The sequence below is a fragment of the Selaginella moellendorffii genome, unplaced genomic scaffold (genome assembly GCF_000143415.4).
Source record: "Selaginella moellendorffii unplaced genomic scaffold, v1.0 SELMOscaffold_130, whole genome shotgun sequence".
In the NCBI taxonomy this organism is placed as follows: domain Eukaryota; kingdom Viridiplantae; phylum Streptophyta; class Lycopodiopsida; order Selaginellales; family Selaginellaceae; genus Selaginella; species Selaginella moellendorffii.
In genome coordinates this window covers 187,410-247,493 of record NW_003314391.1, presented here as the reverse complement: position 1 = coordinate 247,493, position 60,084 = coordinate 187,410, and the positions used below count along the sequence as shown (strand labels likewise).

General features: G+C 47.2%; 20 protein-coding genes and 1 long non-coding RNA gene across 26 annotated transcripts; 9 read left to right on the top strand and 12 right to left on the bottom strand.

Moving 5' to 3' along the window:
- The first annotated feature begins 4,364 nt into the window (after nt 1–4,364).
- On the top strand, nt 4,365–5,857 carry LOC9651400 (ribosomal RNA small subunit methyltransferase). Its single transcript, XM_024665944.1, has 2 exons — nt 4,365–4,699; nt 4,767–5,857. Exons 1-2 carry the CDS (start codon nt 4,385–4,387, stop codon nt 5,514–5,516), a joined length of 1,065 nt encoding a protein of 354 aa, XP_024521712.1. The 5' UTR covers nt 4,365–4,384; the 3' UTR covers nt 5,517–5,857.
- Nucleotides 5,858–6,795: 938 nt separating this feature from the next.
- Nucleotides 6,796–8,525, bottom strand: LOC9651398 (ferredoxin--NADP reductase, embryo isozyme, chloroplastic). Its single transcript, XM_024665908.1, has 6 exons — nt 8,402–8,525; nt 8,298–8,342; nt 8,172–8,237; nt 7,791–8,102; nt 7,486–7,705; nt 6,796–7,427 (listed from the first exon to the last, which is right to left on the bottom strand). The coding sequence occupies exons 2-6, from the start codon at nt 8,328–8,330 to the stop codon at nt 6,931–6,933; spliced, it is 1,128 nt and encodes a 375-aa protein (XP_024521676.1). The 5' UTR covers nt 8,331–8,342; nt 8,402–8,525; the 3' UTR covers nt 6,796–6,930.
- A 20-nt stretch (nt 8,526–8,545) lies between these two features.
- Nucleotides 8,546–10,386, bottom strand: LOC9651612. Of its 3 annotated transcripts, none has more exons than XM_024665909.1 (4): nt 9,795–10,386; nt 9,080–9,248; nt 8,763–9,006; nt 8,546–8,708 (listed from the first exon to the last, which is right to left on the bottom strand). In XM_024665909.1, exons 1-3 carry the CDS (start codon nt 10,334–10,336, stop codon nt 8,794–8,796), a joined length of 924 nt encoding a protein of 307 aa, XP_024521677.1. In that variant the 5' UTR covers nt 10,337–10,386; the 3' UTR covers nt 8,546–8,708; nt 8,763–8,793. The 3 variants fall into 3 exon arrangements, with proteins under 3 accessions (XP_024521677.1, XP_002992208.2, XP_024521678.1); XM_002992162.2 differs by having other exon boundaries at nt 8,546–8,691; XM_024665910.1 differs by having other exon boundaries at nt 8,546–8,671.
- Nucleotides 10,387–10,424: 38 nt separating this feature from the next.
- Nucleotides 10,425–11,582, top strand: LOC9651611 (ubiquitin-conjugating enzyme E2 35). 2 transcript variants are annotated; one of them, XM_024665914.1, is made up of 8 exons: nt 10,425–10,571; nt 10,628–10,655; nt 10,742–10,828; nt 10,883–10,941; nt 11,015–11,056; nt 11,106–11,179; nt 11,238–11,335; nt 11,399–11,582. In XM_024665914.1, the coding sequence occupies exons 1-8, from the start codon at nt 10,524–10,526 to the stop codon at nt 11,434–11,436; spliced, it is 474 nt and encodes a 157-aa protein (XP_024521682.1). In that variant the 5' UTR covers nt 10,425–10,523; the 3' UTR covers nt 11,437–11,582. The 2 variants fall into 2 exon arrangements, with proteins under 2 accessions (XP_024521682.1, XP_002992245.1); XM_002992199.2 differs by having other exon boundaries at nt 10,742–10,941.
- Nucleotides 11,583–15,475: 3,893 nt separating this feature from the next.
- On the top strand, nt 15,476–19,896 carry LOC9651397 (probable glutamate carboxypeptidase LAMP1). Its single transcript, XM_002992198.2, has 12 exons — nt 15,476–17,217; nt 17,786–17,853; nt 18,058–18,139; nt 18,196–18,288; nt 18,372–18,524; nt 18,598–18,687; nt 18,752–18,839; nt 18,950–19,033; nt 19,099–19,187; nt 19,275–19,403; nt 19,473–19,595; nt 19,646–19,896. Exons 1-12 carry the CDS (start codon nt 16,093–16,095, stop codon nt 19,826–19,828), a joined length of 2,307 nt encoding a protein of 768 aa, XP_002992244.2. The 5' UTR covers nt 15,476–16,092; the 3' UTR covers nt 19,829–19,896.
- Nucleotides 19,876–22,194, bottom strand: LOC9651396 (aldehyde dehydrogenase family 2 member B7, mitochondrial). Its single transcript, XM_002992161.2, has 11 exons — nt 22,006–22,194; nt 21,799–21,941; nt 21,581–21,731; nt 21,298–21,527; nt 21,145–21,234; nt 20,910–21,083; nt 20,723–20,860; nt 20,521–20,658; nt 20,391–20,452; nt 20,054–20,331; nt 19,876–19,990 (listed from the first exon to the last, which is right to left on the bottom strand). Exons 1-10 carry the CDS (start codon nt 22,091–22,093, stop codon nt 20,058–20,060), a joined length of 1,488 nt encoding a protein of 495 aa, XP_002992207.1. The 5' UTR covers nt 22,094–22,194; the 3' UTR covers nt 19,876–19,990; nt 20,054–20,057.
- On the bottom strand, nt 22,161–23,133 carry LOC9651610 (mediator of RNA polymerase II transcription subunit 18). 2 transcript variants are annotated; one of them, XM_024665913.1, is made up of 5 exons: nt 23,072–23,133; nt 22,936–23,020; nt 22,824–22,881; nt 22,386–22,742; nt 22,161–22,318 (listed from the first exon to the last, which is right to left on the bottom strand). In XM_024665913.1, exons 1-5 carry the CDS (start codon nt 23,105–23,107, stop codon nt 22,210–22,212), a joined length of 645 nt encoding a protein of 214 aa, XP_024521681.1. In that variant the 5' UTR covers nt 23,108–23,133; the 3' UTR covers nt 22,161–22,209. The 2 variants fall into 2 exon arrangements, with proteins under 2 accessions (XP_024521681.1, XP_002992206.1); XM_002992160.2 differs by having other exon boundaries at nt 22,824–23,020.
- A 111-nt stretch (nt 23,134–23,244) lies between these two features.
- On the top strand, nt 23,245–25,007 carry LOC9651395 (small ribosomal subunit biogenesis GTPase RsgA 1, mitochondrial). Its single transcript, XM_002992197.2, has 5 exons — nt 23,245–23,913; nt 23,980–24,183; nt 24,238–24,435; nt 24,483–24,673; nt 24,732–25,007. Exons 1-5 carry the CDS (start codon nt 23,245–23,247, stop codon nt 24,901–24,903), a joined length of 1,434 nt encoding a protein of 477 aa, XP_002992243.2. The 3' UTR covers nt 24,904–25,007.
- Nucleotides 25,008–25,061: 54 nt separating this feature from the next.
- Nucleotides 25,062–26,639, bottom strand: LOC9651394 (omega-hydroxypalmitate O-feruloyl transferase). The gene is made up of 2 exons (XM_002992159.2): nt 26,182–26,639; nt 25,062–26,123 (listed from the first exon to the last, which is right to left on the bottom strand). The coding sequence occupies exons 1-2, from the start codon at nt 26,626–26,628 to the stop codon at nt 25,077–25,079; spliced, it is 1,494 nt and encodes a 497-aa protein (XP_002992205.1). The 5' UTR covers nt 26,629–26,639; the 3' UTR covers nt 25,062–25,076.
- A 399-nt stretch (nt 26,640–27,038) lies between these two features.
- LOC9651609 (nucleolar protein 58) lies at nt 27,039–28,930 on the bottom strand. The gene is made up of 8 exons (XM_024665911.1): nt 28,421–28,930; nt 28,132–28,342; nt 28,000–28,062; nt 27,847–27,926; nt 27,756–27,786; nt 27,607–27,693; nt 27,336–27,491; nt 27,039–27,278 (listed from the first exon to the last, which is right to left on the bottom strand). The coding sequence occupies exons 1-7, from the start codon at nt 28,603–28,605 to the stop codon at nt 27,345–27,347; spliced, it is 804 nt and encodes a 267-aa protein (XP_024521679.1). The 5' UTR covers nt 28,606–28,930; the 3' UTR covers nt 27,039–27,278; nt 27,336–27,344.
- Nucleotides 27,402–27,998, top strand: LOC112343057. Of its 2 annotated transcripts, none has more exons than XR_002991161.1 (3): nt 27,402–27,518; nt 27,570–27,715; nt 27,774–27,998. It is a non-coding gene; the product is annotated as an uncharacterized LOC112343057 (long non-coding RNA). The 2 variants fall into 2 exon arrangements; XR_002991160.1 differs by having other exon boundaries at nt 27,768–27,998.
- Nucleotides 28,931–28,978: 48 nt separating the features above from the next.
- LOC9651393 (dihydrolipoyl dehydrogenase 2, chloroplastic) lies at nt 28,979–31,998 on the top strand. Its single transcript, XM_002992196.2, has 16 exons — nt 28,979–29,103; nt 29,167–29,694; nt 29,769–29,915; nt 29,989–30,123; nt 30,184–30,301; nt 30,365–30,489; nt 30,537–30,662; nt 30,717–30,797; nt 30,850–30,912; nt 30,970–31,044; nt 31,097–31,175; nt 31,234–31,334; nt 31,394–31,507; nt 31,557–31,670; nt 31,731–31,802; nt 31,864–31,998. Exons 2-16 carry the CDS (start codon nt 29,365–29,367, stop codon nt 31,903–31,905), a joined length of 1,722 nt encoding a protein of 573 aa, XP_002992242.2. The 5' UTR covers nt 28,979–29,103; nt 29,167–29,364; the 3' UTR covers nt 31,906–31,998.
- Nucleotides 31,999–32,664: 666 nt separating this feature from the next.
- On the bottom strand, nt 32,665–34,443 carry LOC112343062. The gene has a single exon (XM_024665927.1). It carries the CDS (start codon nt 34,441–34,443, stop codon nt 32,665–32,667), a length of 1,779 nt encoding a protein of 592 aa, XP_024521695.1.
- Nucleotides 34,444–35,528: 1,085 nt separating this feature from the next.
- LOC9651608 (L-gulonolactone oxidase 3) lies at nt 35,529–37,457 on the bottom strand. The gene is made up of 2 exons (XM_002992157.2): nt 36,466–37,457; nt 35,529–36,408 (listed from the first exon to the last, which is right to left on the bottom strand). The coding sequence occupies exons 1-2, from the start codon at nt 37,409–37,411 to the stop codon at nt 35,591–35,593; spliced, it is 1,764 nt and encodes a 587-aa protein (XP_002992203.2). The 5' UTR covers nt 37,412–37,457; the 3' UTR covers nt 35,529–35,590.
- Nucleotides 37,458–43,898: 6,441 nt separating this feature from the next.
- Nucleotides 43,899–45,224, bottom strand: LOC9651607 (GDSL esterase/lipase 1). Its single transcript, XM_024665926.1, has 4 exons — nt 44,850–45,224; nt 44,583–44,765; nt 44,257–44,359; nt 43,899–44,191 (listed from the first exon to the last, which is right to left on the bottom strand). Exons 1-4 carry the CDS (start codon nt 45,222–45,224, stop codon nt 43,899–43,901), a joined length of 954 nt encoding a protein of 317 aa, XP_024521694.1.
- A 204-nt stretch (nt 45,225–45,428) lies between these two features.
- LOC9651606 (single-stranded DNA-binding protein, mitochondrial) lies at nt 45,429–46,733 on the top strand. Its single transcript, XM_002992194.2, has 5 exons — nt 45,429–45,730; nt 45,801–46,024; nt 46,123–46,223; nt 46,284–46,329; nt 46,386–46,733. The coding sequence occupies exons 1-4, from the start codon at nt 45,446–45,448 to the stop codon at nt 46,304–46,306; spliced, it is 633 nt and encodes a 210-aa protein (XP_002992240.1). The 5' UTR covers nt 45,429–45,445; the 3' UTR covers nt 46,307–46,329; nt 46,386–46,733.
- On the top strand, nt 46,705–47,507 carry LOC112343060 (pentatricopeptide repeat-containing protein At2g35030, mitochondrial-like). The gene is made up of 2 exons (XM_024665925.1): nt 46,705–47,324; nt 47,432–47,507. The coding sequence occupies exons 1-2, from the start codon at nt 46,705–46,707 to the stop codon at nt 47,505–47,507; spliced, it is 696 nt and encodes a 231-aa protein (XP_024521693.1).
- A 34-nt stretch (nt 47,508–47,541) lies between these two features.
- On the top strand, nt 47,542–48,543 carry LOC9651391 (pentatricopeptide repeat-containing protein At4g02750). Its single transcript, XM_002992193.2, has one exon. The coding sequence runs from the start codon at nt 47,542–47,544 to the stop codon at nt 48,541–48,543; it is 1,002 nt and encodes a 333-aa protein (XP_002992239.2).
- A 584-nt stretch (nt 48,544–49,127) lies between these two features.
- On the bottom strand, nt 49,128–50,866 carry LOC9651390 (probable 2-oxoglutarate-dependent dioxygenase At5g05600). Its single transcript, XM_024665915.1, has 3 exons — nt 50,060–50,866; nt 49,546–49,870; nt 49,128–49,486 (listed from the first exon to the last, which is right to left on the bottom strand). The coding sequence occupies exons 1-3, from the start codon at nt 50,596–50,598 to the stop codon at nt 49,238–49,240; spliced, it is 1,113 nt and encodes a 370-aa protein (XP_024521683.1). The 5' UTR covers nt 50,599–50,866; the 3' UTR covers nt 49,128–49,237.
- Nucleotides 50,867–52,794: 1,928 nt separating this feature from the next.
- Nucleotides 52,795–54,554, bottom strand: LOC9651605. The gene is made up of 7 exons (XM_002992154.2): nt 54,021–54,554; nt 53,858–53,949; nt 53,688–53,785; nt 53,393–53,589; nt 53,265–53,317; nt 52,981–53,216; nt 52,795–52,922 (listed from the first exon to the last, which is right to left on the bottom strand). Exons 1-6 carry the CDS (start codon nt 54,457–54,459, stop codon nt 53,187–53,189), a joined length of 909 nt encoding a protein of 302 aa, XP_002992200.2. The 5' UTR covers nt 54,460–54,554; the 3' UTR covers nt 52,795–52,922; nt 52,981–53,186.
- A 768-nt stretch (nt 54,555–55,322) lies between these two features.
- Nucleotides 55,323–56,559, bottom strand: LOC9651388 (putative RING-H2 finger protein ATL69). Its single transcript, XM_024665917.1, has one exon. The coding sequence runs from the start codon at nt 55,970–55,972 to the stop codon at nt 55,421–55,423; it is 552 nt and encodes a 183-aa protein (XP_024521685.1). The 5' UTR covers nt 55,973–56,559; the 3' UTR covers nt 55,323–55,420.
- Between the last annotated feature and the right edge of the window lie 3,525 nt (nt 56,560–60,084).

The following is a 60,084-nucleotide window of genomic DNA, read 5'->3' as shown; positions in this document are numbered from 1 at the left end:
TAGGATATGGGTACTTTAGTAACTAGCATGGTATGGAACTTGAGCTTTGACCCAAGCCAAATGCAAAATAAGGATAGGTGCGCAAGTGGGAGTTAAAATTATACCTTAAGTTGGTCAATCATACCTAACCTATCCATTATCCCTATTATACATTTGATTATAACTCCCTCCCCCCTCCCCTTTAAGAATGCACACTTTGGGTTTTCACCCTAGTTTTAGTTTTAAAAGTTAGTCTCTAGGACAATTATGAAAATTTACTAAATATGATTAAACTATGAATTTAGATACAACACCATTATGTTCAAGACAATCTCATTCCATTGATATGTTAGATTAGCAAGTTTAGACACTTTCTATAAATAGCTAATAAAATCGAATAGAACCAACACATGGGGCATGATAGTGAGTCTTGGTGGATATGGTAAACTATCATTTAGCAAATATTAAGGGACCCAACACTAGTAAATAAATGAGTTTTTCTAACTAGGTCAAATATGCTTGATTAATAGCATTTAGGACTCTTTCTTTCCTCACCCAAGTCCTCACTAAAGGCACCTACATTTGCAACATAGCTTATGGTGGTCTTGGACAGTGATGACGGTTTTGGGCTAGAAGATCTTACAAAGAGACCACCACCTTTTGGCAACAAGGACTGCCAAATACCACTCCCGCTAGCAAAAATGTTTTACTCAATAACAACTTTAGTGTAAGTGGTCTAGTTATGGAGCATGTGCTCAATGTATAATATTGTTGATTCATGTGGTTTTGAGTTGAAGCAAAGTGCATGGATAGATGCTGCCATGGCTTACAACAATGAGTTGGAGTTGGTCATGCAACCTGAGGCTATTAACAATATCATTAATTCCCAAGAAATAGGAGTTATAGAAGATGCAGCTTGCAATAGCAAATGATCTTGACCTCATGGCACATGTACATTGGCTTAAGCACAAAATTCTTGGAAACTATGGTTTGTTAACACAAGAAGATGAGGATTGCTTAGAAATCCTAGGAGACCATGAGGAGTTCAAATAGCTTAATAAGAAGTAGTTCCTCTAATGCGTCCTCAACACTAATTCCATGCCATATTGGCAAGAATGGGAGCCAGTTCTTGCAAGATTCAGACTGGATGAGCGTAGGTTCAAAGACATGTTTTGCTCAGAAGGTATAGGACCACTTCTACCTCATGCTGGACATAGCATCACGACTTCAATATTGGAGATGATTGCTACATGGATTCATGACCGAGGGTAAGCCATTACCTTTTTGCCTTCTTATGGCAAGTGGTTTACATGTTTGTAGGCTCTAGTGTCGTAGTAGAGATGAGGTTGATAAGTTGCATGAATTACATGAGGATGTGGATAGTCTATACTGCCAGTTTTCGAGGTTTTTAATAGAGAATGCAGTCTGTTCAAGATGGACCTCAAAACCTGTGCCCTTGGGATATAGGGCATTGTCAACCTATTACATGGGGCTGTCTGTGAGTCAGCAAGCATGTTGTACATAAGCCTCAACCTCTTAGGAATTCTATATGCCTATGGATGAAATCAGTTGCAATCTCAAACTTCTCCTCTAGTATTGTGTTTATGAATAAGTTCTCAACATGGTGCTTTAAGAATGCAACTTTATTGTTGTGGAGCACAAGTTTGTGATTTTTAATGGTACACTCCTCAGCCTAGCACCAAAAGCCATTATGACATGTATGTGGTTCAATGTAATCACAGACTTCACCAATTCCAAAAACATGATGAATTGATGCAGAGTTGAAGAATGCTTTACGAGATGTAAGATGAGCTTCATCCACCACAAAGACAAAAGAAAACTAAAAAACAAATTGTTGTGCTTTGAGAGTTGGTAATGGAAGCTAGAATCCTACTAATACTTGTAACACAATATTTGGTTTAGAAAGTGGAACTAATGATGGTGGCACAAGAAGGTTGCTAACTGTGACACTCATGCCTATTCATCACCATTTGCTAGAGTTGATGGTTGCAACACACTTGCTTGTTGATCATTATTTGATTCTACAATTACAATACAATGTTAGTAAAGAAGAAGAGACTAAAGAAATAGCAATAAAGGAAGTACCTACTATACAGGATCAAGAGTTTGCATAAGAAACACTAGTGGTTCTAATTTCAACAATGCTAACACCATCAACTTCAATGCATCTATAGCATCAAAGTCATCCAAGTTTATTGAGTGTAGAATACTTGGACCAAAGTGAGAGTTCATTACCTCCTTATTTAGTGGCTATTTGGCTTTGATGTTTTCAAGTGATAGAGCTAAAACCATTGCCTTGCTAGACAGCATTGCGAGATCCTTTTTTGATGCTTGTGCTCCCACTGTTCTATACATGAACTTGTGAATAGCTTATTGAAAGTAAATTTTGAATGGGCCAAAGTAGCCCACATCCAATGGTTGTAACTTATGTGATGAGTGTGCTAGTAGGAGGCTAAGATCTTTAGCTATGAGGTGTAAAGAGCAATAAAAGGTGTGATTGTCAATGATAAGAGCATACTTGTTTTCACTTGAGTAGCCACCATGTACGTGTTTCACAAAGTGGTGAAGCCATTGAGGCCACAACTCATTTAGCATCCAGACGTTTGGAGTTATTGCAAATATCACTCCCAAGTTCACAGCTAGATATCTAATTTTGCATGTGGCACTCCTCTTGGAAGATATGGAAACTAAATAATGATACTCTCTCCATATTCACAACAATTAGAATAGTGATATGTGAAATGTTGCCTGGAACAAACTCTGCATTCCACTTGTTGCTAGGACTTTGGCACATCTATTTTGACTAGCACAAACACCAATCTTGTCGACATTCCAAATGTTGCTGGCTTTGTATTTGTTCACAAGGTATGTAACTTCAAGTTGATCATAGAAGCATTGAACAACATGTTGACATAAACTCTTAGCTTGTTGTAGTTCCAAAGGCTGAGTAGTCTTGAGTTTTATATTTGGATGCTCTTCATGAACAGTCAAACACCATTTATGACCAGGATTCCAGGTGATATCTCTTCCTGATACAATGCTTGCAGTTGCATCTTTGAGCTCACTTTACATCATAGGGTAGCCAACTTCTGCTGAAACTTTCAACACAACAATAAATATCTCTTTTTCAAATGTAAAGATGGACTATGTCTCATATCCTTCCTCTTCTTAGCCACCCAAGCATTTAGTGTGGAATGAGGTATCCCAAAGTGTATAGCAGCCTTCCTCTCTAATAGCTGACCACCATGGCTTCACAAAGTTGTGCATTGGTCCATGTTCATACATTTGTCACCTTTCTAGACTTCACTTGCTTTTACTTCAGGACTGTTGGTCTACTCTTAGTTTCAGGCTGCTCTTGTTCTTCATGTTTAGATTAATCCTCATTGTTGGGAATATCTAGCTAAGAGCCATGTATATATGCTATAAGAAAGGTAAGTTTAATTGCTTTTAATTGTAATACCTTGGGACAGGTATGTTGAGTGGCAACCTTTCTCTTTACTCTTTGCTTAGCACCATTGGTACTTTGTGGCAGGGCTGTGTTCTACATGTTCAAATGAAAATAAAAACCACAATAGAATCTTCAACTATACCTCCTGGATCTTGGCTCTTGTGTGAGTAGATTGTCTAGTGACTTGTATTGTTGCTCTGAACAGCTCCTCTAGCTGCATGTATAGTTGTAAGTAAAACTATTTCTTTTACAGAGAATTTTTTTATACCTCATCCAAAAATGACAATCCAGTATGGCAACATTTCTAGCTCTCTAAGCTGCTCTTTGAATTTTGAAGCCCTCTAGTACAGGCAGGTTGTGGTACATTACTGACCATCACATGAAGTGCTACACAAGTTTCTTTTCAATTTCATGCTTGGATACACTCCTTTTTTGCAGCTTCAAGTAAGCTCTGTAAAGAAAGGTAAAGAAAAATGTCCTCTTTAAGCTTTTCTTTGAAAACTCACCTAACAACCTTCTTGGTTTTGATCAAAAAGCTAATCTTAAAGACCAAGCTTTACGAGTTCTTTTCCTATCCTAGAAGGCACTCTGATGAATAGCCTTACGGTGTGTCCGATTGGCTTGTGTCCTCGTTGACGAGATGCGTCCATTTGACGCAGCCACGCTGGCCAAAACCCTTGACTTGCATCACCTTGGGCGGTAACCTCTTGTCCAGCTTGTCCTCACCAGTCGGCTCTGAAAAGTCCCTCTTGTAAATCATTGTCCGACAGGAAGAAAGGTCCTTTCTTGCAAAAACTTCCTCTTTGGAGCCGCCACCTCCCTTGCGCTATCGTCTTCCTCCTAATGTGTAACCTTAACAGAATATACTTATTCAAAATGCCGAATATTTAAAGAGCCCTAAATGAGTTAGGGCTTAGGGCTTAGAAGAGAGGGAGAATGGGGAAGATGAGGAAGGCGGCCGCCACCGCGGCTGGGTCCGGCAAGCAGCGCTTCCAGTTCCAGGGCGGAATCCAGTTCTACAAGTCGCGGGGCCAGCACATCCTCAAGAATCCTCTCATTGTCCAGTCGATCGTGCAGAAGGCCGGGCTCAAGAGCACAGACATTGTCCTGGAGATTGGGCCCGGAACTGGAAATCTCACCGTCAAGCTGCTCGAGGTCGCTAAGAAGGTGATTGCCGTGGAGCTGGATCCCAGAATGGTGCTGGAGCTCCAGAGGCGCGTCCAAGGCACTCCCCAAGCAAATCATCTCCAGGTAGGAGAATTCTACTTCTTGGTCCGTGTCAATCGATTCTATGAGTGATATTCTTCTATGCTTGTAGATCATCCAGGGAGATGTTCTAAAGACCGAGCTTCCATACTTCGATGTGTGCGTTGCCAACATTCCCTACCAGATATCATCGCCCCTCACATTCAAGCTCCTTTCGCACAGGCCACTCTTTCGAGCAGCGGTGATTATGTTCCAGAAGGAGTTCGCGATGCGTTTAGTCGCCAAGCCCGCGGATCCACTCTACTGCCGCCTGTCCGTGAACACGCAGCTCCTCGCGCGGGTGGATCACCTCCTCAAAGTTGGCAAGAACAACTTCCGGCCGCCACCAAAGGTGGACTCCTCGGTGGTACGCATCGAGCCCCGGAATCCTTTGCCTCCAGTGAGCTTCAAGGAGTGGGATGGTCTCGTCCGGCTGTGCTTCAACCGGAAGAACAAGACGCTGGGATCGATATTTCGGCAGAAAAACGTCGTCCAGCTCGTGGAGAGGAATCGCAAGGCGGTGATGGCGGTAGCGCAGGAACAGGGAGGGGGTGGTGATATCACAATGCTGGGAGAGAATTCTCGTTCCAACGAAGAAGAAGAAGAAGAAACTGGGATGGAAGTGGAAGAAGACGGTGACAACGAGAACGAGGATGGAATGGACGTAGACGATGATGGATCGAAATGCCAGACCAAGGAGATGCTGCTAGAAATCTTGGAGAAAGGGAAATATCTGGACAAGAGATCTTCCAAGCTTACCCAGGACGACTTTCTGACGCTGCTCGCGTCCTTCAACAAGGCGGGTGTACACTTTTCATCGTGAGCGAAGCAAAAGCTTGCCGTTTTCTTTTTCTTTCGGGTCGCGCAGGAGGACAACCTGTTACAAAACAAGGATTGAAACCAAAAGAGAATGTCTTCCATGCCCTTCAAGCCGCTTGAGAACTTTCCTCGTCTCCAACAGAGAAAGTTGCTGCAAGCTCCAATTTTGCCGGATACTCCTTCCCCGTTTTTGGATCCCAGAAGACTGCTCTTTTATACCACACCATATCTCGTCGCGGTGGAGTACAGGAAATTTACACTTCCACCACTATAACCTTTAAGCTTTCTGTATCCACTCAAAAAACTAGAAAGCCATCAGTTGCCATGCGATTCACAATAATTATGTTCTTAGCGTTTGTTTTCCTGGAGCTCTTCGTGATCTTCATGCTCTTCTCCAAGTTTGGTGCTGGATCACAAACACTCACTTCTCCCTGGCACACATCACACACATAGATTCGATCCAAAAACTTGCAAAGCTATCCCACCTCGTTACTGTTAACATCCCACGTAAAGGAAAACTCGTGCAATATCTTTCAGCACATCTTCCAAAAGGTACTGCTTCAAAGCTGCAAACGAAAATCTCAGCACGAGCTAAAACAGATTCACCTCTTTCTTGTTGGATGCCGTCCTTCTCGTTTGTACTTGTTCTTCTGACTTGCCAGGGTATCAGCCGCTGGATGAGATAAAATCAGTCCCAAACTGCTCAACAGCCGGCAAGAAAAAAACAACTTGATAAGAGAGAAAACTCACCTTGTAGAAGAGTTGCGTCTCTTCAGGCTTCCGTCTCTCGTTGGCTGTGTTGCTGGTTCGATAGTTCACCTTCCTGTGCGTTTCGTTTATGCGCCTGTAAGTCGCAAGGTCCCCATTCAAGGCCCTGCCCAGACTTCTGGGGACGTTTACCCTGTGTAATGCGAGAAAACAATCTTATCAATACAAAAGAGTGTCGTGCGTCTCTAGCTAGGAAGTAGTCAAGGACTAACATTAGCTTATGCCATTTCCACTCTAATTCCTTCGGCTATGCAAGTACATAGAATCTTTCCTATCTTGGGTGACACGGCTTAATACAGTTTTATGAATGGGGGCGGGAAAATTCCAAGTGGCCATTTTTCTCTCTTACCGCTCCAGAAATCTCCTCTCGCTCCAATGGCTCGAATGGCGTTTTGCCGATCGTAGATCACACAAAAATGGAACAAAAAACAGTAACCTAGCACCAGTTTGCAGCGATTGTTTTAGGGCAAAATCGTCATATATTTGCCACCTCATATACGGAATATAGCAGAATATTCTCATTTAAATCGGCTTTCATCGCTTTGGTTTTTTTTTTGCTGCAGGAGGACAATTCTCCTGCCTTCTTACAAAACAATGGCAAAAAGGATTAAAACCAAAAGAGAATGTCTCTCTCTCTCTTCGATCATCTTTCAGTAGACTTCGACGTGCCACTGCTTCTTCTTCTTGAGCATCGACAGCTTCTCTTCCCAAGACTCTCCTCGCTCCTCGGCGACTCTCTTGAGCGTGTCCTGGATGCCCGGCATCATCCCCTTCAAGCCGCAGAAGTATATGTGCGCTCCCTCGTCCAAAAGCTTGAAAACTTCCTCACTGTACTCCTCGATCTTGTCCTGGACGTACATCTTCCCGCCCCGCTTGTTGTTCTGCTCTCGGCTCAACGCGATGTCGTATCTAAAGTTGTCCGGGTACTCCTTGAGATAGCCTTCGAACTCGTCGTGGTAGAGGAGGCTGTCACGGTTGGCAACGCCCAGGAAGAGCCACGCCAAGCCGCCGAACTTGAAGCTCACGTCCTCCATGAACATCCTTCGCAAGTAGCCCCTGAATGGTGCGATACCAGTGCCTGTGGCGATCATAATGTGTGCTGCCTTGGGGTTGCTTTCTGGTAGTAGCATGATCTTCCCCGAAGGCCCTGTGGACACTGGATGTGAGAGAAGAAACTAGACAAAAACTGTATAGGAAAAGCTTGCCTGTGATCTGGACCTTGTCTCCGGGTTTTCTGTCACAGAGAAAGTTGCTGCAAACTCCCTTTCTTGCAGGATCTTCCTTCCCCGTCTCTGGATCCCAGTAGACTGCTCTTCTCACGCAAAGGCTCGCTGTTTTACCATCGAAGTCGTCACCATATCTCGTCGACGCGATGGAGTACAAACGCACGGCATGAGGAGTTCCAGGCTTCTTGGGATTCTCACCCTGAGTAGTCATCAAGCTCAGAACAAGAACAAAAAAAAAAAAGAGCTGGATAGCGAACAGGAGAGAAAAGAGAACTGGAACTTACCGGAGGAATGACACCGTAACTCTGGCCTTCCCAGTAAGGAACGTTTCCACCGTGATCGATCACAATGTGACAGGTCTCGCCAGGAGCTTTGTCGCCAACAATCCTCTCCACTGACTTGATGGTCGCGGTGTATGGAGTTTTGGGCTTGAATATGTTCAATGGAGGGTCGCTGGCGGTGTCAAGATCTGGAGCAGCGGTAGTAGCAACCTTGGCATTCACTCGAAAGAAAACTCTCCTCGCAGCTTTCCTGGATTCACCAAAGTATGCCGCAGCATGAAGATCCAGAGAGAATCCTTGAGCCGCGGGAGGCATCTGTTCGAGAACAAGCAAAGGGAAAAGATTTCTATAGCGCTCATCATGCCCGATGGATTGATTTCTCACCTTGACGCTGACGCATGGCGACGAAGAGCGCAAATTGGCCCCATGAGCAGGCGCTAGCACGGTCCCCTAGAGAATCATCGATCGTGAGAAATTTTCGAGAGATTTCGAGAGAGAATCGATGGATACCTGGAAACAATGCCCCACTGCATGCAGCGCCATGAGATCGATCGCCTGGAGAGGAGAGTGGACCTCAGCTACAGCGCAATGCGGCCAGGAAAACGAGGAAATACCTGCGATCGATCGAATCGATGGGTCAAGAAGAGCTGCTTGGCCTCCCGGGGCGCTTAAAAAGCGCAGCCAACGACCTTTCTCTGCGCGCTAGGGATTCTTCTCTCTCGCTGACCATTGGCCATAGCCAAGGGATCTCTTATTTAAGCCCTGGAATATTTCTTAGTATTTTCACTTGACCCTTCTCACATTAAAGAAAAAATCTAGCTTCACCTAAACATCCTCGCTCTCGCTTGATTTTTCTGGAACAACGCGATCAATCGCAAGGATCACTGGAGTAGAGAAAGATTTTCTGGAAGAACATCCAAACTTTGGATCGATCCCAAGAGTAGAAAAAAGAATGAGAGAAGAGAAAAACAGTACCTTGACGAAGATGATCCAAGGAACTCTAGAGCTATGGTTTCCGCCTAGCCACGACTCTCTCACGCTTCGTCCACATTCTTTCCTCCTCGTTTAAAGTTCTCCTGGTACCGTCGGGCTCCGTCACACTCCGGATTCCACCACTTCTTCCCCTCTTGGATTCCAGGCCCAGATCTTCGACCATGTAGCTCCAGCCATCGATCGGCCTCCTCCGGCTCATGATGTGAGTCTTGACGAAGCCATAAATCTGCCATCCATCCAGTGTTGAGTGTTACTACACGAAAAAAAGAATGGAAGCTAGAAGAGAACTGGTATCTTGCCTGCTTTTTGTTAAACTCCATCCTCCGTTCGAATTCTTCCACCAGAATTCGCTCCTCCTTCTCGGATTGTTCTCTCAATGCCTGGTCTTGGGACTTGCCTTCCCAGCCGTCGGGACCAATCTCGATGTCCGTCGTGTGCCTCTCGCCTTTCTGTGCCTTCTGCACAGTCCTGAAAGATGAAGGACGTTCATCAGCCAGAAAGTAAAAGCAATGAAGAACAAAGTTCTAGACTCCTAGATGGGCCGTAGAACAAAACTGGAAGTCTCTCTCGATGCGATCAGGAAGGCGACCACTGAAGTTCTAGACTTCTAGATGGATGAGATTTACGAGGAAACGAATGAGAGATGCGTTGACACAAACGAAAGAGAAGAAAAAGGACTTACTCACAGGCCTGAAAAATTCAAGGACGTTCATCAATGAGCAACGAAGAACAAAGTTCTAGACTCCTAGATGGAACCTAGAACAAAAACTCGAAGACTCTCACAATGCCATCAGGAATAAGATCACTGAAGTTCTAGACGAGGAAAAATGAGAGAATAAAAAACACACATTGAAGAGAAGAAAAAGGAAGAGAAGGCTCTCTCGATGCGATCAGAATGGAGATCACTGATGTTCTAAACTCCTAGATGGATGAGATGGAAAAGAAGGAGAGAATGTAGAACAAGCATTGCCACAAACGAAAGAGAAGAAAAAGGAAGAGAGGAAGAACACTTACCCATACATGTTCTCGTAGAACTTCTCCACGCTATCATCCAGAGGATGGCCAAGCCTCGCCTCCTCTTCCTTCTCGAGCTCCTTGAGCCAGAGAATGGCATGAACGCGCTGCTTCCGGATGCGATACTCGGCCGCGAGCTTGTCCACCGAATTCACCTCTGGATTCTCCTTGTGCATCTGATACATCTTCTCCTTGCTTGCATCCGATAGCAGGCATGCCGTGTAATCGGGCTCGGGCTTCCCAAACGTGTAGACCGAATTGCCCGCGCCCTCTGCCTCGCCCCAGCGCTTCATCCTCTTGTCCCACGCCTTCTTGTGGAATTCCACGTCCCTGTAGTATGGAATCTTGCGCCCCTTGCCCTCTTTTCCCTCTCCTTCTCCTCCTTCCTCCTCATCGCCAGATTTCTCACCAGATTTCTCCCCGGAATCGCTCGATGTGCTCTCCCACGCCACCGCCGACGCGCCCGATCGCCAGGGCGTCGGCAATGCAGATGATCTCGCGCTGCTGGCGATGCGGCTCCTCCACTGGGCAACGCTCCTCATCCAAGAACCCTAATAATTCAGCCCCAGCGATCCTGACCGTCGATATTGGAGTTTAGCGATGACAACCTAAAAGTAGAGGTGCTTGCGTTCTAGGGCAAGAGATTCTCGCGACAGGCGGTCGTCTCGCTTGCGCGCCATCAGCTCCGGCGCCGTCGATCCATCTCCGTGCTCTCCAGATCTTGCCGCCATGGCGGGCGCCATTGCTAACAGCAATCTCCCGCGGCGCATCATCAAGGTCAGTAGTAGCTCCGATAATTTCCCGTGAGAGCTCATGTTTCGTTTGATCCGCAGGAAACTCAGCGATTACTGACCGAGCCAGGTGAGATCGATTGCGTCGGGACATTTCGTATTCCATTCCTAGAATGTCTAAATGTTTTTCTTTGTGGTTTTGTGCTTCTCTTCCAGCTGAAGGTATCAGCGCTTCTCCTGCCGAAGATAATTTGCGATACTTCAGTGTGATGATCCTTGGCCCCGCTCAGTCACCGTATGAAGGCAAGATTTCATTTTTACTTTGTTCTTCCTCTGAGCTACTGTGTTTCTTCTCAGGTGGCGCGTTCAGGCTGGAGCTCTTTCTTCCGGAGGAATACCCGATGGCTGCCCCAAAGGTACGAAGGTTGTCCTCGCTGGTTTATTTCTTACTGACTTGAGGTCTCACTGTTTTGACAAGAACTGCAATAGGTTCGCTTCTTGACGAAAATCTACCACCCGAACATCGACAAGGTGGGACTCACTGCTACGCTTGCGTTTGTTCTTAACACTGTCTTTGCAGCTGGGCCGGATCTGTTTAGACATTTTGAAAGACAAATGGAGCCCCGCTCTTCAGATTCGCACTGTGCTCTTGAGGTGACTGAATCACTTGCCGTTGTTATTATGCTTAGGCTCCTTGCTCTGTGTCTGACAGTATTCAAGCTCTTTTGAGTGCTCCAAATCCTGAGGATCCCCTGGACGAGAACATCGCCAAGCACTGGAAGACAGACCAAGGAGGAGCAATCGCAACTGGTGAGACAAGAATCCTCTTTTGGTGTTAGAATTTGATAGATGCATTGGTACTTTCCTCTGCAGCAAGAGAGTGGACCCAACTCTACGCTACCTCCAATTAAATCAATGGCTCGGAAAGTCCCCGTTCGTTCGTCTAGTTTTTTCTGCTTTGGTTCTTTGTAAAAATAGTGTAAACACTAGCTACAAACCTGATGCTCGAATGTCGTATTTGTAGGGAAATAACAATAACATTTCTTTTTCTATGAAACTTGAGTATATGCTACTTAGTTTTGTATATTCTATTCATATAGGATTAAAGGTTGTCTAATGCTATTATTTATTATTTAATGTTTTAATTAATTCTATCATATATTGACTTTATTTCTTTAATAGTTTATATTAATTTTGTTGTATTACCTATGTATCTATAATGTTCACATATATATGACGATAATTTTTATAAATTTATATCAAATAGACATTATGATGGACTTTTAATCAGATTTGAGTATTTTAATTTTTTTGTAAAATAATTATTCTTTAATTTCTTTTTTTTTATTTTCTTTTTATTTTACTTCTCAAATTTTCCTTCTACTGAAGAAAACATAAATCTTAACCACTATTGAAATTTGATAGTTATTATTTCTTTTGGTTTTTCAACATATTAAAATACATATTTATAATTTTTTTACAAATTATTAAAGCTACATCTAGTTTATAGATTATTGTCCTCATGAAACTCATTAATTGCAATATTTGCTAATACAAGACATCGCCATCATAGCCCACTAGAATGTTTGTTGGTTTTATGTTGTTGTGATTGTATTTTTTCCTTATATATTATTATTTATCAAGTTATATATTTTAAACTACTTTAATAAATTTAAAGAGTTTATAATACCTTTCTTTATAGATTGATAATTTTTTTTTTTTTGTAAGAGCATGGTGGGCTTTTGTCATAACTAATATCATTATGGGTAACTTGAGATCTTTATAATTGAAGATGAGATTTAAAACTTAGAAAACTTTCTAAACAACACATAATCATTTGTGTTATCCTAGATTTTATTACTTATGAAATAACATAAAATAAAGGTATCTTACCCAAAAAAATTTACTAATAGTTCATTGCAAAAATATGAGAAAAATAAATTAGTTTTAATTTTCTTAAAATATAATATAACAATGTGAATGCATGGAATACAAAATTATGTTTGATCATACATGTTCAATGTTTAAGAAAATATATATAACTAATTATTTTAAAATGCTATAAATTTTGTAAAGTAATTCATTTTTATGATTTTTTATTATAAGTATATTTATAGAAAATCTTTAATTTTCAAGTTATATTATATTATATTTTTATATATTACTAAAAATTTTATAATACTTTTTTCCTCTCATATTCACTTACAACTTTCAAAGAATTTAGCATGAGTAAATTCATACACTAATACTTCAAGTTTCATTATCTAGTATTTAATTTATATATTTTTATCTTTATTTTTTTTAAGTAGCAAGGAATGTCAAGTTTCACTTTGTGAATGAGTAAAAGAATTAGGTCCAATTCATGGAGAAATACAAGATCCTCAAGTTGAATGATTACTTTGAAATAATCTAGTAAAATAAAGGGAAAAAAACAACAAAAATTGAATGATATTAAATAATATTAATTATAAATAGAGGATGATAATAATTATATATATATAAATAATATTAAAATCTAATAATTAATATAATAAATTTAGAAGAGAAATTATATAGTATTTTTGTTTTGAGAAAATGATAAAACAATAGATTTAGATGTGATGAAGAAAATAAATTTAGTTATTTTAATTTTAAAAAGTTCTGATGTTTTATAGTTTTAAAGTTATATATAAGAGATTTATTTATGTTTTCTTGATTACAATTAGAAGTTGTGATGTTATTACTTATGATAATTATATATTACTTGGTGGTCTTAGGTTTAAATCTTCAACTTTACTGAATTTCACCCCTTGACTCTACCTGGTACAAATAAGTTTATGATGTTGTTCATTGTTCAATAATAAATATCCCAACATAGCTTCATGTCAACACAATTCAGGTTGGGAAAGCATCAGATGCTAATGGCATAACTGCACTGCTCAGGGCAACAAAATTGCAATGGCTAGCAAAAGTTGTCACACCAATCCAAACCAGTTAATCAGATTGTGCCACAGGTGATGTAATGCAACCATCAGATTGAGAACTTTTGTTCTCAATAGCAGTATCAGGAATCTTTACTAAAGTGCAAACAAATGGAGATATATCCATGCAGAAGGACAAGCAGGCTTTCACAAGCATTATGCCGGCGTTGACACATCCTGACATTACGAATGCTGCTAGAACAAGCACGAGACAAGCATCACAAGTCATATTTTGTGGCTTCGTTGATTTTGCAAAGGCATTTGACATGGTGTCTAGACGTGCTGATCATTCAGCTTTTGGAAATAGATGCCCCAAGACAGCTTATAGCCATCATCATTGAGATTTATAGATTGGTGAAGCTAGAAATCTTTAGTGGCAACCCCATTCCATCCACCATGGGTGTTTGACAAGGATGTCCATTTCACCTCCGTTGCTTGCAATATACATTGGAGCATTGGAAGTAACATGGACAGAAGGTGTCAAAGACTGCATGAAATGGCATATCATACCTTCCAGTCAGATTGCCACAACAATGTAGTCACAGATTGGAAGACAAAGCATACAGACCGTGAGGGAGATGGAGAGGATCTGTGATGAATATGAAGTCAATCAACTAGCTAATTCACATACAATAGCTCAGTAAACACAATCTTATAACCTTTGCACAGATAAATGCCTTTTGGGAAGCCATTAAGAATCCACATTGTGTCATTTGAGAGAAGGTGTTTACATTACCAACACAACTTCGACGTGGCCTGATAAGCTCACAATGTGGAATCCTGTATTATTACTTAAAAGTGATTACAATTCATACACCAAAGAGATGCCTTCATGATTGTCAAAGGCACTTCAAGGGTACGAATCAATGACAAGGTCACAGCAGCGTGAACCAAGGGGCTCCACGGCTGTTTGTTTTTCTGGAAGACCCGACCTAATCGACATCCATGATAGCTGCGATACACTTTCCACATTAATACAGTTTGAATTCATGAGTACATATGTAATAGTGGAAAGGAAAGATATCACAGATATACGGCGATCACCCACACACAGACATGAAAAGATCGATGGATGATGATAGATAGCTCGCAACTCTCATTATCTCGGCGATGGAGAGGCCTCTCCAAACCATGGCAGGCAGGCGATCATTAAAATATGTGGGCCACCAAACCATACAAACCAAGAGCTATTCTTTCATGACCGAAAGAATCCCCGATTTCACGTGGTTGTTGCATGGTCCAAGGGAGTTTTCTCTCCCCACGCAAAGCTTAGTTTTGTCGCCATTCCCCCATCCGAGCTGTCACCAGGTGTACGGTGACGTGGACGTGACGTGGCATATGTTAAAACATAACACGCCAGCCTGTGATCATTGACTCAAAAACACAATACGGCCGTCGCTGTCCGTCAATAGCCGCCAGCCTCGTGGCAGCTTAGATGGCGTAGCTAGATTTGGCTTTGGTAAAAAATGTAGAAAGAAACTCTTTTACTTTTTTCACTTTTTTACTTTTTTTTTATAAAATTTGTGAGGAAAAATACAGTGTAACGTCGTGTGTGAAGCCAAACTACATCAAACGCCGCTGTTGTTGAAATGTGAATATTCTTTTCTTTGATCGTTGTTGTTTGAGACAGAAAGGATCACATTCATTCACGCTTGTTCCCGCCACCCATGACACCCCCAAATAAAAATTTAATCTAGCAAAAGACACGTTGATGTTGAACCTTCAACAACCATACAGGAAATCGATTGATCCAATATCATTACGTTTCCAATTCCAATGGTTTTGATATGATTTAGGGCTGATTGATTCGCAGGTTTCCATCATAAGCCGTGATAAAAGGCTCATTTAAATTGGCAGCGTTTTTAACCGCCGGCCGGCGCCGTGCTGCCGCCAGGTAAGGCGCGTGTGAGAAAACCGGATTTGTTTTTTACCTCGGGGCGGGCAATGCTTTCACTTTCCCTCCCGGCGCCCTGGGTTATAAAAAAGGGAATAAACCAGCTATACGGTGAAAACGAAATTTACTTTGCTCCTAGTTGCGCCTTGTGTTCTTCCTCCTCTTCTTCCACCTTGTGTCCAAGCGAGAGAGAGAGAGAGATTGGCGATGGCGAGGGCTTGGCGCTCCTAGGGTTTGCATTTCTCTGCGAGATTCTAGAAGAATCTGGTGTGCTTGATCCTCTCTTTGCTCTTTGCAATTCGATCGCGAGGAGGGAAGGAAGGGATTAGATTAGGGTGAGAAGAGAGAGAGATCGAAGGCTGGCATTGAATTGCTTGGCTTTGCTTTGGCGATTCGATTGCAGCCTTGAGAGATTTCTTATTTTTGGGGTGCGTTTTTATGCGCTTGTCTTTCATGCATGCCTCCCTTCCTTTTCGTACCACTGCCATTTCTAAAAGAGAAGAAGAGACTGGAGCGAGCTCTTTCCTTCCCTCTTTGAGAGAATTCTCGATGATTAGAAGAGTTTGTGAGGATCAGAGTCTCTTCTCCCTTGATCGACCCTCCTCTAGGCAAGAAGGAGCGTTCTTGTGATTGATTCTCAAGGCAGAGAAGAAGAAAAAATCGCGAGGAAGAAGACGAAGAAGGGCGGTGGTGATCTTCTTCTTTTCTTGGAGATGTGGAACACACATTGGTGGGCGAAACAGGAGAATGGCCACCACGCCTTGGCGCGCTCGGGTCTCATCCCTCTCGACATGGAGGAGGATCCTTCCAGCAGCACCACATCGCCTCTGTGCCGGATCAGGCAAGCCCGCCACAAGCAAATCCTCCGCCACTGCCTCCTCAACGCGCTCTTCATCCTCCTCGGCGCAATTCTCATCGCCCTCTCCGCGACTCTGATCGATCGCTCCCTCTCCGCCTGGTCCCGCCGCCGCGAATCCATCTCCTCGCAGCGCTTCCACGCCGCCTTCCTCGACCTGGCTTGCAACACCACCGTGGATCGCCACCTCCGCGAGCTCACTCGCCACCCGCACGTCGCCGGCCTCCCTCGCGACTTCGCCACCGCCGAGTATGTCTTCTCGGCGCTCCAGAGCTATGGCCTCGCGCCACACTTCGCCGATTACAGTGTGCTCCTCAGCTACCCGGTGGAGCGCAACCTCTCGCTCCTCCATCCGGATGGCTCGCTCAAGCTAGAGCTCTCGCTCCGGGAGGAGGATCCCGGAGGGGGCGATGGTGGCGGTGGCGGTCCAGCAGCAGTGATCAGCTCCTACCACGCTTACTCTCCATCCGGCGACGTCCAAGGCGAGGTGGTCTATGTCAACTATGGACGTAGCGAGGACTACCAAGAGCTGGAGCTGCTCGGCGTGGACGTGAGAGGAGCCATCGTTCTCGCTCGCTATGGCCAGATCTTCCGCGGAGATATCGTGGAGAACGCCGCCTCGAGAGGCGCGGTGGCGGCTATCATCTTTTCCGACCCGGGCGATTACGCTGCTAATCAAACGCAAGGATACTTCCCCGACTCGAGCTGGCTCACTCCCACTGGCGTCCAAAGAGGTACCGTCTTTCAAGGCAATGGAGACCCGCTCACGCCTGGATGGCCGAGCAGCACCGCCAATGCCGAGAGGATTCCAGAGTCGCGAGCTGGCTTGCCGACGATTCCATCGCTGCCAATCTCCGCTCGGGATGCTCGGCCCATCCTCGAGAGCTTGGGTGGTAAAGTTGCTCCGCGAGGATGGCGAGGAGGATTTGCGATGGAGTACAGGACTGGACGAGGACCGGCAAAGCTACGCTTTCATTACGTTGTGAGTAACTTACACTTTTCTTGCAAGTGTTTCTTCTTCCCTGCTTGGTTGTTCTTGACCACTGCTTTACTTCGCTAGTGGCGTGTTTTTCTTCCTCTTTTTTCTTTTTTTTTTTTTTCTTCCAGAGTTCTTTAGCTGTGACTGTGGGGCACGCTTGAAAAGTCTGTGATCAGAGAGTGTGCACGAGTCTGTGTGATTGGTGGGGGAGAGGAAATTCTCTTTTTAAGTGGAATTTTTACTGTGCGAGATTGGACTCGTAGAGAAGTTGGCTGCGTCGCTCGCGATCGCTCGCAGGGATAGAGATTCTTGGTTCCTTTTTTTTTCTTCCCAGCTTTTTCACGGCATTGGAGGGGGTGGAATGATTTGTCACGTCAATGTATGATCGAGCAGTGAGTGTGTGTGAGAGAGAGAGAGAGAGAGCGAGGAGTGCGGGTCTTGTCAAGTATTCCATCCGGATGATTTGTAGGGACAAATTGCTTGCATGTCAGGATCTGGAAAGCGGCCTACGTGCCTTGATAGCAAAGTGGAAATCTTTGGTGACGTTTGTTGTTTCTGGCTTTCATCGCAGGCAAATCAAACACTGGCTTCTATTCGGAATGTGTTGGGTGCCATCAAAGGATACGAAGAGCCGGACAGGTACACAAAGTAGTTGATTCACCTTCTTTTTGTTGGTGTCTTTCTTTTCTGCTCCTTGGGCTGCGAGGGAGTAGTGTGTGTTGTACTGAACTTTTCTTGTAAAGGGATTCATGTGATTGAGCATTTTGGATCATATCCTTGTGGCCATTCTCGCTTACACGTCACTGACCCGTGCGTGTGTGTGTGCTTGTGTGTTTTGGCCAGGTTTATCTTACTGGGAAACCATCGCGACGCATGGACCTTTGGAGCTGTGGATCCAAACAGCGGCACCGCAGCATTGCTCGAGGTAATCCTTTTTTCTTTTCCAGCATATTGCTTTTAAGCTGACTTTGCTGGTTGTAGATAGCTTCCAGGCTTGGAAGGCTTGTGAGAGCCGGGTGGAAACCACGCCGGACGATTGTTCTGGCGAGCTGGGACGCAGAAGAGTTTGGCTCCGTAAGTTACAATCAACATCTCCATCTAGACATCGCTTTCGAACGCGTCGCATTGATAACGTACTGTCCCCTGTACTCTTCCAGGTTGGATCGACTGAATGGGTGGAAGAGAACTTGGACCTTCTCGGAGCAAGAGCAGTCGCGTACCTCAACGTCGACTGCGCTGTGAGCGGTCCCGGTTTCTTCGCTGGAGCAACGCCACAGCTCGATGATCTGCTGGTGGACGTGACAAAAGAGGTGGCTAAGCTAATGCCGGCTAAAAGCTAAGCTTGTATCTAACTCGGGATTCGTGTGTTTCTTGACACAACAGGTGGGGGACCCTGACACGGGGCGTGGCTCTGTTTATGATTCTTGGGCCTCTAGAAGCCCAATTGGAGGAGGAGGAAAATCCTCTCCTACGGTACGTGAAATTTTGTGGAATAGTCTGTGCAAATGGCGATGAGATGTAACATCTTTTTCCGCAGGTTGACAGGCTGGGAGGCACAGACTCTGACTTCGTTGCGTTCCTTCAGCGCGCTGGTGTTCCAGCTGTTGACATGTACTTTGGGAAATGTATGAACTCTCTCAGGTTATCTTTTTCGTGAGATCGATGCAAAAGTTTTCTGTCTCCTAAAGTGCTTACGCTCGCGCTTTCGCTTGTCTCTCTCTGTGTGTGTGTGCAGCTTATCCAGTGTATCATTCGCTGTATGACAACTACGACTGGATGAAGCGATATGGAGACCCGTTGTTCCATCGGCATGTAGCCGGTGAGCTGTGATTATATTTAACTCTCTCTTGCGAAAGCGTTCCTATATTATTGCAAGCTTTGCAGTTTCGTCGATATGGGGATTGATGGCTCTACGCCTCGCGGATTGTCTCGTTCTGCCATTTAACTATGGCTCTTATGCAACGCAGGCACAGGTTCTTTAAGACTCTTTTTGTTGCTTGCTGGCTAGCGCAATCGATGTGACCCGTTTGTGCCATTCTGGCTGGATCCATGCAATGCAGGTGTATGGAAACGCGGTGGAAGATGCACTGCGAGCAGCCAAAGCACCGCACAACGTAACAGCGTCGCCGCTGCGTACGTCGCTGGCGAGTTTTGTCGAGGGGGCCAAGCAAGCCGGTCACGACTCCAAGGTTTTTCTAGTCACGCTCCACACTTAGTTTAAAATCTCACTGATTTCTCTGTTGGTTGGTTTTGTGAAGAAACTGGAGAGAGAGATATCCTTGTTGCTTCCGAGGAGAACATTAAACGACAGGTTGATGCTGGCCGAGCGTGCTTTTCTGGAGGAAGGTGGCATTCCCGGAAGAACATGGCACAAGCACTTGGTAAGCTTTTAGTCTTCTTAATCAAGCGATCCAACTGTTTTGGTTTCCAGATTTACGGACCATCCAAAAACAATGGCTATCAGTCAGAAGCCTTCCCCGCTGTGCTCGATGCGATTGTAGAGGCCTCTGGCTCGACAAATCCAGACAAGTGGGATGCGGTCCAGCATCAAATATGGAGGGTGTCCAGGGTTTTAGAGCGCGCTACGCTAGTTTTGCGTGGAGAGTTAACATAAGAAAGGGACCAAACAACACTGTAAATCTTTCGCTCATCTCATCAATGTAGAAAGCTCGCTCGAGAGTCTCTGGTGGTTTATTAATGTCGAAAGCAAAAGGTCACATGGTATGGAAGAAAAAAAGATCTGAGGCTTTGTTAAGCGGCTCTGAGTCGAGAGTTCCTGGAAAGAGATTCATACTTTTACGTGACATGAAGATAGCTAAACCAAAATGAATGCACTCACCCTCTCAAAGCCATGGCGAGTTTGCCAGTGGCATGACCACGGACTTGGTCTGGAGATATGGCAGGAGCCCCTCGTATCCATTCTCCCGGCCGATTCCGCTCATCTTGTAGCCTCCGAATGGGATTCCCGGTCCAGCACTGAAGTACGAGTTGACGAAGACAATCCCCGACTTGATCGACCTCGACAGGAAGTTCACCGTGTCGATGTCCTTCGCGAAGATTGCAGCTGCCAGACCATAGCTCGTGCTGTTGGCGAGCTTGACAGCCTCGTCCAGGGTCCTAAAGGAATGACGAAGAAAGTAGAATGAACAAAAAAGAACTCACAAGTAGGGACTTACTTGAACTTGAGCACAGAGAGGACAGGGCCGAAGATTTCCTCTTTCGCTATCGTCATTGATTGCTGTAAAAAGGAAGAGACAAGTCAGGAGTCAGTCAAGGAGGTTGAAACAATCACGAGAAAGATATTACCGTAACGTCAGCAAAAATGGTCGGCTCGATGTAAAATCCCTTGTCACCAATACGCTTTCCTCCAGTCACGAGACGAGCTCCTTCAGCGTGAGCGCTTTCGATGTAGCTCAAGATCTTGTCAGCCTGAGCTTGGTTGATCTGCAACACATACGAGCACATACGTGAGGCGGTGTAGAACCATCATCACAAAGATAAAACACACCTGGGGGCCATGCTCGACTTCGATCTTCAACGGATCACCAATAACTCGCCGCTTGGCCATCGCCACTGCCTTTTCAATGAAGGCATCGTACACGCTCTCGTGGACGAACACTCTGGACCCCGCGAGACAAACTTGTCCCTGAAAAGCGTAAACAATGAGTCATGTAATGTCAGTTGCGAGTTCTTACCTGGTGGAAGAATATGGCCAGATGTGAAAAGAAGGCAGCAACCTCCAGGTTTGCGTCCTCGCAGATGATGAAGGGTGACTTCCCACCCAGCTCCAGCGTAACCTGCTTCAGGTTGCTGCTTGCAGCATCATTCATCACAAGCCTTCCGACGTTGGTCGATCCGGTAAAGGTCAACTGCAAAAGATTGTTGTATGAGATCCTGGAAAACAGCCAAGGAAAACTACTTTCTATGTACCTTATCGATGTCCATGTGTCGTGCAATCGCGGCTCCCGCTGTGGGACCGAATCCTGGAACGATATTCAGCACGCCGGCTGGTACTCCAGCCTAGAAAACAGGACCAAACTCAAAGTTAAAACAGGGCCTCCCAGAATACCATCTTTTCCTTACCTCGAGCGCAAGTTTCGCAATCCACAGTGCAGTGAGAGGTGCTTGTTCCGAAGGTTTCACAACCATGGTGTTGCCGCAGACGAGAGCTGGAGCGATTTTGCACACGAGAAGATAAACTGGGAAGTTCCAGGGAACGATAGCTCCCACAACGCCGACCGGCTCGTACAACGTGTAGGCGTGCACATCCCCGTCACCTTTGAGAGTCTTTCCCGCGATCTTATCGGCCCAGCCTACAAGGAACTATCAGGACTCGCCAAGAACTGGAAGGACGGAGAGACGAGACCTCCGTAGTATCGTATAACGTCGATGGCTGCATTCGTCATGAACATGGTCGCTTGTAGCGGCATCCCGTTGTTGAGGGTTTCCAAGGTGGAAAGATCCATGATCTTGGCCTCCATCAAGTCAGCAAGCTTGGCCAGGATCTTGCCCCTCTTCTGCAAAGCAAAAAAGAAAAAGACCACGAAAGGAATCAGCTTTCTCTCATCCAGAAATGCTACTTACAGCTCCGGCCAGACGAGGCCATGGACCCTCCTCGAAAGCCTTGCGAGCGGCTTGGACGGCGAGATCCACGTCCCGTTCATCGCCTTCAGCAACATCTGCGATCGTTTCTCCAGTACTCGGGTCAAAAGCCGCGAATTTCTTCCCTGAAATTGTGAAGATGTAGGATCCAAGAAGAAGAAACGCAAGGAAACACGAAAAGCTCCAAACCTGACGCCGAATCCACGAACTGGCCGTCGATGAAGAGCTGCTTGTGCTCGATCGTCTCCTTGAGCTTATCCCGGCTCAAAAACTCCATCGCTCCTTCCTCTCTAAAAAAAGCTTACCCTACGCCAACTTAAATAGCTAGACCGTCGATATGTATGTGTATGTATGTTAAAGCGCGTTATAATAACCAAATATCTTTGCAATGATTCAAACGCGATGCTCAAGCCTGTCACTTCGCGAAAGCAATGACGCCGCCGCCGTGGAGGCCGTGGAAACGATCCCTGCAAAGCTTCCAGGCTTGGACAAATTTACAAGCCTGGCTAAGTTTGTCAGCGATGACAAAACAAAGAAAAGGAAAAGGAAACGAAGAAACGAAAGCTTACGGGGAGAGGTGCTCGGCAAAGGAGGAGATTGCCGGGACAACATCGCTAAAGTTGTCAGCGGTAGCGGGAGCCGTAACCTCGACGAGCTGGATGTTTGGAGTGACGGGTGTCGCTTCGTCGATCGAGTGCTGCTTGGGAAGCCTACACACTGAAGTTACCGTGACCGTGATCGGGAAGGCTCTCTGGAAGCGGTACGCAAAACCATCGCGGAGAAGCTCGTAGTCCATCTTGTAGCCAACGGCGTAGAAGAAACGAAGCGCATTGTTGCTCATCTTGGACTCCACAATGTTGCGTACCAAGGCGGGCAGCTGCTCGGCACCAGTGCCTCTCATTGCTCCTCCTATGTGCTTCACAGTCCTCGAGGAAGGAAGAAAACAAAGAAACTGAGAATGAGTAACTTCTACTTCTTACTTCTTGCGAGGAGAAGAAACAACATACCAAATGTGAGGTCGCTTGGAGAGATCACACAGTAGATGGAGCTCCGAAGCCACGGTGCCTGTTTCAAGAGATTCCAAAGCTCTAGAATCCGCGAAAGAGGAAATCGGCTTACTCTTGAGGCATATTTCGTGGGTTTTGACAGCCTCGCGCTGTCCCTCGCACAGGCCTTGCAGCAGCACATCCAGAGCTTCTACGTGCTGCGGCGATTGTCAATCGATCGATTGCTTGATTGGAATCGAAGAACAAACCTGAGCCTCGATGATCCCTTGCACAACGCATTCCATTTTTCCCTCCCTCGGGCCCAGAAACCCTAAACCTTTGATTTTAGGGCACCAATTCCCCCATTTACCTTTGGTTTTGGCGCCCAAAAAGAAAATAGTTTAGGGCAAAAGAAGCGCTCTGTTTTTAGGGTTCTTGAGCAATGGAGCTCAAGGAGATTGGCGCCTTGAGGCGTTCGTCGTGTGTTCTAGGTCTAGGCTTCGCGACACAGCGGCTGCCGGTGGTGCGATGCGGCAGGAAGAATGCGCACGGTCCGGCCAGGAAGCAGCTCCACAAGCAGTGGGATCGGCAGCGGCGGGGCGATTCCAAGCAAGTGTCTCGCCAGTGGAATCAGCAGGTGCGTGATGTAACGACATTGCCCGATGTGAAGCGATTCGACAGTCTTTCAACTGAGGATCGAGCAGTCGGGCAGGTAACATCGGCGCAGGCGAATTTCATGACTGTCGTGGTGGAACGAGCTGGAGCGCTCGACGATGGCTTGCGAGAAGAGGGCTTTAGAGCGGGGATTAAGCTTCTTTGCGTGGTGAGAGCACTTCTCAAGAAGATCAGGAGAAGAGTCATGGTCGGTGATAGTGTTTTAGTCTCTGGAATAGATTGGACAGACAAACGCGGGATGATTGAAGATGTTTTACAGAGACGATCCGAGACTTCGGATCCACCAGTGGCTAATGTTGATTTGTTACTGGTGCTGTTCTCACTCGATAGGCCGCGCTTGGATCCTGTGATACTGAATAGGTTCTTAGTCGAAGCCGAGTCGACTGGAATACCTCTAGCAGTGGTGCTCAACAAGGCGGATCTTGTTACTCAGGAGGTACCCGTTTTATTTCTTTCTTTTCGCTTCTGCAAAGCTGATAGAAGGATCATTTTTAGTTTTCAGATGAAAGATAGCTGGGAGAAGCGGCTGACGGAGTGGGGATATAAACCATACATATGCAGTGTAGAGACTGGTATGGGGCTTCATGACATGGCTCCTCTCCTCGAAGATAAAACATCAGTCGTTTTTGGCCCAAGTGGAGTCGGAAAATCGAGCTTGATCAATTTTCTACGCGGAAGGTCTTGCCTTCCACCAGATGACATCCAGGTCTGTATACCTTCGAAGTTCGTCTGATGCTAACTGCAATTGTCGCGTGTACAGGCACTAGACGAAGTTGACGATGAAGTCATTCGCGTAAATGAGGTGTCGTATCGAACTGGATCCGGACGACACACGACGCGGCACGTTTCTCTCTTGCATCTGCCATTTAGAGGGGCTATGCTCGCTGATACTCCAGGTTTCAGCTATCCCAACTTGTCAATGGTGACGAGTAACTCATTAGCATCGCTTTTCCCCGAGGTATTTTTGTTCAGCTTCTTCTTATCGTGATGCAAAAGTTTTTGTAGGTGCGGGCGCGCCTGGAGAAGAGCGAGTTTAGCTGCGGATTTGCAGATTGCCAGCATATATCGGAACCGGATTGTGTAGTGGGTGGTGACTGGGAAAGATATCCATATTACGTTTCATTGTGGAATGAAGTTCACAAACGAGAAGAACACGAGAAAGCGGTCTTTGGCACAAAGCAAGAAAATGACATGAGGTAAATTTGTTTTCGATGGTTCTCGTTATGTTGAACTCTGGAATTTGGCTGGTTGCAGGTTCAAGGTAAGAGAATCCGGAGTTAAGCAGGCCGAACCAATGCTTGAGCTAAAGAAACATCGAAGAACGTCTCGCAGACAAGTTCGGCAAATGGTTGATAGTGATGTTCGGGAGCAAAGAGACGAACAGAGGGAGCTCGATGAGCTGGAGAATGCAGATGCTGCCGTCTAGACGGTAGCTTATCTTTGGACCATGTCCTACAGTGCTCCGGCTTATGGATGTCAGTTTCCAGGGAATTCTATACGATTAAAATCCGTCCTGGTCTTTTGGCGCTACCTCAAAGCATATAGTTGTGAGTGGATTATTCTTTTTCCTTTCCACAGCTTTTTGTCACATGCGACTTTTCAGATTCGCCATCTTTTTAAGTTCTTTCTCAAGGCACCTATGATATTACTAGAAGTGGAGTAGTAACGTGCTTGGTTACCGGTTCCAGCTCGTTGTTGTGTCGCATAGCTTTCGGCACGGGAACGGGGAGGTGGTGGTGGCCATTTCAGGATACTTCCTGTGCAGTTTTGGAAGGCCGATGCTTGATGCGGTTCTAGAGCGAGGCAGACATCGAGGCCTTGCTTGCTGGGAAGGAAAATAACGCAGTTGTTGCCTCTCTCGCCGGGGATGAAGAGTGTGTGGCTGGGAGGTCCCCAGCCGAAGTCGACTTTGTGGAAGGAAAAATTCGCCCAGGACGAAAGGTAGATGCCACTGTTAACAGCCGGGACAGCGTGATTCAGCTCCAGCCAGTCGATTGCAGACCTCACGTAGTCGTCCGTAACTCTGGCTTTGGCAACTTGGACTTCCTTGACACAGGCCGAGAACGGTTTCTCAGCTAGATCTCGAGGTGGCATTCTGGCACAGGCTAAGCTGAGGGTGTTGCCAGTGAATCCTACCGGAAGAGATGGAGTCAGTACCTTTCGGCTGTCGACAACAAAGACCAAGTTGGAAGTTTGATCAGCATCCATGCTTAGAGCCTGGGTTCGGGCTTGCCAGACTTTGGTGGCGAGCGCTTCGAATGTTGTGCACCTGGACAGCAAACCGTCTGCTAGAGCTTGGGCCTTCAGAGAATTCAGCACTTCGGTGGGAAAATTGAAGGTTTTCCACAGTCCAAAGTGTGCTCCAAAGTTACCATTCAGCTTCAGTTGAGACAGTGAATTGGGAGTCGTGAAGTAGCTGTCCTGGGGTACTTGGTCAACTTTCATATACTCGAAGTGCTCGTAGCTGGGATTGGGTAAATCTCTGGCTTTGAGCAACCTCCTATCCGCTACCGGCTTCACTGGGAACTCTTGTCCTCTTGCAGCAGCGGTTAAGTTTGCAAGGAAGTCGTCCCCCGAAGCTCCGCCAACGAGAGCGTGGTTTCTCGAAATGCCAACGACAAAGCCTCCGCATTTGAACTTGGTCACCTGAGGAAGCAGTATTTGATGAGCTCAAGAAGCTTAGTATGCAAGAGAAAGCAGGCACCTGGAGTGTGAGAAGCGGGGCATCGGAAACTTGGTGCGAGGCGGGCGAGTGAAGAATGAAATCTTTGAGAAGACCGACCAAAGTCGGACCGTCTTGAAGATCTGCGAGTGTGACATTGGTGGTGGCTGCGACGAAAAGTGCTCCTGCTCGGTTGCAATCCACCTCGACACGTTTCTCCCGGGCGTTCATTCTCAGCCTTCCAGCCATGAAGTGGTATGGGACCAGAACTTTGCTCAGTGCGGCTCGTAGCACGTCGACAACATTCTCAGCGCTCCTGTGCGGTGACGGGGGATAGAAGTACACAGACTCGAGGTTAAACAGGACTTGCTGATCGTAATTGGAGAGGTAGAGCGGCTGATCGTCAGTGGCTTGAGCAGGAGCAACCAGGCAAAGCTCTTCGACGTTAATTTCGGACTTCTGGAGTGCTGCTGTCGCCTGTAGAGCCATACCTCTGAACTCTGAGACGCTGAGCTCCTTGAGGAGGTGGGAATGAGGCAAAGGAAGCAGCACAGAGAAGCGTTTCCTTGCAGTGTGGACGATGGCTATTAAGACAATCAAAACGCACACTGCCAGGTATGGATGTGTTTAGATTCTTTTGATCGCGTTTTTGCAGCTCGCAACTTCGAAACTACAGCTTTTAAAAGCCAGGGAAAAGTCTTTTGCTGCAACTCTAAAACTTGGTGCTCCTTTAAGACCGAGTGACAAATTTTACATGGGCCCTCTGAGTGATACTGCGTTCCAAGACATGGCTACGACTCTATAGCCTCGAGGTTGGTGCAATCTTGTAGTTTCCTTCTTGTTATGATCCTTGTGGCAGTTCTCCGTTGGTGCGAACAAAAGCAATTGAGCAAAAGCGATTAAATGCGAATGGATGAATGATTGAAGATTTATCTGGTGAAAGAATTTTCCGCACGGATCGTGCTTCCAGCGTTATTTTATCTCAGCCTGTGGAGCAAGCAAGCAAGCAAGCAGTTACATCCTTTGCTCTAGAGGAACGCTGCTTCTCGGTGCCGGGGAACTTTAAGATGGTAAGACACCCACTCTGTTTCGTTGTTGCTCGCTGATAACAAATTCTACCACCAGTTGGACGAGACGACCTGCGATGAAAACTCAGATGAGCCATGAAAAAAAACGAGTGAGAATGAGCAACGAACCTTTTCAAATCAACGAGGGAGTTGAGGCCCGATAATGGCTTTTTTGGGAGGCTTGGACGGCGTAGGAGGAGGAGGCTCTTGTTGTGACGACAAGGCGCGGGTAGCTTCGGCCCTCCATTCGGCTTGACGCTGGGCTTCAGCAGTCGGCAAGCCCAGCTTCCATGCAACCATCACAAACGACATGTATTAATCCTAAACGCATCTCTCCAATCTCGACACTTTTTTTTTTGGCAGCGCAAAGACGAGAGAAGAGGGAAGTCAAGGCGCTCACCGCAACCCGGAAGGCATCCATGCGAGCACTCTCCTCCTCTTCAATCTGTGCCAGCTTCTTACCCGCGGCTACACTTCGTTCTAGTTTCTGGAAATGAGAAGAGTTCCGCGTAAGATTTTGGTTTGTTTTGCAACACAATGCGTACTTACCTTTTTCTCAAGTCTCAGTTTTTTCCGGGCTCTGGAGACAATTGAAAAAATCAAGAGCAAGCACTGAAAGGTTTTTCTTCCGTGAAGTTACCTCCAGTCGATTGCTCCGTACATATCTTGCATTTTGGCTTGCTGGGCTTGAACTTCTCGCAGCTCTCCATTCAGCCTGGCCTGCTCACATTATTCGTCAGTGGCTATGTAAAGTTTGTCCTTGCAAAAGAAATAAAAGTTTACTTTGATTTACCTTTGCGAGCTGAGCGTTTTGATAGATGAGATTTTTCTCTTGCTCTCGTGCCTCCATCGTGACCTTTGCATCGAAAATGAAAAGAAGAGGAAACCATTTACACCTTCGCTACGAAACGCAAGATCAAATTACCTGGAGCTTGGCTTGCGTAGCTGCCTTGTTTGATCCGTGCTCCTCGTCATCCTCCGTCTCGTGATGCTGCTGCTTGCGAGATTTCTTCGGCCTCCTCGGCTCATGCCTCTCTTTCCTCCTCTTCTTCTCGCCGCTACTCTTTTCTCTGTGAGCTCGGTGGTGCTCTCGTTTTTGCCTTCGTTTACGTCGCTGCTTTTTCCTCTCCCTCTTCCTGTCACAGCAGCATTTGCAATGGGATAGAACAATAACACACACCACTCGAGCAAAAACAAAAGCTCTAGACACTTGCCTGGCTTCGTCGTCGGAAGAGGAGTAATCCGTCTCACTCTCACTCACACGCTTCTCTCGTCGCCTCTTTTTTCGTCTCCTCGCATCGGGGCTGGAGTAACCCGAGGAAACGAAAGACTTTGAGGTGTCTGTGGATAAGCTACTATCACTAGAACTCTCCTCTCCTTGTTTCCTCCTATGCCCCATTGTCTTCCTAAATTCTATCCTCTGCTACGAGCACACAAAAAAAGAATTTTTCCTCCAACAATGCAAGCAGTCAGTTATCTAGTGCTGCTAGCACAACTGCCTTACGTATTAAACCAAACTATAGCTAGGTCAAAACCATCCCTCTAACGAAATCGATCAATCAATCGAAAATCCAGGGAAAAACTGCTGGAAAGCTTGCCAGGATTCGAGGCGCCAGCCAGAATCCTGGCGGGCGCATCCAAAATCTCACACACTTACGACGAGGAATCGCGGCGCCTCCATCCCCGTCGGGAACCCTTGGCGCAAGACGAAACGCCATATCATTTTGATTTTTAGGGTTCTATCTCATCGATCATCGAAATATTCTGGCGATTCGATCGATTCGATCATCGAGGAACTCGCGCACAGTGCTGCCAGGAATCGGAAAGAAGCTTCCATTGGTGTTGGAACTTGGAAGATTTCCTGGTGGTTGAGCGACCGGAGAATCAAATCAAAATGGTGTGCGTGTTTTTTGTTTCTTTTCTTCCTTGTTGTGTCCTTGCGAGATTAAAAAAATTCCAGGCAAGCATCGGTTCTCCCGGATGCCGCATCTCGACAGTCGCGATCTCCGCCCAATTTTACCACGAACAGGGGCAAGGGTTTAAGCGGACTGCCTAAAAAAATTTGTGTGGTTTAGAGGCGATCTCACATTCGCATGTAAAGAGGCCCCGGATTCTTCCCAGCCATCGCTCGCAGCGCTTCCTCTCTTTCGCTCGATCCATGGCTGCCGCTGCCGCTGCCGCTCCAATGGCCGTGCGCGCCATGGAATCCATGGCCGCTTCTTCTTGCTGCTCGGAATCTTACAGTGCCAGGGTTTCGCATGGCCGCCGCGCTGGATTCTGTGGCCTCCGCAAGGAGATCGCGAGCCTCCGGGCTTCCGATCCATGGATCCAGAGCTTGCAAGCGAGGAGGTCGAGATCCGGGGCCAGGCGATCCATGGCTGCTCGCGCCTCGTCGTCCAATGGAGGGCCGCAGCCTTTCGATTACGATGTGATCATCATCGGGGCTGGCGTTGGCGGCCATGGCGCTGCTCTTCACGCTGTAGAGCAAGTAAGTTCCTTCTTTTCTTCGCGTCTAGCCTCGGAGAGAAGTGAATTGCGAGAGATCTCTTTCTCTTCGTCCAGGGGCTCAAGACCGCCATCATCGAAGCAGACATTGTTGGAGGGACTTGTGTGAATCGAGGATGCGTTCCTTCCAAAGCGCTCCTGGCCGTGAGTGGACGCATGCGTGAGCTCCAGAACGAACACCACCTCAAAGCTCTTGGGATTCAAGTAAGTTCTAGCTGGTGTTGGATCGAGTTCTAGGAAGCTCTACGTGAATTTCTTCTTTCGCTTTTTTCCGTAGGTTGCTGCGGCGGGCTATGACAGACAAGCCGTCGCTGATCACGCAAACAATCTCGCTACCAGAATCCGTGCAAACCTCACGAATTCTATGAAGGCTCTGGGAGTGGACATCTTGACTGGTGTTGGCAGCGTTGTGGTCAGTATCTCTGTGTTCTTGTCTCGTAAGTGTCTTCTCACAATGCTTGTGTTTCTACAGGCACCTCAAAAAGTGAGGTATGGCAAGATCGGCTATGTTGACAAAGTTATCACAGCCAAAGATATCATCATCGCTACCGGATCAGTTCCATTTGTTCCACCGGGGATTGAAATAGATGGTGAGCTTTTCACTCCTTTTTAAGATCGATCACTAAACGAATTTATTACTTGACTACACTCAGGCAAGACCGTTTTCACGAGCGACCACGCTTTGAAGCTCGAATGGATACCAGATTGGATTGCCATTGTCGGAAGTGGCTACATTGGCTTGGAATTCAGTGACGTCTACACTGCCCTCGGAAGCGAGGTTTAGTTTTTCTTCTTTCCTTTTTCTATAGAATACGCGATGTGCAGGTGACTTTTGTTGAAGCTCTGGATCAACTGATGCCAGGCTTTGATCCTGAAATCGGGAAGCTTGCTCAGAGGCTCCTGATCAACCCTCGAAAAATTGATTTCCACACTGGCGTGCTCGCAAAGAAGGTAGCTTTTTTGCATCTTTGCTTGGCATGTGTATGTTCAACTATCTGTATGCAGATAACTCCAGCTAAAGACGGGCGTCCAGTTTTAATAGAACTTGTCGACACGAAGACGAAGGAGCCCAAGGAGACACTTGAGGTAACGGTTCAGCTCTCAAACGACTAATAACTGAGGATTGAGTTTGCTCCAGGTCGATGCAGCAATGATCGCAACGGGCAGGGCACCATTTACAAAAGGATTAGGCCTTGAAAATGTAAGAGAGTACTTTTTTTTCGTGTTTCATCCATTCATCTTGTGCACTGTTTGACAGGTTAATGTTGTAACTCAACGAGGATTTGTTCCTGTCGACGAGCGAATGCAAGTGCTAGATGGGAGAGGCGAACTGGTTGGTTGTTTTCGTTTGACAAGTTACATACATGACTCTTGTCTTGCTTTAGGTACCTCATTTGTACTGCATCGGCGATGCAAATGGCAAACTGATGCTTGCTCACGCTGCCAGTGCTCAGGGCATTTCAGGTAATCTCGAGAGAGACATGTTTTGTGTGATGTGACCGTGATCGTGTCTCTTTTGCAGTTATTGAGAGACTTGCTGGAAACGACAATGTCCTAAACCATTTAAGCATACCAGCCGCTTGCTTCACACATCCAGAGATAAGCATGACTGGGATGACTGAGGTACATACGCATTCTCTCGGAATTCGCCTTTTGTAAGCAGTGTACTTCATGCGTTCCAGCCTCAAGCGAGGGAGAAGGGCAAAGAGCAAGGATTCACGGTGAGCGTGGCGAAGACGAGTTTCAAGGCCAACACAAAGGCGCTGGCCGAGAACGAAGGCGATGGAATGGCCAAGGTAATAAAATAATTCGTCGTAACACGGTTGATTGAATTGATTCCTGCAGCTTATTTATCGCCAAGATACCGGGGAAATCTTGGGAGTTCACATAATTGGCTTACACGCAGCTGATCTCATCCACGAGGCTTCCAACGCCATGGCTTTGGGAACTAGAGTCCAGGTTTGCTATGTGATAATTCCCTCACACACTCTTCTTTTCTTACATGGTTGAATCGTCCAGGAGATCAAGCTTGCCGTCCACGCGCATCCCACCCTCTCGGAAGTTTTGGACGAGTTATTCAAGTCGGCCAAGGTTCGCTGGCTTCAAGTTTTTGTTTAGCGTGTAATCCAATCTTCTTTTTCTATTTACCCAGGTTGGAGAGCATGCAAAGAGGCCCGAGCCAGTGGCCGTCTAGTTTCAGATCCATCCATCTCAAGAAAGTTATCTAGAAATTTTGTAGGAAGTTTATACAATAATATGTTGCAAATCGGTTGCAAGCTTCCCCTCTCTTGAATCCTTTAGATGAGTGTTGTTGAGCTTCGCTCCAGTAGTGTGACTGCTGTGCAGGCTGCTTCTTCACGTAAAATACATCTGTATGTTAACCAACATCACTTGTAATGTATGAGGTATTCCATCAATTCCAGGATCATCCTTTAACAATGCCAAGCCAGGCAAGAGCATTGACAAGATCACATATGCTAGAGGCTGGACTGGATATTGGTGTTGGAGCTCTTGGATATCATAGATATGTGCTCATCTTCTTACCGGTGTGTGACAGTCTTGGGGATCTTGCCATAGGGTGGCACTGTGTCGGATTTCTTTCCCAGATATGCAGGACATAGTGCATGAGGAAGCCATTGTAGAGGTCCACTTTGAACATAAATCTGATCCTTGTCAAGAGGAAATGACATGAGAAGGGCAAAATAATGTGGTAACAGTATTCTTGGATTGATTTGTAGCCCTGGGCAAATAATCTGCCATTATGCAGCTAGCTTGTCAAAGTTGAATTTTTCTTTTCATAGGCATTGACTCCTAGGATTATTTTAGTAATTCATTTATTTTATCTGCATGGTTGTAATAAAACATAATATTTTAAAATGAAAATCAATTACTTTTTGGAATAAAAATTACTTTCCGTTCCACTGGCTTCTGAGAATTTATGAGCATTCTAAGACTAATCCCAGGTGAGTGTTGATCTGACGTTAGCAAGATGCAGGTTGACGTCCAGGTGGCCAGCATCAGCATACCAGCCTCCAACCATGTTTGCTTCAGTGCCGCGGATGTAAACGTTGTAAACTGTGACTGGACCCCCCGGTTCCCCCTTGAATTCAACCCCCTCCCCCTCCAACACGAAATTGATCATATACACAACACATGAATGCACATCTGCGTACCATTTGGCTCGGTTATAGTGTTCGATCAGGTCATCCATGGAACCTTGCCTGAGAATTTCAAAGCCAAACCAGCCTATGTCCCCGTCTTTGGCGAGTATATCCAGCCTCCGCCTCCAATTCTCTTCATGCGTGGCCTCTGGAATGACCTTCCACTTGAGATACGGGTAACCCAGCTCCAGCACCTTCTTCAACTTCACAAAGAACTCAAATTGCAGGCCATACTCTGACGCGTTCCCATCCGCATTGCACGACTCCTCCTGCAGGAAAATATCCAGGTCCAGCAACATTATAGTTCTCTGGATGACCCACAGCCTGTTGAAAGGCAAGGGACCTGTCTTCACTAGAAGATCATTTTCCTCTATGCAAATCTGCTTCAGCAGCAAAGAGTGCAGCAGCTCAGACGAAAAGTGCAGCACAGAGAACCCACCCCTGTCGCTGGAGTCCACCAGGATTCCTTCCGCTACCAAAAAGTTGACCGTTCCGAGTAAATGCGGGTCCTCCCACTGGAGCTCAAGCTTGCCGCCCTTCTGCAGCATGTTGAGCAAGAGTTGCTTCTCGTCTCCTTCCAGTGCGTAGCAGTTCTCCCACATGGCGTTGTACGTTGGCCTTGCAAAAACATTCTCTATCAGGTGCACCTTTTTGAAGTTGCTCCACATCCCCAAGTTCCTGTGCCCAAAGTCTCGCATGCTTTTGTCTCCTGCCAATAGCGCGCAACAAACACCAACGAGCCCCTTTCGCCCCCCTGTGATCCTGAAGATGCTGTTGGATACATCCCTCTCCACCTCCACCTTCTTGTAAGCCACAAACTGCGAGATGAGCTCCCATACTTCCTCCTCTGTGAAGTTCTTAGATGTGTACAAGCTGTCCGTGGAGAAGGGTGAATATACGTTGCCAGAAAATGACGGCTTTATGTCGAGCCAAGTCCTGTACTTGTTCGCGATCATCAGGTCGTCTAGAAGTGAAGCAGTGCCAACGAACAAGAGCGACAACAGGCGACTCCTCCCTAGCTGCTTGAGATGCCGTAGGTTGTTAAGGAAGGAGACCTTGTAAGTGTTCGGGATGCGGGATAGATGGTTGGCCTCGTCAACGACTAGAATGATATCCTTATCGCCACCCGCAAGCAACCTGCGGAGGTAGGCCTCGCTGTCAACGCCAGAAAAGTCTGGTGCGGGAAGCGCGTCACCACTCGACTCGTAGACCCGCTGTGTAAAGAGCTTCCAGAAATCGTCCAGCGAGGACAAGGTGGAAGACTGTGCAGGAAAATCGATGTAAATGCAAGTGAAACCCCTGGACGCGAGAATCTCGATGCTGTAGAAAGCCAAGGACGTCTTTCCTGTCTGCCTGGCACCATATAGAACCACATACTCCCCATTGGACAGCCCATCTATTAGCTCCTGAGCATCCCCATCCGGCGGGATGTAGTAGTTCCTCTCCCTATCAACACCATTACCCTCCGCAAACCTCTTGGTCGCGGCCCAAGCCATCCTCCGCTTCTTGCTGCTGCTTTCCGCCGCCCCTGATCTTCTCAAAGCCGGTTCACTTACAAAAGGATATGGCATCTCCATTAGACTCCGATTTGAAAATGAACCCTAATAAAGCTTGAAAAGGGTGGCAAAATATATTAGGAGAAATTTAAGGTGCTTAAACTGTTCATGCCTGTGTCCGCCACACCTCTTGTTTGTTCTGCACAAGATTGCTTCTGAACACCCATATAAAATTCGCCTTTTGCGAGCTCCTCAAGCATGGATTGCAAACCAGCCAGTGTGCCGAATGCGACGCTGTCGAGCCATTTTTAAGAACTTCGCTGCCGGCTGAGCTCAAATCTGAGGGCAGCAGCGACGAAATGTTTTACCATTTTGTGGATCACTTCCACAGCTCCGCTTCCAGCTTGCTGAATGTGTTCATCAGAATACCTTGCCGTCCAGGATCTCTCCACGTGGAAAACGGGCCCGCAGCTTTGGAAGCCCCTCGAAGCAAGAAACAAACTCATCTGCCGTTTCAGCTGGTATGCACAAACGCGAACTCCGGAAGCAGGAAAAACGTGAATCGTACGTGTCGAGCAATTCCTGAGACTGAAACAAGCACAACAGAAATGTAGCAGATGACGTCCAGAAGGAGGCTTTCGGGATCCCAAACTATGCCACACTCCCTGATAAAATCAGCGTTCAGGCAACAACCATGATCTACAAGCAACCTCTCAAATTCGCCACGAAGCTTGAACATGAGAAGAACTGCGTCCCAGACCCAGTGTTGTTGGCATCTTTCTAGGATTGATTGCGAGCCTGAAAACTTCTGCGGCGTCGTCCATAGTATCGCTTATTGGTGGTAACAAAAGTCACTGCGAGGCCATGCGAGATAAGACGAGCTCCAAGTTGAATATGCCCGATTACAGGCAAGGGGAAGATTACTTCATGATTTTCCATCCTACTCTTCAACTTTCAGCAGCTAGCCGCTCAAGCTCTTGGTTAGACGCTCTCTTTCTTCCTCGGAACCTTACAGACTGAGAAAGATTCCCTTTACCTAAATTAGACTCATCACAGGATGCAAGTAATCCTTCTCGGTTACGGCTTAGTGGATTCATGGTCCGGCACAATCAACGCCACTGCCGGAGACAGTGCGTAGCGATTTAAATTCACAGGTCATAAACTTGGAGGGTCACCGATAAGATCGTCATTGATCCTGGCAGGATTGGAATATACGATTCTTTCAGGCGGTCCCAGGCGGGACAAAGCGGCAAACCTGAGCATCCGTGTAAACTCTCCCTGGCCTACAAAAGTAATAGTTCTCGGGAGCACAGTGAGAGTCGAGCGAGCAAACACACTCGCCCTCGAGAGCACAGTGTGGAAGATTACTACTTCCACCAGAGATTCCAAGCGCAAAATCGGACCACTCGCTCGAGAAGAAACCATCCGGATCAAACTTGCTCTTCACCACCAGGAACTTTTGCAGCTTGGGATATTTGGCAGCCGTGTGAGTCCCAAACGCGATGTTCCTGTTCTTCCCCCAGTGCGGGAGACCTCCATACTTGAACAAAGCCATCTGTTCCACCTCTTCCAGGACGTCCTCGTTCAGCCTGGGAGTGTTTCCACTGCGAGCTCGGTAGTAAGTTATGTCCACATCCACTGCGTCGGTTTGCTTTCCCAGATATGCGGACGAAGCTCGGACGTAGCGCATGAGGAAGCCATTGTAGAGGTCCACTCCACACAGAGCGGCGGGATTTAAAGCTCGAAGTGTCTTGACGTCGGTAATGAAGTCCTGGATCTTGTCCACCGATATGGAGACGGTGGTCTGATGGTAAAACAGGCCTCTCACTGTGGGATCCCATGGACAGACGAGTTGTCGAGAGAGTGAGGCTTGGCAGCCGCCAGAGGACTGGATCTTGTGCTGGAAACCAACGACCGGGTAGCCAATGAAAACTCCACCTGAGCTCTTGAAGCCTTCCCCTGTAGCGAAAAGTGCTTGAGTTTGCACCAATCCAGTGGCACACTTCCCAGTGTGGTCACCTGATATCTCAAAACCTTCCTCTGTAAAGAAAAGAATATTGAGTCGCTACTGTTTGATCAAACAGAAACAGTACGTACCGAGAATTCTTTGAGCTTCAACTGCAGTGGCAAGCGTCGGTTGAAATCCAGTGAAATCGTTCACACCGTCTCCGCTGGTACTCACAGGAACACGGTCGTCTGCTCTGTAGATGACTTTGTACTTCGATGGATACCAGGAGACATCTCCAAACTCGTGGTTCTTCCCAAACTCTAGAATCTCTCTCTCCAGATTTATGTCGGATGCCTCAAACTTTGTCACTGATCTCTTGAATATCGGCTGCAGTGACAAAGTCACCTGTGATATCACCCCCAGAACTCCGAGTGAGACCTTGGCAGCATTCATAAAGTCTTCGTCCTGGTCAGTGATCTTGACAATTTTCGCAAACCCTTCTTGCTCTGTGGCTGGAACGACCATTGTCATCGCTTTCACATACTCGTGGACAGCACTTCCTTTCCCCATCAAGGAACTTCCATGAGACCCTGTGCTTAACAGCCCTCCCAGCGAAATCCCGTTCCAATAAGGCGACGAAGGAAGAGCCAGGCCATGACTTCCGATCTCCTGTAAAAGTCTTGAGAGCTCTACACCACTGTCTGCCGTTACAGTCATGGAGCTCGCGTTTATCACTACCCTGCTGGAGTATTTTGCCGTGCTGATTACAAGGCCAGAAGTCCCTCCAGGACACGCGAACTTGGGAAAGCTGTGAGCTGAATTACTCACAACCTTCATCTTCATCCTGTTCTTCACACCATGTGCGACTATATCAACCAGCTCCTGCTCCGTGGAGGGGAACGCTGCTTCCCCTACCTTGCAAAAGCTCCTATCCGGCCAAGTTCCATATGCGTTGAAAACCATGCACGCCCCCGTCGCAACATCGCAGCGAACTGGAGAAAGGGGAGCTGCAAGCATGGCATTAGTCGCGAGAACCCAAAGGAGCAACGCAGCAGCAAGAGGCAGCATTGGGACAGAAAACTTAGAGCTCAACATCTTCCGAGATTTCAGATCCGTAGAAACTAGCACAGATGACTATAGTTTCAACAAGAAGTATGATCGATATCGAGGAATTAAAAGAAAGACAAAAGAAACATCCCACTTCTATGCAAGCAGTAAATCTGGAAAACAGCTGTAGCACTACAACGACCGAATCCACGAGCAGCGTAAGTTAACAACAACGACAACAAGAAGCAAAAGGCAGAGAAAAGCAAGCAAAGAAGAAAAGAAGTACCTCGGAAGTGGTTGCGTGCTTGTGCTTCGCATGACTGAATAAAAAACTCCCACGGCACTAAAGGTATGAAAGGTCTTGCGAAGGATCTCCACGGAAGAGGAACCGAGGGGCCGAGTACAAGCCGTGGGAGCCGAGCTCCAAGGACCCGCTTGAGCGCAGTACTGGCACTAGTGACTCGCCCCGCGACGCGATCAATGAACCTGGCTCGGACAGAGTTTAAGCAGCGAGAGGGGGGCCAGAAATCAAAGATCAAGCACCTTTGTCACGCTCAATAATGCCGCGATCACGTCATCACCTGAAGAACGCGCCAGTGTACTACCACCACTCACACAGGACCGCAGCAGAGAAAGAATCACTGCTGCAAAGCAGAAGGATCGCCTTGTGCGTCCGTATAAACCTTCTTACACGTTTTTATATTTTAGGGCTCTCTGGCAGGGCGGGAATTCTCAAAATTATCTGTGGAATATTCACCTCGCGAAGAGCCCTAAAAGAGCAGCTCAGTTGTGCCGCGCGCTCCGGAATCGAGGTTTGCCATCTAGCTGCTAGATTCTTGGGCGCCAGAAGCAGAGCTACAGTTTCTGGGCTCGCTTATTGCACCAAAGTGGAAGGGATCATGACGAGGAGATTTGAGACAGCCGCGGAGACGGGCGAGGATGAACCATACCAAATACATGAATCTGAATCTGGGCCCGGCATTTACGAGGTAGTGTGTGATTCTCGTCTTTTGCTTGATTTGATGAATCGTTCTCAATGTTTGTTTCTCTTCTTGTTTTCCTTGGCGATCTTGTTTAGATCGGTGGGACAGAAACCAGTGGAGAGGATTTTTACCACCAATGTCGGTGGTGATGTTCCACTGACGAACTTTGGAACAATAGGAAGCAGCTTGAAGGAGAGCATTGGAAAACTTATGCGGAGCACGCAGTGGCAATGAGTTTGCGTCTTCAAGCTCGGGCTTTCCAGAAAGCTCACGAAAAGGGTCAGTTTTCGTTCCATCTTTAGTCTTGCTCATCTTTTTCGTTTTTCCCTGAGAGATTGAGAGTTTTCTTTTCTCATTTCTACCATCGAACTTAACTTTCTCCTTTCAGAAAAATTCATCTTTTTTGTTTCGTTGCTGTAGGTTGCTTGGCTTTTTAATTTGAGAGGCTCCGATGCTGTATCGGCTTGTTGCAGGACCAATGTCTATCTCGCCGAGAGTCTACAGCGACTGGGGCATTGGGGGACGTCCAGGAAATAGGCTGGCTCCATCCAGAAGGCTTCGCTACCGCTTTGAGATGGCCGTGTGCGATCGAGGACAAAGAGGAGTGATCTCGATTGGATTCAGCGATCAAAACTTCAAGACGAGTCGTCAACCTGGGTGAGTTCACAGAGAAAGAAATATGCCTTCTCTCATTTTCTCGTTTCTATTGTACTTTTCCAGATGGAAGTCATGCTACGTCCAACGAGAAATGTGACCTTCACAGCGAATGATCCTGTTGGTGCCGGTATAAACTATCTTGCTCAAGAGCTTTTCCTTGGAACTTTTGCTTTGCTAATCCCTTCGTCATGATGCTTGCGTTGCTCCAGGAAATGGACTTTGGCTCCAAGAAAGTGGGAGCTCCGTGGATCGTCTGCGAGCAGCTGGTGCGGTTGTCTCGCGGTTCTTATCAAAGAGGACGTCTTTTGTCACTCGATCGCAGGGCTTTGAGACGGTGGCGCTAAGGACTTGGAACTGGCTGCTGTGTAATCGACTGGATGTCGTCTTTAGCTAGTAGCTGATCCAGATTTTTTTTCTCTTCGAGCTTGATGTACATGAAAGCAAAGAAGAGAACTGGCCACTCCAAATCAAAAAGCAAATTACAACGCAGTTTGTGGTGGCTAGCTTATTAACAATCTTGAGGCCTGGACGGTGCTCTTTGAGGGCTTTGCTCGCCACCCAAGGCGTGGATTTATCCGAGCCCATCGTCCTAGAATCGGCATTGCGAGCGAGGAATTGGTTATGAGGTAAGTGTAGAGGTGGAGTTTTCTCGCAATAAATACCACTATTTCTTGCTCGCAGACCAGACACGTTAGGCTCACAAATCAAGGTTTGAGCCTTCTCGTTTTAATAATTTTGGTAGCACGTTTCCTTCGACGCGGGCTCCTCACAGGAATCACAGCACACATTTCTTCTATCGGGGTTGAAATCCTGCTGGAGCTCCAAGGATTTAGAGAAGGGAAGGGTGCTCCACGATCGCGCCATCCAGAGCGGGGTTTGCTCCAATCTCTACGTTTCTTGCAGCTTGATCGGCATATGGGAGGTGTGGCAGCCTGGTTGAGGCGAGGAGGTTGTTTGACAGGATGTCTTGCCACAATGTAGTGGCCTGCATCTTGGGCCACATTCTCATAGATGGAAAGCAAAGGCTGCGCACCGGATACCGTTACTTTCTTCGCGGTGATCAAGGCTTGCTCGGCTCTAGCGGTCAGAGAAGAAGCGAGACTCATCGGTGTGCTGAAAGCTCTAGAACAAGGCACGAGAATCCACTCTCGAGCTGCGTAGCGAGCTCGCTGGTGGAAATGTACGCCAAGCTCCCGGCACAGTGTGATCTCGTAGATTGTTCTAGTGCTCGGGTACGTAGAAGACGGGAGAGTGAGCTCGAGTTTTTTGACAGCATAGAAGCTGGAGAGATCAAGCCGGATGCTCGATGCTTTGGCTCAGCAGTGAAAGCTTGCGCAGATTTTGCTGGGAGAGGAAAGTGGGGAGAACCTTTGGATGGAACGGCTATGAAAGTTGGCACAAAGATCGCTGGATGTTTTCGTTGGAAACGATATGTTTGTGAAAACAGATGCCCGAGGAGTTTTCGACAGGATGACTTGCCACAGTGTGGTATCATGGAACACGCTAGTGGTGGGAATGGAAAGCTTTGGGAGCGCTACTACAGCGGATGCCTTGACGTTTGTCGATGCTTTGAAGGCCTGCATTGGATTAGCAGTGAAAGAAGAAGCCACAAGCATCAAGGGAAGATGGTGAAAGCGGATCCTCTGGAGAAAGGGATGGCAATTCACATCCAAGCTGCGGAGAAAGGATACCCGAGGGACGAGTTTTTCGCGAACACTCTCGTAGACGTGTATGCCAAGTGTGGAAGCATGGTGGAGGCTAACAGAGTTTTTAGGAGCATGCCTTGCCATAGCCGGACGGTGCCCATGCTGGGATACGTGGAGATCTCGCAAGCAGATGTAGTTTTCGATTTGTTTTCTCAGATGGAAAACAGTGGCCCTTTTAGTTGCTGCGTCGAAGGCCTGTCACGGCTTGGCGGCCAAGGAAGGGGCCGTGGAAGTTAATGGAAAACTGGTCAAGCTTGGAGAGAACACTGGCAGTTCATGAAGATTCGAGACAATACTGTAAGACGGATGTGATCGTCGACTAAGGCTAGCACCTTAGTTGACGCTTACGCGCGAAGTGAGCCTGCTGAATGCTCGAGGAGTTTTCGACCAGATGTGCTCCCACGACGTCATGTCGTGGACTTCGCTGATTCTGGCCTGTGTTGATCATTGCGGAGAGGTTCCTGAGCTCACGTCTTCGAGCGGCACACAAGGCTTGCATACGCGTCGCTGCAATGGAAGAGTCCACTCAGGTGGATGGAAAGGCTGTCAAAGAGTCGTCACTGGAGAAAGGGATTGGGACTTCTTTCTGGCCAGTAGTTTGATGGAGATGTATGCAAGTGTGGGAGTTTGCAGGAGTTTTCGACGGGATGCCACACCGTGGATAGTCTCGTGGACATGTGGTACGCGGACTCTGGTGATGGAGACAAATTTCTGGAACTCTTTGCGGGAATGAAACTGAAACTCGGTCCGGCTTACTGTGCTCTAGATGCCCGGGTCTTCGTCCCCGTGCTCAAGGGAAGATCTTCTGAGGGATCGCTGGAAGTCACTAAAGCCATCGTTGGGGAAGTATACAGATATGGAGCGAGAAAGCCACTGTGCTCTCCAACAGCATGGTGGACGTGTTTGGAAAAGCCGGAAGTATGATCGACGCACAGCAGGCGTTTGACGCAGCTCAAACTCCAGATCTGGTAGCATGGAACGCTCTCGCAGCTGGATACAGCCGCCAGGGGTGACGCTGAGAAGGTCCTCGATGTGTTTCACCGGGCTTATGCTCTCCAAGTATGGAGTGAGTCCGAGGTGTGAGCACAAGGCGTGCGTGGTAGACATGCTCGGCCGGGCCAACCAGCTTAGCAACGCAGTGGCAATGGTGACTAGCATGGGGTCGGAAGCGACTCCTCCCAAGACATGAGAGAGTACGCTGCCTTGTCTCTGTCGTCAATCTTCACGAGTCTCCACATCTCTCCAGCGTCGGATTATGGGAGGAGCAGTCACGGATTCTGCGAAGTCAAGTGGAATTTAACTTAACTGTGTCAAGAAGAACACAAAAGAACTCCCATCAGCAGAGATCTTTATGGCTCCCAAACTTCACCTTCCACTCCTCCATCACCCTCCTCGCTACTTCCTTGTCTTGTGCGTACCCGGCCATCATCTGAAGGGTCCCTTCGCTCCCCTCGTCCCCCCTGTGAACCTGTGCATTGCACCTCGCCCGCCAGAACAATCGCCACATCCTTCCAATCTCGACCTGCTGGTAGTAATGAGGTAAGCCGACTAATGGATTGCTCTCATGCACTTCCTCTCCTCCTCGTCCTGGAGCTTCGTCGCCAACACTTGCTCCAGCTTCGCCACCATCCCTTCAACCGGAACTCAAAGTTGGCCCGAGATCCTCGTCGAGCCGCCGCTCCAGCTGGCACTTCTTGCCAGCACATTCGAAAGGGAGCTTCGTCAGCCTCAAAACCATGAAACAGGTTTTGCGTCTTTACACTGTTTTGATCCAGTTCACAGCTCATGCAGGATAAAAAACTAAAGACGTTGCTTCTTGGTTTTAAGATTTGCCAGGCCATCTCGCGGCACTCTGCCACTTGGGAGCACGCTCATCTCTGCCTATGCCTCAGCCTGTTCACTACAGCAGCGCTGGGGCAGACTTGGCAGCTCTTCGGCATGATGCAGCTGCAAGGGATCTAGGCAGACCTTCGTGTCTCTCCTGGCCGCTTGCAGGCAAGCTGTGCATTATGTCCATGCGGTGGCACTCAGTTGCGGGGGAGGGATTTTGCTGGAGTGGAGCACTACGTGTGTTTGATCGATGCATTGGCTCAGGCAGGCGAGCTTGTGCTGGCGCAGGAGCTTCTCGAGTGCATGCCTTTCGTGGCAGACGCTGCACCAGCTTGATCTGTGTTGAGGTAGTTTTTCTATTTCCACCCGGAGTTGTGTCGCTTGCCTTGGCCTACACTCCCTTGTTACAAATCTCTTTTTCTTGGGGAGATCTTGATGCAAGATCGCTTAAGCACTCCTTCCCTAAAGTCAAAAGAAATTTCTATAACATGAAGATTGGAAATCTTTGAGTTCTAGCCCAACACGCTAAACACCCCAAAAGCAGGGTTAGTGGTTGATGGTTTGGGAAATTCATAGCTGACTGTGTCCATGGCGCTTGTTATAGCGCTGCTCAATCGCTATGCACCTTCGGCCTGGGCAATCGCCTCATGTCGCTCGTCCCGGCCTTCCTGTACGCCATCATCTCGCAGCGGGACAATGATGGGGAGAAGCTCTTTTGCGAGCCATTGGTCATCTCCATGATCTCTTACGTCAAGCCCGTGCCTCGAGGTTGGTCCCCACGTTAGCTGTATAGAGTTGTCCGGGATGAGCGAGGAGCGGATCTCAGCAGTGATGTTGGTCATGGAGAACAGGCGGCTGAATGTGGAGAAGTTCGTGTCCGCATGTTGCTATATCTAGAGTTAATGCCTAGTGAGAACTACACGCCCCCGAATGGCTTTTTTATTCTGCTAGCTCGGGGGATCTCTCGATGGGGGAGAGATGGCCCGTTTTCATCCTTGTATTTTTCGTGAAGCTGTGAGCAGTGGAGTTGTCGGGATTGGAGGAGATGCTTTGCGATTTAAGGGGAGATTTGCTTGCTTGTCGCTGCCAGGAGATTGCAAACGTTCCTCTTGGCGAAGTTTCGTCAGGGAAGCGCATGGATGAAAATCCTGAAGGTGTTCCGGGAAGCTGCTCGAATGAATCCTCCAAGTTTGCTCTGGACACTGAATTTACGAGAAAACTTTAAACCAGAGATGTGAATTAGGAGAAAATTTGAGGTTTAGTCATTGTTGAAAATCATGTCAAACTTAAAGAGTTTACCAAGAAGAAACATATTTATATTTATTTGGAATAATTCCAATATAAAAAACTAAACTCTTTCTAAGGCTTTGGTGGTGGATTTGGGATTGTAAATCTAGAGAGGAAGAAACTAAGATTACTAGGCTTTGCTACAGCATAAGATCCATACCAGAAGTTTTTCAACATCATCCAAGTACCAGCTTCAGTGAAGTGATTGCTGTCAAAGTATAGGTAGTCCTTTGGATTGCTACATACAGATTGTTGGTACTTGTTCTTGTGATTTGGCTTCCAATCATGTTTATCAACATCAGCACAAAACTCTGCTGCGTTAAATGGACCACCACCACAACATGCTTTCTCTGCTTCTTTAAAACCTGAGATAAGATCATTGGATCATATCAGAAATCAGAAAAGAAAAAAAATAATTAGTTGAACTTACCATATTTATCAGGGTTGCTCAAGATAGTCAAGACAACAGTTGTTGGGTTCAACGTCACAATGTTCAAGTCGCGGTAGTCATTGTGAATTTTAATAGCAAGATTCTGAACTTGGGTATTATAATAGTTAATAATAGAGTTGATACCACCTACACAACCCTCTGGAGTTAAGTTTGTATTTCTACTTTGTGCTGAAAGGGATCTCAAATTTGGAGTGCATCCCAATGGTGGTGCCAAAAGAAGGACAATATATTTAATACCCAAATTATAAATTTCCTACAAATCCAGACATTATAAATATTTAATCACAGCATAACATAATATTTACCTGGATGGCATTAGAGTAGGTTTCTAACATCTCTTGAAAAAGAAGCGAGTTTCCAGGTGCATTATTAGCTATATCATTTGCTCCGATGCTGAACATAGCTATTGAGCTCTTCAAGAATTGAGTGGTAGAGTCTGCTCCTTTGACCCTTTTGTAGCCATCTATGACATTACGGAATTGATGCAGCTGTTGCTTCATGGAAACAACTCCCTAATACAAAAGAAGTATCAGCATCTTTTCTAGACCATAAGAAACTATATAAGGTTTTACCTGATGAGCATTTGTTTCATCCAACAAGCCTGCTCCAGCAGATGCAAAGTTGACGCCGCTGCTAAAGTTGGCTCCAGGTCGGAGGTACGGCGGAAGCAACGGAAGCCCAAGGGCCTGAGCAAGAAAATCCCCTATTGTGCGGCCATCTGTCCAGCGACCTGTTGGCTTGTCAAAGTATGATTTCCCATATGGTGGAACAGCACTCATAATCCTAGAGCCTGGAATGTAAGTGTTTTGCCCAGCATCTAGAGCTGAATCTCCAAAGATAAACAGTCCCTGGACACCACCAAGATCTTCACTGGGATTGGATCTAATAGCTTGTGATAGTGGAAGGCATGCAATGAGGAAGAACAAAATAAAGCTAATAACTTTCATCTTGACTTGTCTGTGTTAGTGTTACAAGAATAGGGTTTTTATAAGCTACAGATGACCAGGTATGGATATTTCCATATTGAAGAGGAACCAAATATGGTATTATTTGATTAGAGAATATTTGGTAGCCCTAACGTTAAAGGGCGGGAAATTTCAAATGGCAAAAAAACATCCGGAGAATATCCACCTCGCGAAAGCCCTAAAAAAGCAGGGCATTTCGAGCTATGGCGCTCTTGCACTTGTGCCGCGCGCTCCGGAATGGAGGTTTGCGATCTAGCTGCAGTAGATTCCTGGCCGCAAGCAGCAGAGGTACAGGTTTTGGAAAGGATCGGTTCGCGTATTGCACCAAAGTGGAAGAGGTGGAAGAGGATCATGGAGAGGAGATTCGGGACTGCGGGTTGCCCGCCGCGGACACGGACGAGGAAGAACCACATCCACAGGAGACCAAATACATGAAGAAGGCTGTTTTCGCGTCACCGGACAAGTACTATGGGCCCGGCATTTACAAGGTACAATTTTTGCTTGATCAATCGGGGTTGATCAAATGGTTCTCTCCTTTTTCTCCTTTCGTTTTCCTAGGCGATCTTGGTTGGATCAGTGGGACAGAAACCAGTGGAGAGAGTTTTTGCCACCAATGTCTCGGTGGTGATCTTCTCGCTGGGAACTGGCGGGCTTCGCAACAACAGGAAGCAGCTGGAAGGAGAGCATTGGGAAACTTATGCGGAGCGGAGCTTCACGCAGTGGCACCGAGTTTGCGTCTTCAAGCTCGGGCTTTTAGACATGGCCAGAAAGCTCACCAAAGGGTCACTCTTCCTTCCATCTTTGATCGTTGTTTTTCCCTGAGAGATCGCGAGTTTTTTTTTTTTTTTTTCTGTTCAAGTCTAATTCGATTTTGTTGCAGGAACAATGTCTACCTCGAGGGCAGCATCGAGACGAGAGTGTACAGCGACGCTGTGACGGGAGCATTGAAGCGAGTTCGAGAGATTTGCGTCCGGCAGTGTGGTGAGCTTCCACTTCTTTTTGTTTTTAAGCTTGAGCGGGAGTAAAACTTCGTCATTCCAGGACGTTTGTATGTTGTCGATTGAGTATGTTCCAAAACAACCACAACGTAAGCTCTCTTTCTTTCCTTCTCCAAAACTGGTGACATAAAAGAATGCTTTCCAGGCAAAGTTGATGGCTCAAGCTCTTCTTGGAAACAACGAGCTATCCAGGGAAGATCTGGCCTCCTTGTTGAGAAACTGTGCTCAATCCAAGGATCTCATCACCGGGCGGCAAGTTTACTCCAAGATCTTCGCAAGCGACGCTCACTCGAAGGACATCTACCTCTTGAACTTGACTGTTCTCATGTTTTCTAAGTGTTCCAGCGTCGAAGATGCCCGCATTGCTTTCCAGGCAATCCAGCATCCGAACACTTACTCGTGGAACATCATGCTGGGCGCTTATGCCCAAAATGGGCATCTCGATCAAGCAATGCCCATAAAGCATGCCAGAAAAAACTATCGTCTCTTGGAACTTGATGTTGCAAGCTTATGCTCAAGCTGGAAACTTTGAAGAGACCAAGAAACTGTTTGATCAAATTCCCATGAAGTCGATGGTTTCGTGGACTACCATGGTTGTCGCGTATGCCCAAGCTGGGCATCTGGAGGACGCAATCTATGCATTTGAGCATATGCCTTTTAGGAATCTAGTGTCATGCACGGCGGTTTTGCCAGGATATTCCGGGACAGGGAATCTGTCTAGAGCAAGAGAGATTTTTGGCCAAATGCCCGAATGGAATCTCGTGTGTTGCAATGCTATGCTTGGCGTATATGCCGAAAATGGGCAAATGTGTCAGGCGAGATCCACTTTTGAGGTAATGAAAGAAAAGACAGTGGAGTCTTGGAATATTCTTTTAAGGGCGTTTCTTCGAAATGGCTCCCTAGAAGAAGCCTCTGCTCTGTTTGAGGCAGCTCCAGAAAGAAATCTGGCATCTTGGAACACACTGATAGCAGAATATACCAGGCAAGGGCATTTGGAGAAAGCAAGACGTTTGTTCAGCGAGATGCCAGAGAGGAATCTCCAGTCGTTCACGATCATGATGCAAGCATATTCTGACAATGGAATGTTCGAAATGGCCATCGCCACATTCCAAGCGATGCCCGTCGTTGATGCAATCGCATGTACCGTTGCGATTGCAGCACATTCCCGAATGGGAAACCTGGATTTGGCAGACGAATTACGGCATGGAATGCCGGAGCAAAACATCCAAGCGTGGAATGCGATGATCTCTGCCTATGGCGAGAATAGCGAGCTCCAAAAGGCGGAAAATCTCTTTCACAGAATGCCCATCTGTGATCTCGTTACCTGCAATGCTATGATCCAGGCGTGTTCCCTAAACGGGCAAATCGATCGGGCAAGAGATCTCTTCCAGGCCATGAATCACAGAAGTATCGTGTCATTCACTACAATGATTCAAGCTTTGTCTCAGATCGGCCAAATTCGAGATGCGGAGGAGATATTTCTGAGAATGCCGGAGTGTGATCCAATCGCGTGGAGAGCAATGCTTCAAGGATTTGTCCAGAGCGGACACCAAGAACGAGCGATTGAAATGCTTGAATCAAGAAAACAAGAGGATCCATCTTCTTGTACGATCTTAATTGTAGAGTACGGCAGAAACTATCAGCTAGACGAGGCTAGAATTTTGTACGAAAAGATGCCAGCGAAAGATTTGGTGGCCACAAATGCTTTGCTCGCAGCATATTGCAGGAATGGTTATATAGATTTAGCAAAGCTTCTTTTCGGTAGAATGGAACAAAAAGACTTATTTTCCTGGAACACAATGATCCAAAACCATGACATAGATTTAGCAGTCTTAATGTTTGACAGCATGCCAGAGAGAAATCTTGTGTCATGGAATTCTATGCTTGCCGCATATGCCCATCAAGGGCATCTAAGGGAGTTACAAAGAGAAATTGATTCCCTGGTTTGTGATTTTTCTCTTGAGGGCGTCAAGCCTGACGAGGCAACTTTTCACTCTGGAATTGTGGGATGCAACCATGCCGGAATGGTTCGAGAGTGTTGCAAGTGTTTCAAATTGATGAATTTGGAGCATGGAATATCTCCTCAGAAGGAGCATTTCTGTGTCGTGGTTGACGTGTTATGCAAGTCTGGACAGCTGAATCATGCTCAGGATCTTCTCCAAAACATGCCATTTGTGCCAGATTCAGCCGTTAAGACTGCATTCTTGTGTGCAGCTGGTGTTCATCATGCAATTCGGACGAAGAATCTGGACGTTGACCACCATGATTCTGGATCATGGTTGGCTTTAGCAAATTCTTTCTAGCATTTTGATACAAAGACCTACTGGGCTCCAGATTCCAACCCATGAAGAAAACTCCAACAATAAAAGGGAACATGTTGGCTATTCTTTTTGTAAAAAGAAGTTGACCTTATGATTGTATAAATGTCAACCCTTTAGAACGCACTAAAAATTATTGCTCTTTGAGGAGAATTATTGAGTGGAATAAACCACATTTTCTTTCCTTTCTCATTTTTTCTTTCAAATTCGAGTGAGATGTGACACGGTTCCCACTGAACAGTAGCAGCATTGCCATTTGTAGCAACCACGCAGCAACGGCGGTGAAAGAAAAAGGAAGAAAAGAAAAGCATCTTTAAAAGCTAGAATGGATTTGTGACAATGGTCACTTGTACTGACAAACATCAATAAAATTCAGGCTATTTGTCAATGTCTCCGCAAGAAGTCAAACGTGTCATATATTTTCGGGGGTGGAATGTTGACTATTTCGTCATACAAAAGAATTGGAATTGAAAGATTGCGATTAAGATTGTTAGTCGCCACCTGCAAGATACCCTGTCGGGTGTTGGCGACGTACCAATCCAACGGCCCAGGAGAGCTTAGCGGTTGAGATCAGACGATCAGTTTTTATTAGTAAAAGTTGCAAAATTCTTTTTGCCTCTACAGCTTTTCGTGTTCGTGGGATCAGATGAAGAGATCCAATCCCAGCCGTTGGTCCGCCTCATTGACGGACTTTGAAATGGTCAATGGCGTTCAAAACTTTGCTCTTGTGTGTTCCCGCATAGAGCCGATACTCGGCCCAGCTGAATGGCTTGTAGACGGCGGGAGTTTTGGCGCTGGTCAGCTCCTTGATCGGAGCAACAATGGTGTCATCGGTGGGATTGTAGAAAAATGCCAGAGACATGCGGGCCCTGGAGCTGTTGACCAGCGCGCGATGCTCGACGCTCTTGTAGATGTTGTTGCTCCACACCTGGTGCAAGAAAAACCAAAGTGAGAATGATGGCCAGGAATCAGCAAAGTGGGCAGTACCTGGAGGCAGTCGCCAATGTTGACGATGAAGGAATTGGGCTTGGGCTGGACGCCAATCCACTTGCCATTGCGGCAGACTTGGAGACCGCCCACCGCGTCCTGGTGGAGGATGGTGAGAGTGCCCGAGTCGGTGTGTGGAGGGAGGCCGAATGTGACGTCGGGCTTTGGGCATGGCGGATAGAAGTTGATCCGGGCGGACGAGGAGCCCTCTACAGAGTAGTGCCGTGTGAGCTTGTTGCGATCCACGCCCAGCCCCTGGAGGAGGAGCTCCAGGAGCTGGAGCCCAAGCTTGTTCATGGCGGTGGTGTAATCGGATAGAGCCATGCTGCAATGAAAAGCAAGCACGGGAGTCAGAGAGATTCGTTTGCTTTAGAGAGGATCCAATCAAGGAAGGGAGAGTCGGGAAAGATTCCGGAATATATTCTCGTCTATGGAACAGAAGAAAGCGGGCGAGGAGAAGGAGAGACCGACACGCATGGAGAGGAGATTCTCGAGGGAGAGAAGAAGGATTTACCAAAACTCCTTGCGATCCGACGCCTCCTTGGCGGAAGGCCAGACCTTGTTGGCGAGATTATCGATCCGGGCGTGATTGCACAGCATGTAGAGCGTCTCGTGCCAGGAGCGCATGATGGCGCGGCTGGGGCCGGCGGCCGCGTAGCCGAAAGGGTTGGAGGAGCTCCCGGCGGCCCTCATCTTCTGATCCAGCTGGAGCGCGAAGAACTTGTGCGCCTGGCGCTCGGCCCGGCTCATCATATCCGGCGGGAGGCCGTGGTTGACAATGCGGAAGAATCCCCACTCCTTGGCCGCCTTGGAGATCTTGGCGGCCACGGCGGCGCGGACGCCCTCGTTCTTGGCCAGCATTGCGGCCGAGATGTCGATCTCCGGGACGTCGTTGCTGAATTGGCCGCCGCTGCTCGTCTCGGGGCGGAGTCCCTCGGGCCACACGAAGGCATTGAGATCGAGCTTCTGCGTGACGGAGTCCTGGAGGTAGGCCGCGAAGAACTCGGCCGCTGGCGTGCTGCTAGGCATGGTGGAGCGCGTCGTAATCGGCATTTTGATGGAGAGAAGAGAGAAGAATCGGGGCACCGCTGGCGCAAGGAGGAGGAAAGATCGCGAGATTCGATCGATCGAGCAGCCGATGGAGAGAATCGATCCAGATATCGTGCCAGGAGTAAGAATCTCCGGCGTCGCCGCCTCGATCGAGCGACCGATCGGTGTGGATGCACGGATCGAGAGAAGCGCGTGCTTTGCTCGATCCCTAGCTCACGATCGACCAAGAATGCAGCTAACGAGAGAGATTGATAGACGGATGGTGATTGAGAATGAGACGAGGCGCCGCTTATAAAGAAGAAGTCTCCACTCTGTTCTTCTGCTACCAAGCGGTTGTACCGCTGGCCCTTATCCGGTTCCAGGGGCCAGGAGCGTACGGACGGGTGAGTTTGGTTTGCCCGTGCGCAGTAAATGTAAAACTCTCCAAAGTGAAAAGCGGAGGCGTGCACGGCAGATGCCGGTCCGGCGCGCCAGCCGCGGACACGTGTCCATGTGCCATGCCACGTCACCATGCCTCCCATTGCGAGTGCTGGCAGCGGCATCTTTGTGTGCTTTGTTTGCTTCCCCGGCCAAGCGCCGCCGTACAGTTGTCTAGATGCCGCGTTCGTACGCCGTACACATGTGTGTCCATCCAGGCTCTGGAAGGATCTCCGTACGCAGTGTCAACAAATTCGTTATTAGTTATATGGTTCTTGTCTTGTGGATCGCGTAATATTTTTTTGGTAACAAGTTTGGGCGCGCCTCCCAATGAATATAGGCGGCGCTTGTGATTGGCTTCTTCTTTGGCTTGATTTTGGGATCTCTAAGATCCCCTAAAGCCACAAGCTCGCAATCTCTTAAAAAACTACCTCGCTTTGCTTCCTTGCCTCTTGTGTCGCGGTCATGAGATACACAGGCTTAAATAAAATGCAAAATAGATGGAGGAATAAGCAAGCGTGGGTTGCAATAATTTAGTTGCATGCAAAGGAGAATCATGTGCAAAGCTCGGAAGAACATAGAAACCTTTTGCGAAGAGAACTTTCAATGTTTTGACCATTTCATTGGCGAGCTAACGGTGGCAGCAGCATTTTTATCTGAATTATTATTGTTGCTGCTGGTAGTGGCGGTGGTGGTGGTGGTGGTGGTGGTGTAGCACGTACATGATATAGCAAAGCACTCACCTTTCTAAAATTTTTGACATGTTTTAAATCTTCTTTTGACTTTTTTACAATGTTAATATTCATATAAAAATGTCAAAGGAGATTTCTTTGTTTACTTTTTTACACCCGTGACCACCACAAAGGGCCTGAAGCAACTTTTGGGATCTCCACAGGACAGCATGGGCGTACGCAGAAGTCTTATCTGGATGCAGAAGAAGTCCTCTCCCTATTTTGCACAGGCACTTCATTTCCCTTTTTCTTTTTTTCTTTTTTTACCTCTCCAAGCACACCTGACTCGAGTAGAAAAGTATTGAAAGAGTCGGGTAGAAAAGCAAGGGAAATTCCTTTGTTTGACAGATGTTGCGACATTATTGTTGTGAATATACCGGCCACATTGAACAGATTCATCATCCCCTCTATGGTTTGGTTGCTTTTGTCGGTGTTTCAGTGATCTTCTTCGAGGTCCAAAGAGCTATCCACAGAAAAAAGCGTGTTAAATTTTTTCTACACATGGCCTCAAGGGTGATGTGTATTGTTTCGGTCCAGCCACACCTGCAGGTCCACAAAATAGATAGAAAAACTATCCAAAATAAAAACCAAATATGCCAAATTGGATTTATCGCCTCCTTTTTTCCTCGAAAGTGAGGTGGATAAGGATTACAACGAGAGAGAATCAAAAGAGCGAAGCAAAAACCTCGACCGACCGACTGTCAGCCATCTCCAGAGTGGAAAAGAAGATCCCTTGGCATGGAAAAAAGTACCACGCACAGTCCGGAAGAGCTCCGTGTTGTTTTGGTTTTTCTCTTGTGTGCCAGCTTGCGATGATATCACTCGCCGTAGCAAAATACAGCCTTTCTCCGCGTACATGCTCAATTATCAGGCGAATTCGGCCACGAGTGAAACTTGCGTATCTGGATACAGCGACAAAGGTGAAGCTTCGTGCCATCAAATTATTGTCTTGTTGCGGTGGACTTCGGGGGAGAATCTGGCTTCTTCCTGAACACCCCAGACTCACTTGCGAGATTCCATCCCATATTCTATGACCTCAAAGTTAGACAACTTTTAAGTTTTCTAATCCATCTTTGTTAATGGTTCCATGGACTTACACGAAAACAAAAAACCTTTAAACATTCGTGGCAGCTTTTGCAAATCGTTGCGCATGAGAATAAAAAACATCGTTCCAAATCCCTGTTAAAAATGTGCAGTGTTGTTTAATAGACTTTGATGAGGAATTCTTACAACAAACCTGGACCTTGTTGCTGCTGCGCTGCTGCTGTGCACACTCTGGGGAGAGAATATGTCCTCTTGCGTTCGAGTCACGCTACGCGTCGGAGCAAGATGCAAGAAACGAGATGCCCCCTGACATGATGCATGTATATATGTCTATATATCTATATGCGCACACTCATATACACGCACGCACACACTCACACTGTTCGGAGTTATCCACGATCACAGCTTTTCAGTATCGCTATCCATTGCCTGCGCAATTATCAGAGGAGTTTTGACGAGTGGCATCGCAGAGCTTACCGTATCTTTGACAAGTTGCTCGAATTCAGCGTCGAGGCTTCCATCATCCCCGTCTGCGACAGAATGTAAGTGCTAAGTGGGCGATTTGATCATACCAAAAAAAAAAGGGGGCTCTTTTACTTTTGTACCTGAATGTTCGTCGTCGTCGCCGTCAAGGGCACCCAGCAAATAATTGTCGAGATCTTCATCATCCACAATGGATTTTCCTGGCGTCTCAAGCTCTTTTGGTGCAGTGGCCGGAGGTGCCAAGGCCAGCGTGTCTGGTGTGTGATGCCCATCGCTTTGAGATTCCACACGAGGAGGATCCTGAGCAGGAGCATTGTACCTGCAAAGAAAAACACAGTGGGTTTCAAAGGAATGAGTGAGCACTACCTCGTCCAAAAGGCAACAGTGACAGATAGAGGCAATGAGAATATCTCTTACTTTGCAAGGTGTCCATCTACGAGCGCGAAATAGATCCTCCAGAAGCGCTTGTCCTTGATGTGCTTCGGACAGAGCTTGTAGCGAAATTCGGAGATCTCCTGAAGAAAAGAAAAGAAATGAGTGGGAATCAATCAATCAACACTTCCCACTACTAAAGCGTAAAGAATTACCGGCACAGCAGAGAGAACGAGCAATGCATGGTGTTCCTTCCATGGCGAAAGAACGTCGAAACCTTCATCGTTGCTGCCACTGTGTCCATCGACTGGAAACGATGAAAAAAAACTAGACCTTTGTTAATCGGGATTGAGCAAGCAATGCTAAAGCCCGACTTACTTTCTTGGTCTTCCATGGGAAAATCCCGGAATGTATCGATCGTCAATCCCTGGACGAAATCCCTGAGCTCCGGAGTAATGCCATAGCGCTGGTATTCCTCCTCATCGATTCTAGTAGCAGAAGCGTCGGGCGGCGATGCAGCAGCCACAGAAGCCCTCACCTTGTCGAGCGCGAGATCCTTGATCTGATCGGCTCTCTTGGAGGCCTCCATCGCCAATTCCCGCGCCTGCTCCCTCGATTTCTCTAGCGCGATCTCCATGGCGTGCCTCGCGCGCTGCAACATTGCCTCCATCGCAAGAACCCTAAGTTTTTCCAAGAACCCTAATTTTTTCCTTTTTTTCACTGGGAAATGCGCGAGCTGGAGAAGGCCCAGCGCCTGGCTCTCCGGATTCGCAGCGCGATCGTCCTCCATCACCGATGGACGATGCCGGTAGAGCATTGCTACGCGTTGGGCAGCGATTTGGGGATGGATCCAGAGGCAGTGCACAGGTTTCTCCTCCAAAACCCTGGCGCCTTCCCGATGGTCAGCTGCGATGTCAAATTCTCAAGCACCGCCAGGGATCTCGTCTCGCAGGAGCGGCAGATCCCCAAGGAGCCCTACGCGGCCTTTGTGATCCGGAAGCTCTTGATGCTGTCCCAGAAAGAAATGCTGCCCACCGCCAAGCTCCTGCGATGCGAGTGCTTCGATTTCCCGGAGCTCACGCGCGTCTTCTCCCACAATCCCAGCTTCTTCCACTGGGACAGGGCGCGATTGCTTTGGGGGAGGCTGCGGCTCGTAAGCTGGGATCCGGAGCTCGCCATCACGGCGCGCGAGAAGACCCTAGCGATGCTCCGCAAGGTTCCAGAGGAGGAAATGTTTGGAGCTGGAAGTGGAATAATCCCACTGGAGAACGATGGCGGCATGGAGACGATCCAATCGCCACAGGAGCTGGCGAGATTATACCGGCAGCCGATGATCTCGCCCTACGATCGATCGCGCTTCTCGGTCGTGAACAAGGAGCTGGAGCGGCACCGCAAGATGAGCGTGATCCACGAGTTCCTCAGCCTCACCAGATCCAAGAGCGCGGCGGTGTCGGATCTTCACGACTTCCACCAGGAGCTGGGGCTTGACGAGCAGTGCCAGGATCTCGAGAGCTTGCTGCGATCCGACAAGAGATTCTTCACCATGAAGATGAGCCTGGGAAGGATGGTGGTGTTCTTGAACGAGCGCTACGATCTGGATCACACCCCAGCGCTCAGCCCCTATTTCCAAGCCAAGCGACGCTTCCTGGATCTCATCACGATCGAGGAGAGCAGCGCCACTGCGATGAAGGCCATCTAGATCTTGGAAGAGCTCTCGTTGAGAGGGAGGATCATACAAAGAATGGCGAGAGTTCTAGCAAGATTTTCTCGAGATTTCTCTACCTGGGATGCCTGGCGAGAGGGATGAGCTCCGAGAGTGGCGTGGAGATTGGCGTCGCCTGGGGCGTCGGGAGTGGCGATGTTCTACACATCGGGCACGTTGCCTGGAGGCGCATCCACGAATCGATGCACTGGACGTGGAAGACATGGCGGCAGTCGGGAAGAACGCGCAGCATCTCCGCCTCGCGATAATCCGCCAGGCAGATCGCGCAAGCGGTGTCTTGCGGATGCGGCAGTGGCTGCTGCGCCGAGAAGACGATCCGGGGGTAGGATTCCAGCGTTACCTGGTCCAAGCCACTGATCGTCCACTCTCCATCGCTGCGATCTCTGCTGCTGGATTGCTGCTGCTGCTGCCGCTGTGCCGCCGCCGCCGCCGCTGCCGCCGCGCGATTGAGCTGCGCCCTGCCGTGAACCCTGACGCAAACGTAGGAGGCGAGCATGATCGTGGAGACGAGCACGAGAATCCCGACTGCGATTGCGATGCCATAGCCGAGGCCGACCCTGCTCATGCTCGGATTCGTGAAATCTGCCGAGGTGCCATTGTTTACCATGCCGGAGTCTTGGATCTTGGCTGGATCGAGGCGATCTTCTCGATCGATACCTGGAGATTTCGAGCCGCCGGTGCGCTACCTAGCCATTGCCGGGATGAATGTAGGCGGAGATCCACAAAAGAATGGCGCCGCGGTAGCGCTGACTGCTAGACGCCTCCATGGCATCGAGTCCGTGGCCACCATAGCCGGGAAGAACAACTAGAGGCACTTGGCCGGGGCAGGGGAGCCGTCGATGGGGAGATCCGACGGCGGGGATTCGCGTTGGCGGGTCCCGTGACCTCGTAAAATGGAGGCGACCATTAAATGCCCCAGGATATTCAAAAATTGGAAGGCGACGGACGGTGGCGATGCTCCTCACGTCAGTGGCATATTCCCCACCGCAACTTACATCCAGTGATTAGACGACAAAAGCACAGCTTTAGCCAATCAGCGAGTAGCACATTGTAGAAATCTCGCCTTGCTTCGTCAACTCCACAATGCCTTTAAAAAGGCGAAAGGAATGAGCCAGTTTTTGGATAGCATTATAGCTCACCTCAACAATTGCTATAATCTCAAATGATGCAGGAAATTCATTCTTGAGCACGATTGTGTCGATTTTTTTATCATGCTGCTCGATCAATCGTATCTACACACTCTCAATCAAGCTTGATACCAAGCGGGAAATCAAGCTTGGTCTGGTTTCACTCTGTCCTGATCTCAACTTGGTCTCCTTTTTTCCAAGCCGATGAGCGCTGCGCGCTTTCTAGGGTTTTACATCGGCTTCTAGGGTTTAAGACGTGGTGGTTACACTGCATGCATGAAAATGGTGGCATCTTTTTTTATAGTTGAAAATTACTCAACAACAGGCTTTTGCCCCGTGATGAGCTCCAGCAACACCACTCCAAAGCTGCAGACGTCGCTCTTGTCAGTAAGCTCATAGTTTTGCGCGTTACCTCCAGGTGATTGCGTGATCACTGTCCTGCGGCATTATTGAGTATGTTCTGCTTGATTGATCTTTGATTTCCTCGGGCCCTCTTGGCGTCGCGGGGAGAGTTACTGCTCGTTTACTGCATTTTGGCGTAACAAAGTGGAAATCCAGCGCAAGACATTTCATTGGCAGTTTTTTATTGAGCCATGCGAAGCACAAGCACGCAACCAATTTAGAGGTACTGTTTTTTTTTTCTTTGCTTGCTTTTCTCTTCCTTGAGCTGTTTGTTGTCGTTGCTTGCTCGTGGATTTGGTCGTTGTAGTGCTACAGCAGGTTCTCTCTTGCTTTTCTGATTCTAGTTCATTGATGTCGATCATTCTTCTTGTTGAAATGCTTTTCCATAGTCATCTGTGCTGGAAGTCATGTGTGCTTTCTTTTCTCGCAAAGCGAAAGCTGATTACCTCTCCACGGTACCGACCATCCCTCACCCTCCCCAGCTTCTCGTCGATACAGGTTAAGATCTTGTCAAAGCACCCGAAATTAAGATAGGCCTCATGGTAGATTAGTTCACCACCTCCCGCCACAGCAAACTTCCTTGTCTCAAACCAAGGACTCATGCAGTACACCACCCACGCAAGGACGTGAGACCTTGACTTGTCATCTGACATGAACAATTCCCGTGCTCTCGACCTGATATGCTCGTGATCCTCAATCGCCCAAGCCCCTGTTGCAAACTGGATGACTACGAAGTGCGAATCTGCAACGTAGTAACAACCGAGTCCTTTCTCAGTCCCATGAATAGGAATGAAAATTGTCAGAACGGAGATCTCTTTGGTCATCGCCATTGTAAAGCTCCCACGAAAATTGCAGGCTGCTGTCGGAGTTATAGTCACAGACCCTTCTTGGTCATACTTTATGACGGGTTGTTTGTACCGCGCCACAAGAATGCATGCCTGCTGTGTGTTCAGACCAATTCGTGAGAAAATACCGCGATGATCGCTTTGGATAACTGATGTCCAGAGCCGAATCTGCTCATCGATCTGGTCCACTGGACATGCCACGAGCATGAACTGGTTTGCTGCGTAGGAGCGAAGCTGCTCTGAGGGACATCTCGCAATCCTAACTCCCCGGCGGCTTGCTCTGCAAAAATGTCGTCATCTTCGTCATCCTCAACAACTCCTTTCGAAAGGAGCTTGAGAAACGAGGCCAATCTTCCGAAGGCAGATTCTGGATGTACTCTTTAAGAGCCTTACGGTACTTTCGATCGCTCCTAACCCCGGAACCCAGCCAGTCTTCCACCAAATACTTTCTTTCGTAGTATTAGCGTCGGCCTTCACGAACGCCAAGTAGTTTGTTATTTCAACCTCCTGAATCAAACAGAGAGTTTAGTAAATGCAACTTAACATGTGAAGCGAGCTTACGTTGAATGCGCCGTTGATGAAAGTGCGCGATCTTCCTCCTTCAGAAACTCTTGCCACTTCCCACACAAGACTACAGCACCAAAACTAGCAATACTCCAGAGTAAAACCGCGTGCTCAGCAGAGATCATCGTCCAGCACCAGATAAAGCCTTCTGTTGTTATCACCCTGGACTATCTTTTGCATGATCTTGATCACCTGATGGACACCTTTGTCATCCCTGAGGTTCTGAACGTAGTATTGAGCGGCATTGCTGTCGTGATAACCCAAGGCAAGCAAGCAGATGAGTGTCAAAGCTGGATACTTTGAAAAATCTTCCCCGTTGACGTGCATCAGCCTTCCGTGTGCCAGGGAAAAAACCTCCAGAAAGAGGAACAGAGACGCAGCACGGATGCTGTAAGTCTTTCCTGATCCAAGCATGACGTTAAAGTTCGAGCACCTGAGCTGATGCACTGCCAGCCCATCACTGGGACTGTGTCTGCACTCTCCATGAACGTGATGATGCATCGTCACAAACCACTTGCTGTAGCAGTTTCTCAGCTTGGCGGTAAATGAGGCACTCTTGATTCGTAAGAGACTCATTAACATTCACGTATGCAAGACCTGCGAAAGAAAGAAGAAAACACAAGGATAATTTGATGGGATAATTCAAACCTGTAGGAAAGGCTGCATCCAAGCATACCCTGCCGCCACCCTGAAAGAAAACGCAGTGATGATGAGAGTTGGCCAAGAAAAAGAAAAGCTTGCATAAGAAAGAGATAAGGAGATTACCTAAGAGCCTACCCACAAGTTTTTTAAAGTTAGCTGCCATGCTATAAAGGTTGTGGATACATTTTTGTGGTCTTCAGTTTTTATTAGTGGCTATATGTCTTTCTCATGACAGAAGATGGTGATTTAGCCATTAATTAAGTGTAATTTTTTTTGCACAATTCCTATGCAGGAGAAGTTTTTCTCCAGCTCAACCACCCATTTTTTAATATTCACATTTTTTGTTATAGAGAGATTGATTTTTCTTAAAGATCAACATAAAGCTACAATAGCAAGTTAACCTCCTTGAAGCAAAAAATTGAATTTTTAAATAAAAATTGACCTCCATGAAGTATTATTGGTATTTAATTGAATATTTTCAAGCATTTGCCCTTGCCATTTTATTCTTTCCTCATCAATCTGATGGCTCAATTGCACTTGTATGCCTCTTTGAGCTACAATTACCTTTTAAAATAAAAACTATAAGAAAAATTATTTTGAAAAAATTATTAAAAAAAGAAATATTTTTCAAGATTCTCTTTTTGATCTGCTAATTTCATTACAAAGTACTCCATCACCACAACATGTTGAACTATTTTATTGTGGAAATAATCCTTCCTCAAGAAAATCTTTCTAAACATAATAAATATTAAAAGAGTTTTTGTAACAATAAATTTTTTTAACTTTCTTTGAAGAAAATGTGAACTAAGATAAACATTAAAAACCTTACTTCTAACAAATTTAATATTTTATTTCAACAAATTTGATATTTTACCCACTCCACAAATACACGACAAACCCTAAGTGCACCAAAAAAGTAAATTAAGCCAAAAACCCTAAAAATATTAAATGTTTAAATACCCAGATAACTAGTTGTAATGCCACTTGAGCTCTTTAAAGCCTTCCCCTGTAGTGACATTCCCAGTCTACTTAGAGTCACTTTATTTAAAAGGAAAAGAATGAGTCACTACTGTTTGATCAAGTAGAAACAGCACGTACCAAGAATTCTTTCGAGATTCAAGAAATCCAATGAAATCATT

Bases quoted from the DNA above. Each gene is read 5' to 3' on its own strand.
- LOC9651612 (XM_024665909.1), bottom strand. From the start codon at position 10,336: ATGAGGAGCGTTGCCCAGTGGAGGAGCCGCATCGCCAGCAGCGCGAGA. The intron at 9,249-9,794 runs GTAAGTGTTCTT...TTCATCTTTCAG, and splicing joins TTCTACGAGAACATGTATGG to GACTGTGCAGAAGGCACAGA. The intron at 9,007-9,079 runs GCAAGATACCAG...GATGGATGGCAG, and splicing joins TGGAGTTTAACAAAAAGCAG to ATTTATGGCTTCGTCAAGAC.
- LOC9651606 (XM_002992194.2), top strand. From the start codon at position 45,446: ATGGCGCTCTTGCACTTGTGCCGCGCGCTCCGGAATGGAGGTTTGCGA. The intron at 45,731-45,800 runs GTACAATTTTTG...TCGTTTTCCTAG, and splicing joins ATGGGCCCGGCATTTACAAG to GCGATCTTGGTTGGATCAGT. The intron at 46,025-46,122 runs GTCACTCTTCCT...ATTTTGTTGCAG, and splicing joins GCCAGAAAGCTCACCAAAGG to GAACAATGTCTACCTCGAGG.
- LOC9651611 (XM_002992199.2), top strand. From the start codon at position 10,524: ATGGCGGGCGCCATTGCTAACAGCAATCTCCCGCGGCGCATCATCAAG. The intron at 11,057-11,105 runs GTGGGACTCACT...CTGTCTTTGCAG, and splicing joins ACCACCCGAACATCGACAAG to CTGGGCCGGATCTGTTTAGA. The intron at 11,336-11,398 runs GTGAGACAAGAA...TTTCCTCTGCAG, and splicing joins AGGAGGAGCAATCGCAACTG to CAAGAGAGTGGACCCAACTC.
- LOC9651395 (XM_002992197.2), top strand. From the start codon at position 23,245: ATGGAGCTCAAGGAGATTGGCGCCTTGAGGCGTTCGTCGTGTGTTCTA. The intron at 23,914-23,979 runs GTACCCGTTTTA...TTTAGTTTTCAG, and splicing joins CGGATCTTGTTACTCAGGAG to ATGAAAGATAGCTGGGAGAA. The intron at 24,184-24,237 runs GTCTGTATACCT...TCGCGTGTACAG, and splicing joins TTCCACCAGATGACATCCAG to GCACTAGACGAAGTTGACGA.
- LOC9651391 (XM_002992193.2), top strand. From the start codon at position 47,542: ATGCCCATCTGTGATCTCGTTACCTGCAATGCTATGATCCAGGCGTGT.
- LOC9651390 (XM_024665915.1), bottom strand. From the start codon at position 50,598: ATGCCGATTACGACGCGCTCCACCATGCCTAGCAGCACGCCAGCGGCC. The intron at 49,871-50,059 runs GTAAATCCTTCT...TTTTCATTGCAG, and splicing joins TCGGATCGCAAGGAGTTTTG to CATGGCTCTATCCGATTACA. The intron at 49,487-49,545 runs GTACTGCCCACT...TTCTTGCACCAG, and splicing joins ACATTGGCGACTGCCTCCAG to GTGTGGAGCAACAACATCTA.
- LOC9651608 (XM_002992157.2), bottom strand. From the start codon at position 37,411: ATGTTGAGCTCTAAGTTTTCTGTCCCAATGCTGCCTCTTGCTGCTGCG. The intron at 36,409-36,465 runs GTACGTACTGTT...TTTTCTTTACAG, and splicing joins TGAAGCTCAAAGAATTCTCG to AGGAAGGTTTTGAGATATCA.
- LOC9651605 (XM_002992154.2), bottom strand. From the start codon at position 54,459: ATGCTCTACCGGCATCGTCCATCGGTGATGGAGGACGATCGCGCTGCG. The intron at 53,950-54,020 runs GTAAGTCGGGCT...CATCGTTTCCAG, and splicing joins TCCCATGGAAGACCAAGAAA to TCGATGGACACAGTGGCAGC. The intron at 53,786-53,857 runs GTAATTCTTTAC...TCTTTTCTTCAG, and splicing joins TCGTTCTCTCTGCTGTGCCG to GAGATCTCCGAATTTCGCTA.
- LOC112343062 (XM_024665927.1), bottom strand. From the start codon at position 34,443: ATGCCATATCCTTTTGTAAGTGAACCGGCTTTGAGAAGATCAGGGGCG.
- LOC9651394 (XM_002992159.2), bottom strand. From the start codon at position 26,628: ATGGCTCTACAGGCGACAGCAGCACTCCAGAAGTCCGAAATTAACGTC. The intron at 26,124-26,181 runs GTGCCTGCTTTC...CTGCTTCCTCAG, and splicing joins CCCCGCTTCTCACACTCCAG to GTGACCAAGTTCAAATGCGG.
- LOC9651607 (XM_024665926.1), bottom strand. From the start codon at position 45,224: ATGAAAGTTATTAGCTTTATTTTGTTCTTCCTCATTGCATGCCTTCCA. The intron at 44,360-44,582 runs GTAAATATTATG...ACCCAAGTTCAG, and splicing joins CCTACTCTAATGCCATCCAG to AATCTTGCTATTAAAATTCA. The intron at 44,192-44,256 runs GTAAGTTCAACT...ATCTTATCTCAG, and splicing joins GAGCAACCCTGATAAATATG to GTTTTAAAGAAGCAGAGAAA.
- LOC9651397 (XM_002992198.2), top strand. From the start codon at position 16,093: ATGTGGAACACACATTGGTGGGCGAAACAGGAGAATGGCCACCACGCC. The intron at 19,188-19,274 runs GTTCTTTAAGAC...CATGCAATGCAG, and splicing joins CTTATGCAACGCAGGCACAG to GTGTATGGAAACGCGGTGGA. The intron at 19,596-19,645 runs GTAAGCTTTTAG...TTTGGTTTCCAG, and splicing joins GAACATGGCACAAGCACTTG to ATTTACGGACCATCCAAAAA.
- LOC9651609 (XM_024665911.1), bottom strand. From the start codon at position 28,605: ATGGGGCATAGGAGGAAACAAGGAGAGGAGAGTTCTAGTGATAGTAGC. The intron at 28,343-28,420 runs GCAAGTGTCTAG...CTGCTGTGACAG, and splicing joins TCTTCCGACGACGAAGCCAG to GAAGAGGGAGAGGAAAAAGC. The intron at 27,787-27,846 runs GTAACTTCACGG...AATTGTCTCCAG, and splicing joins TACGGAGCAATCGACTGGAG to AGCCCGGAAAAAACTGAGAC.
- LOC9651610 (XM_002992160.2), bottom strand. From the start codon at position 23,107: ATGGAATGCGTTGTGCAAGGGATCATCGAGGCTCAG. The intron at 22,743-22,823 runs GTATGTTGTTTC...TCCTTCCTCGAG, and splicing joins TCCAAGCGACCTCACATTTG to GACTGTGAAGCACATAGGAG. The intron at 22,319-22,385 runs GTAAGCTTTCGT...AAACTTAGCCAG, and splicing joins TTTGCCGAGCACCTCTCCCC to GCTTGTAAATTTGTCCAAGC.
- LOC9651398 (XM_024665908.1), bottom strand. From the start codon at position 8,330: ATGGCGCTGCATGCAGTGGGGCATTGTTTCCAG. The intron at 8,238-8,297 runs GTATCCATCGAT...ATGATTCTCTAG, and splicing joins CAGTGGGGCATTGTTTCCAG to GGGACCGTGCTAGCGCCTGC. The intron at 8,103-8,171 runs GTGAGAAATCAA...GTTCTCGAACAG, and splicing joins CGCCATGCGTCAGCGTCAAG to ATGCCTCCCGCGGCTCAAGG.
- LOC9651393 (XM_002992196.2), top strand. From the start codon at position 29,365: ATGGCTGCCGCTGCCGCTGCCGCTCCAATGGCCGTGCGCGCCATGGAA. The intron at 29,695-29,768 runs GTAAGTTCCTTC...CTCTTCGTCCAG, and splicing joins CTCTTCACGCTGTAGAGCAA to GGGCTCAAGACCGCCATCAT. The intron at 31,671-31,730 runs GTTTGCTATGTG...TGAATCGTCCAG, and splicing joins CTTTGGGAACTAGAGTCCAG to GAGATCAAGCTTGCCGTCCA.
- LOC9651400 (XM_024665944.1), top strand. From the start codon at position 4,385: ATGGGGAAGATGAGGAAGGCGGCCGCCACCGCGGCTGGGTCCGGCAAG. The intron at 4,700-4,766 runs GTAGGAGAATTC...CTATGCTTGTAG, and splicing joins CCCAAGCAAATCATCTCCAG to ATCATCCAGGGAGATGTTCT.
- LOC9651396 (XM_002992161.2), bottom strand. From the start codon at position 22,093: ATGGAGTTTTTGAGCCGGGATAAGCTCAAGGAGACGATCGAGCACAAG. The intron at 21,084-21,144 runs GTACATAGAAAG...AATCTTTTGCAG, and splicing joins GACACATGGACATCGATAAG to TTGACCTTTACCGGATCGAC. The intron at 20,659-20,722 runs GTGTGTTTTATC...TATGTGTTGCAG, and splicing joins AAGTCGAGCATGGCCCCCAG to ATCAACCAAGCTCAGGCTGA.
- LOC9651388 (XM_024665917.1), bottom strand. From the start codon at position 55,972: ATGGTAAACAATGGCACCTCGGCAGATTTCACGAATCCGAGCATGAGC.
- LOC112343060 (XM_024665925.1), top strand. From the start codon at position 46,705: ATGCCAGAAAAAACTATCGTCTCTTGGAACTTGATGTTGCAAGCTTAT. The intron at 47,325-47,431 runs GTTCGAAATGGC...TGGATTTGGCAG, and splicing joins GCATATTCTGACAATGGAAT to ACGAATTACGGCATGGAATG.